The sequence below is a fragment of the Chiloscyllium punctatum genome, chromosome 51 (assembly GCF_047496795.1).
Source record: "Chiloscyllium punctatum isolate Juve2018m chromosome 51, sChiPun1.3, whole genome shotgun sequence".
Classification (NCBI taxonomy): domain Eukaryota; kingdom Metazoa; phylum Chordata; class Chondrichthyes; order Orectolobiformes; family Hemiscylliidae; genus Chiloscyllium; species Chiloscyllium punctatum.
In genome coordinates, this window is record NC_092789.1 from 7,649,096 (window position 1) to 7,721,184 (window position 72,089).

The following is a 72,089-nucleotide window of genomic DNA, read 5'->3' on the forward strand; positions in this document are numbered from 1 at the left end:
GCACTGAAAGGGGCCAGCCCTGGGGAACAGGACACAGAGGGAACGACTTCAATCATCTAGAGAGCAGCAGAGACAAGCCTCATTCCAAATGGATCAAACACTGGTCATTCTTTCACACCAATATTACAAAAAAGGTCACTGTACAGGGACGGTACAGTACAATGTGAATCACGGTGCTGTGGGTCTGTGTAAACATGTAGGGACGGTACAGGTCAATGTGAATCACGGTGCTGTGGGTCTGAGTACACATGTTGGGACGGTACAGTACAATGTGAATCACGGTGCAGTGGGTCTGTGTACACATGTAGAGATGGTACAGTACAATGTGAATCACGCTGCTGTGGGTCTGCGTACACATGTAGGGACGGTACAGTACAATGTGTGTCACGGTGCTGTGGGTCTGGGTACACATGTAGGGACAGTACAGTTCAATGTGAATCACGGTGCAGTGGGTCTGTGTACACATGTAGAGATGGTACAGTACAATGTGAATCACGGTGCTGTGGGTCTGCGTACACATGTAGGGACGGTACAGTACAATGTGTGTCACGGTGCTGTGGGTCTGGATACACATGTAGGGACAGTATAGTACAATGTGAATCACGGCGCTGTGGGCCTTGGTACACATGTAGGGACGGTACAGTACAATGGAAATCACGGTGCTGTGGGTCTGTGTACACATGTAGGGACGGTACAGTACAATGTGAAACACGGTGCTGTGGGTCTGGGTACACATGTAGGGACAGTACAGTAGAATGTGAATCACGGTGCTGTGGGTCTGTGTACACATGTTGGGATGGTACAGTACGATGTGAATCACGGTGCTCTGGGTCTGGGTACACATGTACGGACGGTACAGTACAATGTGAATCACGGTGCTGTGGGTCTGTGTACACATTTAGGGACGGTACAGGTCAATGTGAATCACGGTGCTGTGGGTCTGTGTACACATGTAGGGACGGTACAGGTCAATGTGAATCACGGTGCTGTGGGTCTGTGTACACATGTAGGGACGGTACAGTACAATGTGAATCACGGTGCTGTGGGTCTGTGTACAGATGTAAGGACGGTACAGTACAATGTGAATCACGGTGCTGTGGGTCTGTGTACACATGTAGGGACGGTACAGTACAATGTGAATCACGGTGCTGTGGGTCTGTGTATACATGTAGGGACGGTACAGTACAATGTGAATCACGGTGCTGTAGGTCTAGATACACATGTAGGGACGGTACAGTACAATGTGAATCACGTGCTGTGGGTCTGTGTACATATGTAGGGACAGTACAGTACAATGTGAATCACGTTGCTGTGGGTCTGTGTAGACATGTACGGGCGGTACAGTACAATGTGAATCACGGTGCTGTGGGTCGGTGCACACATGTAGAGACCGTACAGTACAATGTCAATCATGGTGCTGTGGGTCTGTGTTCACATGTAGGGACGGTACAGTACAATGTGAATCACGATGCTGTGGGTCTGTGTACACATGTAGGGACGGTACAGGTCAATGTGAATCACGGTGCAATTGGTCTGGGTACAATGTAGGGACGGTACAGTACAATGTGAATCACGGTGCTGTGAGTAAGTGTACACATGTAGGGACGGTACAGTGCAATGTCAATCATGGAGCTGTGGGTCTGGGTACACATGTAGGGACTGTACAGTACAATGTGAATCACGGTGCTGTGGGTCTGTGTACACATGTAGGGACAGTACAGTACAATGTGAATCACGATGCTGTGTGTTGGGTACACATGTAGAGACGGTACAGGTCAATGTGAATCACGGTGCTGTGGGTCTGGGTGCACATGTAGGGACGGTACAGGACAATGTGTGTCACGGTGCTGTGGATCTGGGTAAGCATGTAGGGATGGTACAGTACAATGTGAATCACGGTGCTGTGGGTCTGGGTACACATGTAGGGACGGGAAAGTACAATGTGAATCACGGTGCTGTGGGTCTGTGTACACATGTAGGGACGGTACAGTACAATGTGAATCACGGTGCTTTAGGTCTGTGAACACATGTAGGGACGGTACAGTACATTGAGAATCACGGTGCTGTGGGTATGGGTACACATGTAGGGACAGAACAGTTGAATGTGAATCACGGTGCTGTGGGTCTGTGTACACATGTAGGGACGGTACAGTACAATGTGAATCACGGTGCTTTAGGTCTGTGAACACATGTAGGGACGGTACAGTACATTGTGAATCACGGTGCTGTGGGTATGGGTACATATGTAGGGACAGTACAGTAGAATGTGAATCACGGTGCTGTGGGTCTGTGTACACATCTAGGGACGGTACAGTACAATGTGAATCACGGTACTGTGGGTCTGTGTACACATGTAGGGACAGTACAGTACAATGTGAATCACGGTGCTGTGGGTCTGTGTACACATTTAGGGACGGTACAGTACAATGTGAATCACGCTGCTGTGGGTCTGTGTACACATGTAGGGACAGTACAGTACAATGTGAATCACGGTGCTCTGGGTCTGGGTACACATGTTGGGACGGTACAGTACAAGGTGAATCACGGTGCTGTGGGTCTGGGTACACATGTAGGGACAGTACAGTACAATGTGAATCACGGTGCTGTGGGTCTGGATACACATGTAGGAACAGTACAGTACAATGTGAATCACGGTGCTGTGGGTCTGGATACACATGTAGGGACGGTACTGTACAATGTGAATCACGCTGCTGTGGGTCTGTGTACACATGTAGGGACAGTACAGTACAATGTGAATCACGGTGCTGTGGGTCTGGATACACATGTAGGGACGGTACTGTACAATGTGAATCACGGTGCTGTGGGTCTGGGTACACATGTAGGGACTGTACTGTACAATGTGTGTCACGGTGCTGTGGGTCTGTGTATATTGAAGGGACAGTACAGTACAATGTGAATCACGGTGCTTTAGGTCTGTGAACACATGTAGGGACGGTACAGTACATTGTGAATCACGGTGCTGTGGGTATGGGTACACATGTAGGGACAGTACAGTAGAATGTGAATCACGGTGCTGTGGGTCTGTGTACACATGTAGGGACGGTACAGGACAATGTGAATCACGGTGCTGTGGGTCTGTGTACACATTTAGCGACGGTACAGTACAATGTGAATCACGCTGCTGTGGGTCTGCGTACACATGTAGGGACAGTACAGTACAATGTGAATCACAGTGCTGTGGGTCTGGGTACACATGTTGGGACGGTACAGTACAAGGTGAATCACTGTGCTGTGGGTCTGGGTACACATGTAGGGACGGTACAGGTCAATGTGAATCACGGTGCTGTGTGTCTGTGTACACATGTAGGGACAGTACAGTACAATGTGAATCAAGGTGCTGTGGGTCTGTGTACACATGTAGGGACGGCACAGTACAATGTGAATCAAGGTGCTGTGGGTGTGTGTACACATTTAGGGACGGTACAGTACAATGTGAATCACGGTGCTGTGGGTCTGTGTACACATGTAGGGACGGTACAGTACATTGTGAATCACGGTGCTTTGGGTCTGTGAACACATGTAGGGACGGTACAGTACAATGTGAATCACGGTGCTGTGGGTCTGTGTACACATGTAGGGACGGTACAGTACATTGTGAATAACGGTGCTGTGGGTCTGTGTACACATGTAGGGACGGTACAGTACATTGTGAATAACGGTGCTGTGGGTCTGGGTACACATGTAGGGACGGTACAGTACATTGTGAATAACGGTGCTGTGGGTCTGGGTACACATGTAGGAACGGTACAGTACAATGTGAATCACGGTGCTTTGGGTCTGTGAACACATGTCGGGACGGTACAGTACAATGTGAATCACGGTGCTGTGGGTCTGTGTACACATGTAGGGACGGTACAGTACAATGTGAATCACGGTGCTGTGGGTCTGCGCACACGTGTAGGGACCGTACAGTACGATGTGTGTCACGGTGCTGTGGGTCTGTGTACATTGAAGGGACAGTACAGTACATTGTGAATAACGGTGCTGTGGGTCTGGGTACACATGTAGGGACGGTACAGTACAATGTGAATCACGGTGCTTTGGGTCTGTGAACACATGTCGGGACGGTACAGTACATTGTGAATCACGGTGCTGTGGGTCAGTGTACACATGTTGGGATGGTCCAGTACGATGTGAATCACGGTGCCGTGGGTCTGGGTACACATGTACGGACGGTACAGTACAATGTGAATCACGGTGCTGTGGGTCTGTGTACACATTTAGGGACGGTACAGTACAATGTGAATCACGGTGCTGTGGGTCTGTGTACACATGTAGGGACGGTACAGGTCAATGTCAATCACGGTGCTATGGGTCAGTGTACACATGTAGGGACGGTACAGTACAATGTGAATCACGGTGCTGTGGGTATCTGTACACATTTAGGGGCGGTACAGTACAATGTGAATCACGATGCTGTGGGTCTGTGTACACATGTAGGGACGGTACAGGTCAATGTGAATCACGGTGCAATTGGTCTGGGTACACATGTAGGGACGGTACAGTACAATGTGAATCACGGTGCTGTGAGTCTGTGTACACATGTAGGGACGGTGCAGTGCAATGTCAATCATGGTGCTGTGGGTCTGGGTACACATGTAGGGACGGTACAGTACAATGTGAATCACGATGCTGTGTGTTGGGTACACATGTAGAGACGGTACAGTACAATGTGAATCACGGTGCTGTGGGTCTGGGTACACATGTAGGGACAGTACAGTACAATGTGAATCACGGTGCTGTGGGTCTGTGCACACATTTAGGGACGGTACAGTACAAATTTAATCACGCTGCTGTGGGTCTGTGTACATATGTAGGGACAGTACAGTACAATGTGAATCACAGTGCTGTGGGTCTGTGTACACATATAGGGACGGTACATGTCAATGTGAATCACGGTGCTGTGGGTCTGGGTACACATGTAGGGACGGTACAGTACAATGTGAATCACGGTGCTGTGGGTCTGTGTACACATGTAGGGACGGTACTGTACAATGTGAATAACGGTGCTGTGGGTCTGGGTACACATGTAGGGACGGTACAGTACAATGTGAATCACGGTGCTGTGGGTCTTTGTACACATGTAGGGGCGGTACAGGTCAATGTGAATCACAGTGCTTTGGTTTGGTTACACATGTAGGGACGGTAGAGTACAATGTGAATCACGGTGCTGTGGGTCTGTGTACACATGTAAGGACGGTACAGTACAATGTGAATCACGGTGCTGTGGGTGTGGGTACATATGTAGGGACAGAACAGTACAATGAGAATCACGGTGCTGTGGGTTTGTGTACACATTTAGGGACGGTACAGTACAATGTGAATCACGGTGCTGTGGGTCTGGGTACACATGTAGGGATGGTACAGTACAATGTGAATCACGGTGCTGTGGGTCTGGGTACACATGTAGGGACGGTACAGTATAATGTGAATCACGGTGCTGTGGGTCCGTGTACACATGTAGGGGCGGTACAGGTCAATGTGAATCACGGTGCTGTGGGTCTGTGTACACATGTAAGGACGGTACAGTACAATGTGAATCACGGTGCTGTGGGTCTGTGTACACATGTAAGGACGGTACAGTACAATGTGAATCACGGTGCTGTGGGTGTGGGTACATATGTAGGGACAGGACAGTTCAATGTGAATCACGGTGCTGTGGGTATGTGTACAGATTTAGGGATGGTACAGTACAATGTGAATCACGGTGCTGTGGGTCTGGGTACACATGTAGGGATGGTACAGTTCAATGTGAATCACGGTGCTGTGGGTCTGGGTACACATGTAGGGACGGTACTGTACAATGTGAATCACGGTGCTTTGGGTCTGTGAACACATGTAGGGACGGTACAGTACAATGTGAATCACGGTGCTGTGGGTCTGGGTACACATGTAGGGACGGTACAGTACAATGTGAATCACGGTGCTGTGGGTCTGGGTACACATGTAGGGACGGTACTGTACAATGTGAATCACGCTGCTGTGGGTCTGTGTACACATGTAGGGACAGTACAGTACAATGTGAATCACGGTGCTGTGGGTCTGGATACACATGTAGGGACGGTACTGTACAATGTGAATCACGGTGCTGTGGGTCTGGGTACACATGTAGGGACGGTACTGTACAATGTGTGTCACGGTGCTGTGGGTCTGTGTATATTGAAGGGACAGTACAGTACAATGTGAATCACGGTGCTTTAGGTCTGTGAACACATGTAGGGACGGTACAGTACATTGTGAATCACGGTGCTGTGGGTATGGGTACACATGTAGGGACAGTACAGTACAATGTGAATCACGGTGCTGTGGGTCTGCGTACACATGTAGGGACAGTACAGTACAATGTGAATCACAGTGCTGTGGGTCCCCTGTACACATGTAGGGACGGTACAGGACAATGTGAATCACGGTGCTGTGGGTCTGTGTACACATTTAGCGACGGTACAGTACAATGTGAATCACGCTGCTGTGGGTCTGCGTACACATGTAGGGACAGTACGGTACAATGTGAATCACAGTGCTGTGGGTCTGGGTACACATGTTGGGACGGTACAGTACAAGGTGAATCACTGTGCTGTGGGTCTGGGTACACATGTAGGGACGGTACAGGTCAATGTGAATCACGGTGCTGTGTGTCTGTGTACACATGTAGGGACAGTACAGTACAATGTGAATCAAGGTGCTGTGGGTCTGTGTACACATGTAGGGACGGCACAGTACAATGTGAATCAAGGTGCTGTGGGTGTGTGTACACATTTAGGGACGGTACAGTACAATGTGAATCACGGTGCTGTGGGTCTGGGTACACATGTAGGGACGGTACAGTACATTGTGAATCACGGTGCTTTGGGTCTGTGAACACATGTCGGGACGGTACAGTACAATGTGAATCACGGTGCTGTGGGTCTGTGTACACATGTAGGGACGGTACAGTACATTGTGAATAACGGTGCTGTGGGTCTGTGTACACATGTAGGGACGGTACATTACATTGTGAATAACGGTGCTGTGGGTCTGGGTACACATGTAGGGACGGTACAGTACATTGTGAATAACGGTGCTGTGGGTCTGTGTACACATGTAGGAACGGTACAGTACAATGTGAATCACGGTGCTTTGGGTCTGTGAACACATGTCGGGACGGTACAGTACAATGTGAATCACGGTGCTGTGGGTCTGTGTACACATGTAGGGACGGTACAGTACAATGTGAATCACGGTGCTGTGGGTCTGCGCACACGTGTAGGGACCGTACAGTACGATGTGTGTCACGGTGCTGTGGGTCTGTGTACATTGAAGGGACAGTACAGTACATTGTGAATAACGGTGCTGTGGGTCTGGGTACACATGTAGGGACGGTACAGTACAATGTGAATCACGGTGCTTTGGGTCTGTGAACACATGTCGGGACGGTACAGTACATTGTGAATCACGGTGCTGTGGGTCAGTGTACACATGTTGGGATGGTCCAGTACGATGTGAATCACGGTGCCGTGGGTCTGGGTACACATGTACGGACGGTACAGTACAATGTGAATCACGGTGCTGTGGGTCTGTGTACACATTTAGGGACGGTACAGTACAATGTGAATCACGGTGCTGTGGGTCTGTGTACACATGTAGGGACGGTACAGGTCAATGTCAATCACGGTGCTATGGGTCAGTGTACACATGTAGGGACGGTACAGTACAATGTGAATCACGGTGCTGTGGGTATCTGTACACATTTAGGGGCGGTACAGTACAATGTGAATCACGATGCTGTGGGTCTGTGTACACATGTAGGGACGGTACAGGTCAATGTGAATCACGGTGCAATTGGTCTGGGTACACATGTAGGGACGGTACAGTACAATGTGAATGACGGTGCTGTGAGTCTGTGTACACATGTAGGGACGGTGCAGTGCAATGTCAATCATGGTGCTGTGGGTCTGGGTACACATGTAGGGACGGTACAGTACAATGTGAATCACGGTGCTGTGGGTCTGGGTACACATGTAGGGACGGTACAGTACAATGTGAATCACGGTGCTGTGGGTCTGTGTACACATGTAGGGACGGTAGAGTACAATGTGAATCACGGTGCTGTGGGTCTGTGTACACATGTAAGGACGGTACAGTACAATGTGAATCACGGTGCTGTGGGTGTGGGTACATATGCAGGGACAGAACAGTACAATGAGAATCACGGTGCTGTGGGTTTGTGTACACATTTAGGGACGGTACAGTACAATGTGAATCACGGTGCTGTGGGTCTGGGTACACATGTAGGGATGGTACAGTACAATGTGAATCACGGTGCTGTGGGTCTGGGTACACATGTAGGGACGGTATAGTACAATTTGAATCACGGTGCTGTGGGTCTGTGTACACATGTAAGGACGGTACAGTACAATGTGAATCACGGTGCTGTGGGTGTGGGTACATATGTAGGGACAGGACAGTTCAATGTGAATCACGGTGCTGTGGGTATGTGTACACATTTAGGGATGGTACAGTACAATGTGAATCACGGTGCTGTGGGTCTGGGTACACATGTAGGGATGGTACAGTTCAATGTGAATCACGGTGCTGTGGGTCTGGGTACACATGTAGGGACGGTACTGTACAATGTGAATCACGGTGCTTTGGGTCTGTGAACACATGTAGGGACGGTACAGTACAATGTGAATCACGGTGCTGTGGGTCTGGGTACACATGTAGGGACGGTACAGTACAATGTGAATCACGGTGCTTTGGGTCTGTGAACACATGTAGGGACGGTACAGTACATTGTGAATCACGGTGCTGTGGGTATGGGTACACATGTAGGGACGGTGCAGTACAATGTGAATCACGGTGCTTTGGGTCTGTGAACACATGTAGGGACGGTACAGTACAATGTGAATCACGGTGCTGTGGGTCTGTGTACACATGTAGGGACGGTACAGTACAATGTGAATCACGGTGCTGTGGGTCTGTGTACACATGTAGGGACAGTACAGTACAATGTGAATCACGGTGCTGTGGGTCTGTGTACACATGTAGGGACGGTACAGTACAAGGTGAATCACAGTGCTGTGGGTCTGGGTACACATGTAGGGACGGTTCAGGTCAATGTGAATCACGGTGATGTGTGTCTGTGTACACATGTAGGGACGGTACAGTACAATGTGAATCACGGTGCTGTGGCTCTGTGTACATTGAAGGGACAGTACAGTACATTGTAAATAACAGTGCTGTGGGTCTGTGTACACATGTAGGGACGGTACAGTACAATGTGAATCACGGTGCTGTGGGTCTGGGAACACATGCAGGGACGGTACAGTACAATGTGAATCACGGTGCTGTGGGTCTGTGTACACATGTAGGGACGGTACAGTACAATGTGTGTCACGGTGCTGTGGGTCTGGGTACACATGTAGGGACAGTACAGTAGAATGTGAATCACGGTGCTGTGGGTCTGTGTACACATGTAGGGACGGTACAGTACAATGTGAATCACGGTACTGTGGGTCTGTGTACACATTTAGGGACGGTACAGTACAATGTGAATCACGCTGCTGTGGGTCTGTGTACACATGTAGGGACGGTACAGGTCAATGTCAATCACGGTGCTATGGGTCAGTGTACACATGTAGGGACGGTACAGTACAATGTGAATCACGGTGCTGTGGGTCTGTGCACACGTGTAGGGACCGTACAGTACGATGTGTGTCACGGTGCTGTGGGTCTTTGTACATTGAAGGGACAGTACAGTACATTGTGAATAACGGTGCTGTGGGTCTGGGTACACATGTAGGGACGGTACAGTACATTGTGAATAACGGTGCTGTGGGTCTGGGTACACATGTAGGGACGGTACAGTACAATGTGAATCACGGTGCTTTGGGTCTGTGAACACATGTCGGGACGGTACAGTACATTGTGAATCACGGTGCTGTGGGTCAGTGTACACATGTTGGGATGGTCCAGTACGATGTGAATCACGGTGCCGTGGGTCTGGGTACACATGTACGGACGGTACAGTACAATGTGAATCACGGTGCTGTGGGTCTGTGTACACATTTAGGGACGGTACAGTACAATGTGAATCACGGTGCTGTGGGTCTGTGTACACATGTAGGGACGGTACAGGTCAATGTCAATCACGGTGCTATGGGTCAGTGTACACATATAGGGACGGTACAGTACAATGTGAATCACGGTGCTGTGGGTATCTGTACACATTTAGGGGCGGTACAGTACAATGTGAATCACGATGCTGTGGGTCTGTGTACACATGTAGGGACGGTACAGGTCAATGTGAATCACGGTGCAATTGGTCTGGGTACACATGTAGGGACGGTACAGTACAATGTGAATCACGGTGCTGTGAGTCTGTGTACGCATGTAGGGACGGTGCAGTGCAATGTCAATCATGGTGCTGTGGGTCTGGGTACACATGTAGGGACGGTACAGTACAATGTGAATCACGATGCTGTGTGTTGGGTACACATGTAGAGACGGTACAGTACAATGTGAATCACGGTGCTGTGGGTCTGGGTACACATGTAGGGACGGTACAGGTCAATGTGAATCACGATGGTGCGTGTTGGGTACACATGTAGGGACGGTACAGTACAATGTGAATCACGGTGCTGTGGGTCTGTGTACACATGTAGGGACAGTACAGTACAATGTGAATCACGGTGCTGTGGGTCTGTGCACACATTTAGGGATGGTACAGTACAAATTTAATCACGCTGCTGTGGGTCTGTGTACATATGTAGGGACAGTACAGTACAATGTGAATCACAGTGCTGTGGGTCTGTGTACACATGTAGGGACGGTACATGTCAATGTGAATCACAGTGCTTTGGTCTGGGTACACATGTAGGGACGGTACAGTACAATGTGAATCACGGTGCTGTGGGTCTGGGTACACATGTAGGAACGGTACAGTACAATGTGAATCACGGTGCTGTGGGTCTTTGTACACATATAGGGGCGGTACAGGTCAATGTGAATCACAGTGCTTTGGTCTGGGTACACATGTAGGGACGGTACAGTACAATGTGAATCACGGTGCTGTGGGTCTGTGTACACATGTAAGGACGGTACAGTACAATGTGAATCACGGTGCTGTGGGTGTGGGTACATATGTAGGGACAGAACAGTACAATGAGAATCACGGTGCTGTGGGTTTGCGTACACATTTAGGGACGGTACAGTACAATGTGAATCACGGTGCTGTGGGTCTGGGTACACATGTAGGGATGGTACAGTACAATGTGAATCACGGTGCTGTGGGTCTGTGAACACATGTAGGGACGGTACAGTACATTGTGAATCACGGTGCTGTGGGTCTGGGTACACATGTAGGGACGGTACAGTACAATGTGAATCACGGTGCTGTGGGTCTGGGTACACATGTAGGGACGGTACAGTACAATGTGAATCACGGTGCTTTGGGTCTGTGAACACATGTTGGGACGGTACAGTACATTGTGAATCACGGTGCTGTGGGTATGGGTACACATGTAGGGACGGTGCAGTACAATGTGAATCACGGTGCTTTGGGTCTGTGAACACATGTAGGGACGGTACAGTACAATGTGAATCACGGTGCTGTGGGTCTGTGTACACATGTAGGGACGGTACAGTACAATGTGAATCACGGTGCTGTGGGTCTGTGTACACATGTATGGACGGTACAGTACAATGTGAATCACGGTGCTGTGGGTCTGTGTACACATGTAGGGACAGTACAGTACAATGTGAATCACGTTGCTGTGGGTCTGTGTACACATTTAGGGACGGTACAGTACAATGTGAATCACGCTGCTGTGGGTCTGTGTACACATGTAGGGACAGTACAGTACAATGTGAATCACGGTGCTGTGGGTCTGTGTACACATGTAGGGACGGTACAGTACAAGGTGAATCACGGTGCTGTGGGTCTGGGTACACATGTAGGGACGGTTCAGGTCAATGTGAATCACGGTGATGTGTGTCTGTGTACACATGTAGGGACGGTACAGTACAATGTGAATCACGGTGCTGTGGCTCTGTGTACATTGAAGGGACAGTACAGTACATTGTAAATAACAGTGCTGTGGGTCTGTGTACACATGTAGGGACGGTACAGTACAATGTGAATCACGGTGCTGTGGGTCTGGGAACACATGTAGGGACGGTACAGTACAATGTGAATCACGGTGCTGTGGGTCTGTGTACACATGTAGGGACGGTACAGTACAATGTGTGTCACGGTGCTGTGGGTCTGGGTACACATGTAGGGACAGTACAGTAGAATGTGAATCACGGTGCTGTGGGTCTGTGTACACATGTAGGGGCGGTACAGTACAATGTGAATCACGCTGCTGTGGGTCTGTGTACACATGTAGGGACAGTACAGTACAATGTGAATCACGGTGCTGTGGGTCTGGGTACACATGTCGGGACGGTACAGTACAAGGTGAATCACTTTGCTGTGGGTCTGGGTACACATGTAGGGACGGTACAGTACAATGTGAATCACGGTGCTTTAGGTCTGTGAACACATGTAGGGACGGTACAGTACATTGTGAATCACGGTGCTGTGGGTACGGGTACACATGTAGGGACAGTACAGTAGAATGTGAATCACGGTGCTGTGGGTCTGTGTACACATGTAGGGACGGTACAGTACAATGTGAATCACGGTACTGTGGGTCTCTGTACACATGTAGGGACAGTACAGTACAATGTGAATCACGGTGCTGTGGGTCTGTGTACAGATGTAAGGACGGTACAGTACAATGTGTATCACGGTGCTGTGGGTCTGGGTACACATGTTGGGACGGTACAGGTCAATGTGAATCACGATGCTGTGTGTTGGGTACACATGTAGGGACGGTACAGTACAATGTGAATCACGGTGCTGTGGGTCTGTGTACACATGTAGGGACAGTACAGTACAATGTGAATCACGGTGCTGTGGGTCTGTGCACACATTTAGGGACGGTACAGTACAATGTGAATCACGCTGCTGTGGGTCTGTGTACACATGGAGGGACAGTACAGTACAATGTGAATCACGGTGCTGTGGGTCTGGGTACACATGTAGGGACGGTACAGTACAAGGTGAATCACGGTGCTGTGGGTCTGGGTACACATGTAGGGACGGTACAGGTCAATGTGAATCACGGTGCTGTGTGTTGGGTACACATGTAGGGACGGTACAGTACAATGTGAATCACGGTGCTGTGGGTCTGTGTACACATGTAGGGACAGTACAGTACAATGTGAGTCACGGTGCTGTGGGTCTGTGCACACATTTAGGGACGGTACAGTACAATGTGAATCACGCTGCTGTGGGTCTGTGTACACATGTAGGGACAGTACAGTACAATGTGAATCACAGTGCTGTGGGTCTGTGTACACATGTAGGGACGGTACAGGTCAATGTGAATCACATTGCTTTGGTCTGGGTACACATGTAGGGACGGTACAGTACAATGTGAATCACGGTGCTGTGGGTCTGGGTACACATGTAGGGACGGTACAGTACAATGTGAATCACGGTGCTGTGGGTCTGGGTACACATGTAGGGACGGTACAGTACAAGGTGAATCACGGTGCTGTGGGTCTGGGTACACATGTAGGGACGGTACAGGTCAATGTGAATCACGGTGCTGTGTGTTGGGTACACATGTAGGGACGGTACAGTACAATGTGAATCACGGTGCTGTGGGTCTGTGTACACATGTAGGGACAGTACAGTACAATGTGAGTCACGGTGCTGTGGGTCTGTGCACACATTTAGGGACGGTACAGTACAATGTGAATCACGCTGCTGTAGGTCTGTGTACACATGTAGGGACGATACAGGTCAATGTGAATCACCATGCTTTGGTCTGGGTACACATGTAGGGACGGTACAGTACAATGTGAATCACGGTGCTGTGGGTCTGGGTACACATGTAGGGACGGTACAGTACAATGTGAATCACGGTGCTGTGGGTCTGTGTACACATGTAGGGGCTGTACAGGTCAATGTGAATCACAGTGCTTTGGTCTGGGTACACATGTAGGGACGGTATAGTACAATGTGAATCACGGTGCTGTGGTCTGTGTACACATATAAGGACGGTACAGTACAATGTGAATCACGGTGCTGTGGGTGTGGATACATATGTAGGGACAGAACAGTTCAATGTGAATCACGGTACTGTGGGTCTGTGTACCCATTTAGGGACGGTACAGTACAATGTGAATCACGGTGCTGTGGGTCTGTGTACACATGTAGGGACAGTACAGTACAATGTGAATCACGGTGCTTTAGGTCTGTGAACACATGTAGGGACGGTACAGTACATTGTGAATCACGGTGCTGTGGGTCTGTGTACACATGTAGGGACGGTACAGTACAATGTGAATCACGGTGCTGTGGGTCTGGGTACACATGTAGGGACGGTACAGTACAATGTGAATCACGGTGCTTGAGGTCTGTGAACACATGTAGGGACGGTACAGTACATTGTGAATCACGGTGCTGTGGGTCTGTGTACACATGTAAGGACGGTACAGTACAATGTGAATCACGGTGCTGTGGGTCTGTGTACACATGTAGGGACGGTACAGTACAATGTGAATCACGGTGCTGTGGGTCTGTGTACACATGTAGGGACGGTACTGTACAATGTGAATCACGGCGCTGTGTGTCTGTGTACACATGCAGGGACAGTACAGTACGATGGGAATCACGGTGCTGTGGGTCTGGGTACACATGTAGGGACGGTACTGTACAATGTGTGTCACGGTGCAGTGGGTCTGTGTACATTGTAGGGACAGTACAGTACATTGTAAATAACGGTGCTGTGGGTCTGTGTACACATGTAGGGATGGTACAGTACAATGTGAATCACGGTGCTGTGGGTCTGGGTACACATGGAGGGACGGTACAGTACAATGTGAATCACGGTGCTGTGGGTCTGTGTACACATGTAGAGACGGTACAGTACAATGTGTGTCACGGTGCTGTGGGTCTGGGTACACATGTAGGGACAGTACAGTAGAATGTGAATCACGGTGCTGTGGGTCTGTGTACACATGTAGGGACGGTACAGTACAATGTGAATCACGGTACTGTGGGTCTGTGTACACATTTAGGGACGGTACAGTACAATGTGAATCACGCTGCTGTGGGTCTGTGTACACATGTAGGGACAGTACAGTACAATGTGAATCACGGTGCTGTGGGTCTGGGTACACATGTCGGGACGGTACAGTACAAGGTGAATCACTTTGCTGTGGGTCTGGGTACACATGTAGGGACGGTACAGTACAATGTGAATCACGGTGCTTTAGGTCTGTGAACACATGTAGGGACGGTACAGTACATTGTGAATCACGGTGCTGTGGGTATGGGTACACATGTAGGGACAGTACAGTAGAATGTGAATCACTGTGCTGTGGGTCTGTGTACACATGTAGGGACGGTACAGTACAATGTGAATCACGGTACTGTGGGTCTCTGTACACATGTAGGGACAGTACAGTACAATGTGAATCACGGTGCTGTGGGTCTGTGTACAGATGTAAGGACGGTACAGTACGATGTGAATCACGGTGCTGTGGGTCTGGGTACACATGTAGGGACGATACAGGTCAATGTGAATCACGATGCTGTGTGTTGGGTACCCATGTAGGGACGGTACAGTACAATGTGAATCACGGTGCTGTGGGTCTGTGTACACATGTAGGGACAGTACAGTACAATGTGAATCACGGTGCTGTGGGTCTGTGCACACATTTAGGGACGGTACAGTACAAATTTAATCACGCTGCTGTGGGTCTGTGTACATATGTAGGGACAGTACAGTACAATGTGAATCACAGTGCTGTGGGTCTGTGTACACATGTAGGGACGGTACAGGTCAATGTGAATCACAGTGCTTTGGTCTGGGTACACATGTAGGGACGGTACAGTACAATGTGAATCACGGTGCTGTGGGTCTGGGTACACATGTAGGGACGGTACAGTACAATGTGAATCACGGTGCTGTGGGTCTGTGTACACATGTAAGGACGGTACAGTACAATGTGAATCACGGTGCTGTGGGTGTGGGTACATATGTAGGGACAGAACAGTACAATGTGAATCACGGTGCTGTGGGTCTGTGTACACATTTAGGGACGGTACAGTACAATGTGAATCACGGTGCTGTGGGTCTGGGTACACATGTAGGGACGGTACAGTACAATGTGAATCACGGTGCTGTGGGTCTGGGTACACATGTAGGGACGGTACAGTACAATGTGAATCACGGTGCTGTGGGTCTGTGTACACATGTAGGGGCTGTACAGGTCAATGTGAATCACAGTGCTTTGGTCTGGGTACACATGTAGGGACGGTATAGTCCAATGTGAATCACGGTGCTGTGGGTCTGTGTACACATATAAGGACGGTACAGTACAATGTGAATCACGGTGCTGTGGGTGTGGATACATATGTAGGGACAGAACAGTTCAATGTGAATCACGGTACTGTGGGTCTGTGTACCCATTTAGGGACGGTACAGTACAATGTGAATCACGGTGCTGTGGGTCTGTGTACACATGTAGGGACAGTACAGTACAATGTGAATCACGGTGCTTTAGGTCTGTGAACACATGTAGGGACAGTACAGTACAATGTGAATCACGGTGCTTTAGGTCTGTGAACACATGTAGGGACGGTACAGTACATTGTGAATCACGGTGCTGTGGGTCTGTGTACACATGTAGGGACGGTACAGTACAATGTGAATCACGGTGCTGTGGGTCTGGGTACACATGTAGGGACGGTACAGTACAATGTGAATCACGGTGCTTGAGGTCTGTGAACACATGTAGGGACGGTACAGTACATTGTGAATCACGGTGCTGTGGGTCTGTGTACACATGTAAGGACGGTACAGTACAATGTGAATCACGGTGCTGTGGGTCTGTGTACACATGTAGGGACGGTACAGTACAATGTGAATCACGGTGCTGTGGGTCTGTGTACACATGTAGGGACGGTACTGTACAATGTGAATCACGGCGCTGTGTGTCTGTGTACACATGCAGGGACAGTACAGTACGATGGGAATCACGGTGCTGTGGGTCTGGGTACACATGTAGGGACGGTACTGTACAATGTGTGTCACGGTGCAGTGGGTCTGTGTACATTGTAGGGACAGTACAGTACATTGTAAATAACGGTGCTGTGGGTCTGTGTACACATGTAGGGATGGTACAGTACAATGTGAATCACGGTGCTGTGGGTCTGGGTACACATGTAGGGACGGTACAGTACAATGTGAATCACGGTGCTGTGGGTCTGGGTACACATGTAGGGACAGTACAGCAGAATGTGAATCACGGTGCTGTGGGTCTGTGTACACATGTAGGGACGGTACAGTACAATGTGAATCACGGTACTGTGGGTCTGTGTACACATTTAGGGACGGTACAGTACAATGTGAATCACGCTGCTGTGGGTCTGGGTACACATGTCGGGACGGTACAGTACAAGGTGAATCACTTTGCTGTGGGTCTGGGTACACATGTAGGGACGGTACAGTACAATGTGAATCACGGTGCTTTAGGTCTGTGAACACATGTAGGGACGGTACAGTACATTGTGAATCACGGTGCTGTGGGTATGGGTACACTTGTAGGGACAGTACAGTAGAATGTGAATCACGGTGCTGTGGGTCTGTGTACACATGTAGGGACGGTACCGTACAATGTGAATCACGGTACTGTGGGTCTCTGTACACATGTAGGGACAGTACAGTACAATGTGAATCACGGTGCTGTGGGTCTGTGTACAGATGTAAGGACGGTACAGTACAATGTGAATCACGGTGCTGTGGGTCTGGGTACACATGTAGGGACGGTACAGGTCAATGTGAATCACGATGCTGTGTGTTGGGTACCCATGTAGGGACGGTACAGTACAATGTGAATCACGGTGCTGTGGGTCTGTGTACACATGTAGGGACAGTACAGTACAATGTGAATCACGGTGCTGTGGGTCTGTGCACACATTTAGGGACGGTACAGTACAAATTTAATCACGCTGCTGTGGGTCTGTGTACATATGTAGGGACAGTACAGTACAATGTGAATCACAGTGCTGTGGGTCTGTGTACACATGTAGGGACGGTACAGGTCAATGTGAATCACAGTGCTTTGGTCTGGGTACACATGTAGGGACGGTACAGTACAATGTGAATCACGGTGCTGTGGGTCTGGGTACACATGTAGGGACGGTACAGTACAATGTGAATCACGGTGCTGTGGGTCTGTGTACACATGTAGGGACGGTACAGGTCAATGTGAATGACAGTGCTTTGGTCTGGGTACACATGTAGGGGCGGTACAGGTCAATGTGAATCACGGTGCTTTGGGTCTGTGAACACATGTAGGGACGGTACAGTACATTGTGAATCACGGTGCTTTGGGTCTGTGTACACATGTAAGGACGGTACAGTACAATGTGAATCACGGTTCTGTGGGTCTGGGTACACATGTCGGGACGGTACAGTACAATGTGAATCAGGGTGCTTTGGGTCTGTGAACACATGTAGGGACGGTACAGTACATTGTGAATCACGGTGCTGTGGGTATGGGTACACATGTAGGGACGGTACAGTACAATGTGAATCACGGTGCTTTGGGTCTGTGAACACATGTAGGGACGGTACAGTACAATGTGAATCACGGTGCTGTGGGTCTGTGTACACATGTAGGGACGGTACAGTACAATGTGAATCACGGTGCTGTGGGTCTGTGTACACATGTAGGGACGGTACAGTACAATGTGAATCACGGTGCTGTGGGTCTGTGTACACATGTAGGGACGGTACTGTACAATGTGAATCACGGCGCTGTGTGTCTGTGTACACATGCAGGGACAGTACAGTACGATGGGAATCACGGTGCTGTGGGTCTCGGTACACATGTAGGGACGGTACTGTACAATGTGTGTCACGGTGCAGTGGGTCTGTGTACATTGTAGGGACAGTACAGTACATTGTAAATAACGGTGCTGTGGGTCTGTGTACACATGTAGGGATGGTACAGTACAATGTGAATCACGGTGCTGTGGGTCTGGGTACACATGTAGGGACGGTACAGTACAATGTGAATCACGGTGCTGTGGGTCTGGGTACACATGTAGGGACAGTACAGCAGAATGTGAATCACGGTGCTGTGGGTCTGTGTACACATGTAGGGACGGTACAGTACAATGTGAATCACGGTACTGTGGGTCTGTGTACACATTTAGGGACGGTACAGTACAATGTGAATCACGCTGCTGTGGGTCTGGGTACACATGTCGGGACGGTACAGTACAAGGTGAATCACTTTGCTGTGGGTCTGGGTACACATGTAGGGACGGTACAGTACAATGTGAATCACGGTGCTTTAGGTCTGTGAACACATGTAGGGACGGTACAGTACATTGTGAATCACGGTGCTGTGGGTATGGGTACACATGTAGGGACAGTACAGTAGAATGTGAATCACGGTGCTGTGGGTCTGTGTACACATGTAGGGACGGTACAGTACAATGTGAATCACGGTACTGTGGGTCTCTGTACACATGTAGGGACAGTACAGTACAATGTGAATCACGGTGCTGTGGGTCTGTGTACAGATGTAAGGACGGTACAGTACAATGTGAATCACGGTGCTGTGGGTCTGGGTACACATGTAGGGACGGTACAGGTCAATGTGAATCACGATGCTGTGTGTTGGGTACCCATGTAGGGACGGTACAGTACAATGTGAATCACGGTGCTGTGGGTCTGTGTACACATGTAGGGACAGTACAGTACAATGTGAATCACGGTGCTGTGGGTCTGTGCACACATTTAGGGACGGTACAGTACAAATTTAATCACGCTGCTGTGGGTCTGTGTACATATGTAGGGACAGTACAGTACAATGTGAATCACAGTGCTGTGGGTCTGTGTACACATGTAGGGACGGTACAGGTCAATGTGAATCACAGTGCTTTGGTCTGGGTACACATGTCGGGACGGTACAGTACAATGTGAATCACGGTGCTGTGGGTCTGGGTACACATGTAGGGACGGTACAGTACAATGTGAATCACGGTGCTGTGGGTCTGTGTACACATGTAGGGACGGTACAGGTCAATGTGAATCACAGTGCTTTGGTCTGGGTACACATGTAGGGGCGGTACAGGTCAATGTGAATCACGGTGCTTTGGGTCTGTGAACACATGTAGGGACGGTACAGTACATTGTGAATCACGGTGCTTTGGGTCTGTGTACACATGTAAGGACGGTACAGTACAATGTGAATCACGGTTCTGTGGGTCTGGGTACACATGTCGGGACGGTACAGTACAATGTGAATCAGGGTGCTTTGGGTCTGTGAACACATGTAGGGACGGTACAGTACATTGTGAATCACGGTGCTGTGGGTATGGGTACACATGTAGGGACGGTACAGTACAATGTGAATCACGGTGCTTTGGGTCTGTGAACACATGTAGGGACGTTACAGTACAATGTGAATCACGGTGCTGTGGGTCTGTGTACACATGTAGGGACGGTACAGTACAATGTGAATCACGGTGCTGTGGGTCTGTGGACACATGTAGGGACGGTACAGTACATTGTGAATCACGGTGCTGTGGGTATGGGTACACATGTAGGGACAGTACAGTAGAATGTGAATCACTGTGCTGTGGGTCTGTGTACACATGTAGGGACGGTACAGTACAATGTGAATCACGGTACTGTGGGTCTCTGTACACATGTAGGGACAGTACAGTACAATGTGAATCACGGTGCTGTGGGTCTGTGTACAGATGTAAGGACGGTACAGTACGATGTGAATCACGGTGCTGTGGGTCTGGGTACACATGTAGGGACGATACAGGTCAATGTGAATCACGATGCTGTGTGTTGGGTACCCATGTAGGGACGGTACAGTACAATGTGAATCACGGTGCTGTGGGTCTGTGTACACATGTAGGGACAGTACAGTACAATGTGAATCACGGTGCTGTGGGTCTGTGCACACATTTAGGGACGGTACAGTACAAATTTAATCACGCTGCTGTGGGTCTGTGTACATATGTAGGGACAGTACAGTACAATGTGAATCACAGTGCTGTGGGTCTGTGTACACATGTAGGGACGGTACAGGTCAATGTGAATCACAGTGCTTTGGTCTGGGTACACATGTAGGGACGGTACAGTACAATGTGAATCACGGTGCTGTGGGTCTGGGTACACATGTAGGGACGGTACAGTACAATGTGAATCACGGTGCTGTGGGTCTGTGTACACATGTAAGGACGGTACAGTACAATGTGAATCACGGTGCTGTGGGTGTGGGTACATATGTAGGGACAGAACAGTACAATGTGAATCACGGTGCTGTGGGTCTGTGTACACATTTAGGGACGGTACAGTACAATGTGAATCACGGTGCTGTGGGTCTGGGTACACATGTAGGGACGGTACAGTACAATGTGAATCACGGTGCTGTGGGTCTGGGTACACATGTAGGGACGGTACAGTACAATGTGAATCACGGTGCTGTGGGTCTGTGTACACATGTAGGGGCTGTACAGGTCAATGTGAATCACAGTGCTTTGGTCTGGGTACACATGTAGGGACGGTATAGTCCAATGTGAATCACGGTGCTGTGGGTCTGTGTACACATATAAGGACGGTACAGTACAATGTGAATCACGGTGCTGTGGGTGTGGATACATATGTAGGGACAGAACAGTTCAATGTGAATCACGGTACTGTGGGTCTGTGTACCCATTTAGGGACGGTACAGTACAATGTGAATCACGGTGCTGTGGGTCTGTGTACACATGTAGGGACAGTACAGTACAATGTGAATCACGGTGCTTTAGGTCTGTGAACACATGTAGGGACAGTACAGTACAATGTGAATCACGGTGCTTTAGGTCTGTGAACACATGTAGGGACGGTACAGTACATTGTGAATCACGGTGCTGTGGGTCTGTGTACACATGTAGGGACGGTACAGTACAATGTGAATCACGGTGCTGTGGGTCTGGGTACACATGTAGGGACGGTACAGTACAATGTGAATCACGGTGCTTGAGGTCTGTGAACACATGTAGGGACGGTACAGTACATTGTGAATCACGGTGCTGTGGGTCTGTGTACACATGTAAGGACGGTACAGTACAATGTGAATCACGGTGCTGTGGGTCTGTGTACACATGTAGGGACGGTACAGTACAATGTGAATCACGGTGCTGTGGGTCTGTGTACACATGTAGGGACAGTACTGTACAATGTGAATCACGGCGCTGTGTGTCTGTGTACACATGCAGGGACAGTACAGTACGATGGGAATCACGGTGCTGTGGGTCTGGGTACACATGTAGGGACGGTACTGTACAATGTGTGTCACGGTGCAGTGGGTCTGTGTACATTGTAGGGACAGTACAGTACATTGTAAATAACGGTGCTGTGGGTCTGTGTACACATGTAGGGATGGTACAGTACAATGTGAATCACGGTGCTGTGGGTCTGGGTACACATGTAGGGACGGTACAGTACAATGTGAATCACGGTGCTGTGGGTCTGGGTACACATGTAGGGACAGTACAGCAGAATGTGAATCACGGTGCTGTGGGTCTGTGTACACATGTAGGGACGGTACAGTACAATGTGAATCACGGTACTGTGGGTCTGTGTACACATTTAGGGACGGTACAGTACAATGTGAATCACGCTGCTGTGGGTCTGGGTACACATGTCGGGACGGTACAGTACAAGGTGAATCACTTTGCTGTGGGTCTGGGTACACATGTAGGGACGGTACAGTACAATGTGAATCACGGTGCTTTAGGTCTGTGAACACATGTAGGGACGGTACAGTACATTGTGAATCACGGTGCTGTGGGTATGGGTACACTTGTAGGGACAGTACAGTAGAATGTGAATCACGGTGCTGTGGGTCTGTGTACACATGTAGGGACGGTACCGTACAATGTGAATCACGGTACTGTGGGTCTCTGTACACATGTAGGGACAGTACAGTACAATGTGAATCACGGTGCTGTGGGTCTGTGTACAGATGTAAGGACGGTACAGTACAATGTGAATCACGGTGCTGTGGGTCTGGGTACACATGTAGGGACGGTACAGGTCAATGTGAATCACGATGCTGTGTGTTGGGTACCCATGTAGGGACGGTACAGTACAATGTGAATCACGGTGCTGTGGGTCTGTGTACACATGTAGGGACAGTACAGTACAATGTGAATCACGGTGCTGTGGGTCTGTGCACACATTTAGGGACGGTACAGTACAAATTTAATCACGCTGCTGTGGGTCTGTGTACATATGTAGGGACAGTACAGTACAATGTGAATCACAGTGCTGTGGGTCTGTGTACACATGTAGGGACGGTACAGGTCAATGTGAATCACAGTGCTTTGGTCTGGGTACACATGTAGGGACGGTACAGTACAATGTGAATCACGGTGCTGTGGGTCTGGGTACACATGTAGGGACGGTACAGTACAATGTGAATCACGGTGCTGTGGGTCTGTGTACACATGTAGGGACGGTACAGGTCAATGTGAATCACAGTGCTTTGGTCTGGGTACACATGTAGGGGCGGTACAGGTCAATGTGAATCACGGTGCTTTGGGTCTGTGAACACATGTAGGGACGGTACAGTACATTGTGAATCACGGTGCTTTGGGTCTGTGTACACATGTAAGGACGGTACAGTACAATGTGAATCACGGTTCTGTGGGTCTGGGTACACATGTCGGGACGGTACAGTACAATGTGAATCAGGGTGCTTTGGGTCTGTGAACACATGTAGGGACGGTACAGTACATTGTGAATCACGGTGCTGTGGGTATGGGTACACATGTAGGGACGGTACAGTACAATGTGAATCACGGTGCTTTGGGTCTGTGAACACATGTAGGGACGGTACAGTACAATGTGAATCACGGTGCTGTGGGTCTGTGTACACATGTAGGGACGGTACAGTACAATGTGAATCACGGTGCTGTGGGTCTGTGTACACATGTAGGGACGGTACAGTACAATGTGAATCACGGTGCTGTGGGTCTGTGTACACATGTAGGGACGGTACTGTACAATGTGAATCACGGCGCTGTGTGTCTGTGTACACATGCAGGGACAGTACAGTACGATGGGAATCACGGTGCTGTGGGTCTGGGTACACATGTAGGGACGGTACTGTACAATGTGTGTCACGGTGCAGTGGGTCTGTGTACATTGTAGGGACAGTACAGTACATTGTAAATAACGGTGCTGTGGGTCTGTGTACACATGTAGGGATGGTACAGTACAATGTGAATCACGGTGCTGTGGGTCTGGGTACACATGTAGGGACGGTACAGTACAATGTGAATCACGGTGCTGTGGGTCTGGGTACACATGTAGGGACAGTACAGCAGAATGTGAATCACGGTGCTGTGGGTCTGTGTACACATGTAGGGACGGTACAGTACAATGTGAATCACGGTACTGTGGGTCTGTGTACACATTTAGGGACGGTACAGTACAATGTGAATCACGCTGCTGTGGGTCTGGGTACACATGTCGGGACGGTACAGTACAAGGTGAATCACTTTGCTGTGGGTCTGGGTACACATGTAGGGACGGTACAGTACAATGTGAATCACGGTGCTTTAGGTCTGTGAACACATGTAGGGACGGTACAGTACATTGTGAATCACGGTGCTGTGGGTATGGGTACACATGTAGGGACAGTACAGTAGAATGTGAATCACGGTGCTGTGGGTCTGTGTACACATGTAGGGACGGTACAGTACAATGTGAATCACGGTACTGTGGGTCTCTGTACACATGTAGGGACAGTACAGTACAATGTGAATCACGGTGCTGTGGGTCTGTGTACAGATGTAAGGACGGTACAGTACAATGTGAATCACGGTGCTGTGGGTCTGGGTACACATGTAGGGACGGTACAGGTCAATGTGAATCACGATGCTGTGTGTTGGGTACCCATGTAGGGACGGTACAGTACAATGTGAATCACGGTGCTGTGGGTCTGTGTACACATGTAGGGACAGTACAGTACAATGTGAATCACGGTGCTGTGGGTCTGTGCACACATTTAGGGACGGTACAGTACAAATTTAATCACGCTGCTGTGGGTCTGTGTACATATGTAGGGACAGTACAGTACAATGTGAATCACAGTGCTGTGGGTCTGTGTACACATGTAGGGACGGTACAGGTCAATGTGAATCACAGTGCTTTGGTCTGGGTACACATGTAGGGACGGTACAGTACAATGTGAATCACGGTGCTGTGGGTCTGGGTACACATGTAGGGACGGTACAGTACAATGTGAATCACGGTGCTGTGGGTCTGTGTACACATGTAGGGACGGTACAGGTCAATGTGAATCACAGTGCTTTGGTCTGGGTACACATGTAGGGGCGGTACAGGTCAATGTGAATCACGGTGCTTTGGGTCTGTGAACACATGTAGGGACGGTACAGTACATTGTGAATCACGGTGCTTTGGGTCTGTGTACACATGTAAGGACGGTACAGTACAATGTGAATCACGGTTCTGTGGGTCTGGGTACACATGTCGGGACGGTACAGTACAATGTGAATCAGGGTGCTTTGGGTCTGTGAACACATGTAGGGACGGTACAGTACATTGTGAATCACGGTGCTGTGGGTCTGGGTACACATGTAGGGACGGTACAGTACAATGTGAATCACGGTGCTTTGGGTCTGTGAACACATGTAGGGACGTTACAGTACAATGTGAATCACGGTGCTGTGGGTCTGTGTACACATGTAGGGACGGTACAGTACAATGTGAATCACGGTGCTGTGGGTCTGTGGACACATGTAGGGACGGTACAGTACAATGTGAATCATGGTGCTGTGGGTCGGTGTACACATGTAGGGACAGTACAGTACAATGTGAATCACGGTGCTGTGGGTCTGTGTACACATGTAGTGACGGTACAGTACAATGTGAATCACGCTGCTGTGGGTCTGTGTACACATGTAGGGACAGTACAGTACAATGTGAATCACGGTGCTGTGGGTCTGGGTACACATGTAGGGACGGTACAGTACAAGGTGAATCACGGTGCTGTGGGTCTGGGTACACATGTAGGGACGGTTCAGGTCAATGTGAATCACGGTGATGTGTGTCTGTGTACACATGTAGGGATTGTACAGTACAATGTGAATCACGGTGCTGTGGGTCTGTGTACACATGTAGGGACAGTACAGTACAATGTGAATCACGGTGCTGTGGGTCTGGGTACACATGTAGGGACGGTACAGTACAATGTGTGTCACGGTGCTGTGGCTCTGTGTACATTGAAGATACAGTACAGTACATTGTGAATAACGGTGCTGTGGGTCTGTGTACACATGTAGGGATGGTACGGTACAATGTGAATCACGGTGCTGTGGGTCTGGGTACACATGTAGGGACGGTACAGTACAATGTGAATCACGGTGTTTTGGGTCTGTGAACACATGTAGGGACGGTACAGTACATTGTGAATCACGGTGCTGTGGGTATGGGTACACATGTAGGGACAGTACAGTAGAATGTGAATCACGGTGCTGTGGGTCTGTGTACACATGTAGGGACGGTACTGTACAATGTGAATCACGGCGCTGTGTGTCTGTGTACACATGCAGGGACAGTACAGTACGATGTGAATCACGGTGCTGTGGGTCTGTGTACACATTTAGGGACGGTACAGTACAATGTGAATCACGCTGCTGTGGGTCTGTGTACACATGTAGGGACAGTACAGTGCAATGTGAATCACGGTGCTGTGGGTCTGGGTACACATGTGGGGACGGTACAGTACAAGGTGAATCACGGTGCTGTGGGTCTGGGTACACATGTAGGGACGGTACAGGTCAATGTGAATCACGGTGCTGTGTGTTGGGTACACATGTCGGGACGGTACAGTACAATGTGAATCACGGTGCTGTGGGTCTGTGTACACATGTAGGGACAGTACAGTACAATGTGAGTCACGGTGCTGTGGGTCTGTGCACACATTTAGGGACGGTACAGTGCAATGTGAATCACGCTGCTGTGGGTCTGTGTACACATGTAGGGACAGTACAGTACAATGTGAATCACGGTGCTGTGGGTCTGGGTACACATGTAGGGACGGTACAGGTCAATGTGAATCACAGTGCTTTGGTCTGGGTACACATGTAGGGACGGTACAGTACAATGTGAATCACGGTGCTGTGGGTCTGGGTACACATGTAGGGACGGTACAGTACAATGTGAATCACGGTGCTGTGGGTCTGGGTACACATGTAGGGACAGTACAGTACAATGTGAATCACGGTGCTGTGGGTCTGGGTACACATGTAGGGACGGTTCAGGTCAATGTGAATCACGGTGATGTGTGTCTGTGTACACATGTAGGGATTGTACAGTACAATGTGAATCACGGTGCTGTGGGTCTGTGTACACATATAGGGACGGTTCAGGTCAATGTGAATCACGGTGATGTGTGTCTGTGTACACATGTAGGGATTGTACAGTACAATGTGAATCACGGTGCTGTGGGTCTGTGTACACATGTAGGGACAGTACTGTACAATGTGAATCACAGTGCTGTGGGTCTGTGTACACATGTAGGGACGGTACAGGTCAATGTGAATCACAGTGCTTTGGTCTGGGTACACATGTAGGGACGGTACAGTACAATGTGAATCACGGTGCTGTGGGTCTGGGTACACATGTAGGGACGGTACAGTACAATGTGAATCACGGTGCTGTGGGTCTGGGTACACATGTAGGGACGGTACAGTACAAGGTGAATCACGGTGCTGTGGGTCTGGGTACACATGTAGGGACGGTTCAGGTCAATGTGAATCACGGTGATGTGTGTCTGTGTACACATGTAGGGATTGTACAGTACAATGTGAATCACGGTGCTGTGGGTCTGTGTACACATGTAGGGACAGTACAGTACAATGTGAATCACGGTGCTGTGGGTCTGGGCACACATGTAGGGACGGTACAGTACAATGTGTGTCAAGGTGCTGTGGCTCTGTGTACATTGAAGGTACAGTACAGTACATTGTGAATAACGGTGCTGTGGGTCTGTGTACACATGTAGGGATGGTACGGTACAATGTGAATCACGGTGTTTTGGGTCTGTGAACACATGTAGGGACGGTACAGTACATTGTGAATCACGGTGCTGTGGGTATGGGTACACATGTAGGGACAGTACAGTACAATGTGAATCACGGTGCTGTGGGTCTGGGTACACATGTAGGGACGGTACAGTACAATGTGAATCACGGTGCTGTGGGTCTGGGTACACATGTAGGGACGGTACAGTACAATGTGAATCCCGGTGCTGTGGGTCTGTGTACACATGTAGGGGCTGTACAGGTCAATGTGAATCACAGTGCTTTGGTCTGCGTACACATGTAGGGACGGTATAGTACAATGTGAATCACGGTGCTGTGGGTCTGTGTACACATGTAAGGACGGTACAGTACAATGTGAATCACGGTGCGGTGGGTGTGGGTACATATATAGGGACAGAACAGTTCAATGTGAATCACGGTGCTGTGGGTCTGTGTACACATTTAGGGACGGTACAGTACAATGTGAATCACGGTGCTGTGGGTCTGGGTACACATGTCGGGATGGTACAGTACAATGTGAATCACGGTGCTGTGGGTCTGGGTACACATGTAGGGACGGTACAGTACAATGTGAATCACGGTGCTGTGGCTCTGTGTACACATGTAGGGACAGTACAGTACAATGTGAATCACGGTGCTGTGGGTCTGGGTACACATGTAGGGACGGTACAGTACAATGTGTGTCACGGTGCAGTGGGTCTGGGTACACATGTAGGGACGGTACAGTACAATGTGAAACACGGTGCTTTAGGTCTGTGAACACATGTAGGGACGGTACAGTACATTGTGAATCACGGTGCTGTGGGTCTGTGTACACATGTAAGGACGGTACAGTACAATGTGAATCACGGTGCTGTGGGTCTGTGTACACATGTAGGGACGGTACAGTACAATGTGAATCACGGTGCTGTGGGTCTGTGTACACATGTAGGGACGGTACAGTACAATGTGAATCAGGGTGCTGTGGGTCTGTGTACACATGTAGGGACGGTACAGTACAATGTGTGTCACGGTGCTGTGGGTCTGGGTACACATGTCGGGACAGTACAGTACAATGTGAATCACGGTGCTGTGGGTCTGTGTACACATATAGGGACGGTACAGTACAATGTGAATCACGGTACTGTGGGTCTGTGTACACATTTAGGGACGGTACAGTACAATGTGAATCACGGTGCTGTGGGTCTGTGTACACATGTAGGGACAGTACAGTACAATGTGAATCACGGTGCTGTGGGTCTGGGATCACATGTCGGGACGGTACAGAACAAGGTGAATCACTTTGCTGTGGGTCTGGGTACACATGTAGGGACGGTACAGTACAATGTGAATCACGGTGCTTTAGGTCTGTGAACACATGTAGGGACGGTACAGTACATTGTGAATCACGGTGCTGTGGGTATGGGTACACATGTAGGGACGGTACAGTACAATGTGAATCACGGTACTGTGGGTCTCTGTAATCATGTAGGGACAGTACAGTACAATGTGAATCACGGTGCTGTGGGTCTGTGTACACATTTAGGGACGGTACAGTACAATGTGAATCACGCTGCTGTGGGTCTGTGTACACATGTAGGGACAGTACAGTGCAATGTGAATCACGGTGCTGTGGGTCTGGGTACACATGTAGGGACGGTACAGTACAAGGTGAATCACGGTGCTGTGGGTCTGGGTACACATGTAGGGACGGTACAGGTCAATGTGAATCACGGTGCTGTGTGTTGGGTACACATGTAGGGACGGTACAGTACAATGTGAATCACGGTGCTGTGGGTCTGTGTACACATGTAGGGACAGTACAGTACAATGTGAGTCACGGTGCTGTGGGTCTGTGCACACATTTAGGGACGGTACAGTACAATGTGAATCACGCTGCTGTGGGTCTGTGTACACATGTAGGGACAGTACAGTACAATGTGAATCACAGTGCTGTGGGTCTGTGTACACATGTAGGGACGGTACAGGTCAATGTGAATCACAGTGCTTTGGTCTGGGTACACATGTAGGGACGGTACAGTACAATGTGAATCACGGTGCTGTGGGTCTGGGTACACATGTAGGGACGGTACAGTACAATGTGAATCACGGTGCTGTGGGTCTGGGTACACATGTAGGGACAGTACAGTACAATGTGAATCACGGTGCTGTGGGTCTGGGTACACATGTAGGGACGGTTCAGGTCAATGTGAATCACGGTGATGTGTGTCTGTGTACACATGTAGGGATTGTACAGTACAATGTGAATCACGGTGCTGTGGGTCTGTGTACACATATAGGGACGGTTCAGGTCAATGTGAATCACGGTGATGTGTGTCTGTGTACACATGTAGGGATTGTACAGTACAATGTGAATCACGGTGCTGTGGGTCTGTGTACACATGTAGGGATTGTACAGTACAATGTGAATCACGGTGCTGTGGGTCTGTGTACACATGTAGGGACAGTACAGTACAATGTGAATCACGGTGCTGTGGGTCTGGGTACACATGTAGGGACGGTACAGTACAATGTGTGTCACGGTGCTGTGGCTCTGTGTACATTGAAGGTACAGTACAGTACATTGTGAATAACGGTGCTGTGGGTCTGTGTACACATGTAGGGATGGTACGGTACAATGTGAATCACGGTGCTGTGGGTCTGGGTACACATGTAGGGACGGTACAGTACAATGTGAATCACGGTGTTTTGGGTCTGTGAACACATGTAGGGACGGTACAGTACATTGTGAATCACGGTGCTGTGGGTATGGGTACACATGTAGGGACAGTACAGTAGAATGTGAATCACGGTGCTGTGGGTCTGTGTACACATGCAGGGACAGTACAGTATGATGTGAATCACGGTGCTGTGGGTCCGTGTACACATTTAGGGACGGTACAGTACAATGTGAATCACGCTGCTGTGGGTCTGTGTACACATGTAGGGACAGTACAGTTCAATGTGAATCACGGTGCTGTGGGTCTGGGTACCCATGTGGGGACGGTACAGTACAAGGTGAATCACGGTGCTGTGGGTCTGGGTACACATGTAGGGACGGTACAGGTCAATGTGAATCACGGTGCTGTGTGTTGGGTACACATGTAGGGACGGTACAGTACAATGTGAATTACGGTGCTGTGGGTCTGTGTACACATGTAGGGACAGTACAGTACAATGTGAGACACGGTGCTGTGGGTCTGTGCACACATTTAGGGACGGTACAGTACAATGTGAATCACGCTGCTGTGGGTCTGTGTACACATGTAGGGACAGTACAGTACAAGGTGAATCACAGTGCTGTGGGTCTGTGTACACATGTAGGGACGGTACAGGTCAATGTGAATCACAGTGCTTTGGTCTGGGTACACATGCAGGGACGGTACAGTACAATGTGAATCACGGTGCTGTGGGTCTGGGTACACATGTAGGGACGGTACAGTACAATGTGAATCACGGTGCTGTGGGTCTGGGTACACATGTAGGGACAGTACAGTACAATGTGAATCACGGTGCTGTGGGTCTGGGTACACATGTAGGGACGGTACAGTACAATGTGAATCACGGTGCTGTGGGTCTGGGTACACATGTAGGGACGGTACAGTACAATGTGAATCACGGTGCTGTGGGTCTGGGTACACATGTAGGGACGGGATAGTACAATGTGAATCCCGGTGCTGTGGGTCTGTGTACACATGTAGGGGCTGTACAGGTCAATGTGAATCACAGTGCTTTGGTCTGCGTACACATGTAGGGACGGTATAGTACAATGTGAATCACGGTGCTGTGGGTCTGTGTACACATGTAAGGACGGTACAGTACAATGTGAATCACGGTGCGGTGGGTGTGGGTACATATGTAGGGACAGAACAGTTCAATGTGAATCACGGTGCTGTGGGTCTGTGTACACATTTAGGGACGGTACAGTACAATGTGAATCACGGTGCTGTGGGTCTGGGTACACATGTCGGGATGGTACAGTACAATGTGAATCACGGTGCTGTGGGTCTGGGTATACATGTAGGGACGGTACAGTACAATGTGAATCACGGTGCTGTGGGTCTGTGTACACATGTAGGGACAGTACAGTACAATGTGAATCACGGTGCTGTGGGTCTGGGTACACATGTAGGGACGGTACAGTACAATGTGTGTCACGGTGCAGTGGGTCTGGGTACACATGTAGGGACGGTACAGTACAATGTGAATCACGGTGCTTTAGGTCTGTGAACACATGTAGGGACGGTACAGTACATTGTGAATCACGGTGCTGTGGGTCTGTGTACACATGTAAGGACGGTACAGTACAATGTGAATCACGGTGCTGTGGGTCTGTGTACACATGTAGGGACGGTACAGTACAATGTGAATCACGGTGCTGTGGGTCTGTGTACACATGTAGGGACGGTACAGTACAATGTGAATCAGGGTGCTGTGGGTCTGTGTACACATGTAGGGACGGTACAGTACAATGTGTGTCACGGTGCTGTGGGTCTGGGTACACATGTAGGGACAGTACAGTAGAATGTGAATCACGGTGCTGTGGGTCTGTGTACACATATAGGGACGGTACAGTACAATGTGAATCACGGTACTGTGGGTCTGTGTACACATTTAGGGACGGTACAGTACAATGTGAATCACGCGGCTGTGGGTCTGTGTACACATGTAGGGACAGTACAGTACAATGTGAATCACGGTGCTGTGGGTCTGGGTGCACATGTCGGGACGGTACAGAACAAGGTGAATCACTTTGCTGTGGGTCTGTGTACACATGTAGGGACGGTATAGTACAATGTGAATCACGGTGCTTTAGGTCTGTGAACACATGTAGGGACGGTACAGTACATTGTGAATCACGGTGCTGTGGGTATGGGTACACATGTAGGGACGGTACAGTACAATGTGAATCAGGGTGCTGTGGGTCTGTGTACACATGTAGGGACGGTACAGTACAATGTGTGTCACGGTGCTGTGGGTCTGGGTACACATGTAGGGACAGTACAGTAGAATGTGAATCACGGTGCTGTGGGTCTGTGTACACATATAGGGACGGTACAGTACAATGTGAATCACGGTACTGTGGGTCTGTGTACACATTTAGGGACGGTACAGTACAATGTGAATCACGGTGCTGTGGGTCTGGGTACACATGTAGGGACGGTACAGTACAAGGTGAATCACGGTGCTGTGGGTCTGGGTACACATGTAGGGACGGTACAGTACAATGTGAATCACGGTGCTGTGGGTCTGGGTACACATGTAGGGACGGTACAGTACAAGGTGAATCACGGTGCTGTGGGTCTGGGTACACATGTAGGGACGGTACAGGTCAATGTGAATCACGGTGCTGTGTGTTGGGTACACATGTAGGGACGGTACAGTACAATGTGAATCACGGTGCTGTGGGTCTGTGTACACATGTAGGGACAGTACAGTACAATGTGAGTCACGGTGCTGTGGGTCTGTGCACACATTTAGGGACGGTACAGTACAATGTGAATCACGCTGCTGTAGGTCTGTGTACACATGTAGGGACGATACAGGTCAATGTGAATCACCATGCTTTGGTCTGGGTACACATGTAGGGACGGTACAGTACAATGTGAATCACGGTGCTGTGGGTCTGGGTACACATGTAGGGACGGTACAGTACAATGTGAATCACGGTGCTGTGGGTCTGTGTACACATGTAGGGGCTGTACAGGTCAATGTGAATCACAGTGCTTTGGTCTGGGTACACATGTAGGGACGGTATAGTACAATGTGAATCACGGTGCTGTGGTCTGTGTACACATATAAGGACGGTACAGTACAATGTGAATCACGGTGCTGTGGGTGTGGATACATATGTAGGGACAGAACAGTTCAATGTGAATCACGGTACTGTGGGTCTGTGTACCCATTTAGGGACGGTACAGTACAATGTGAATCACGGTGCTGTGGGTCTGTGTACACATGTAGGGACAGTACAGTACAATGTGAATCACGGTGCTTTAGGTCTGTGAACACATGTAGGGACAGTACAGTACAATGTGAATCACGGTGCTTTAGGTCTGTGAACACATGTAGGGACGGTACAGTACATTGTGAATCACGGTGCTGTGGGTCTGTGTACACATGTAGGGACGGTACAGTACAATGTGAATCACGGTGCTGTGGGTCTGGGTACACATGTAGGGACGGTACAGTACAATGTGAATCACGGTGCTTGAGGTCTGTGAACACATGTAGGGACGGTACAGTACATTGTGAATCACGGTGCTGTGGGTCTGTGTACACATGTAAGGACGGTACAGTACAATGTGAATCACGGTGCTGTGGGTCTGTGTACACATGTAGGGACGGTACAGTACAATGTGAATCACGGTGCTGTGGGTCTGTGTACACATGTAGGGACGGTACTGTACAATGTGAATCACGGCGCTGTGTGTCTGTGTACACATGCAGGGACAGTACAGTACGATGGGAATCACGGTGCTGTGGGTCTGGGTACACATGTAGGGACGGTACTGTACAATGTGTGTCACGGTGCAGTGGGTCTGTGTACATTGTAGGGACAGTACAGTACATTGTAAATAACGGTGCTGTGGGTCTGTGTACACATGTAGGGATGGTACAGTACAATGTGAATCACGGTGCTGTGGGTCTGGGTACACATGGAGGGACGGTACAGTACAATGTGAATCACGGTGCTGTGGGTCTGTGTACACATGTAGAGACGGTACAGTACAATGTGTGTCACGGTGCTGTGGGTCTGGGTACACATGTAGGGACAGTACAGTAGAATGTGAATCACGGTGCTGTGGGTCTGTGTACACATGTAGGGACGGTACAGTACAATGTGAATCACGGTACTGTGGGTCTGTGTACACATTTAGGGACGGTACAGTACAATGTGAATCACGCTGCTGTGGGTCTGTGTACACATGTAGGGACAGTACAGTACAATGTGAATCACGGTGCTGTGGGTCTGGGTACACATGTCGGGACGGTACAGTACAAGGTGAATCACTTTGCTGTGGGTCTGGGTACACATGTAGGGACGGTACAGTACAATGTGAATCACGGTGCTTTAGGTCTGTGAACACATGTAGGGACGGTACAGTACATTGTGAATCACGGTGCTGTGGGTATGGGTACACATGTAGGGACAGTACAGTAGAATGTGAATCACGGTGCTGTGGGTCTGTGTACACATGTAGGGACGGTACAGTACAATGTGAATCACGGTACTGTGGGTCTCTGTACACATGTAGGGACAGTACAGTACAATGTGAATCACGGTGCTGTGGGTCTGTGTACAGATGTAAGGACGGTACAGTACGATGTGAATCACGGTGCTGTGGGTCTGGGTACACATGTAGGGACGATACAGGTCAATGTGAATCACGATGCTGTGTGTTGGGTACCCATGTAGGGACGGTACAGTACAATGTGAATCACGGTGCTGTGGGTCTGTGTACACATGTAGGGACAGTACAGTACAATGTGAATCACGGTGCTGTGGGTCTGTGCACACATTTAGGGACGGTACAGTACAAATTTAATCACGCTGCTGTGGGTCTGTGTACATATGTAGGGACAGTACAGTACAATGTGAATCACAGTGCTGTGGGTCTGTGTACACATGTAGGGACGGTACAGGTCAATGTGAATCACAGTGCTTTGGTCTGGGTACACATGTAGGGACGGTACAGTACAATGTGAATCACGGTGCTGTGGGTCTGGGTACACATGTAGGGACGGTACAGTACAATGTGAATCACGGTGCTGTGGGTCTGTGTACACATGTAAGGACGGTACAGTACAATGTGAATCACGGTGCTGTGGGTGTGGGTACATATGTAGGGACAGAACAGTACAATGTGAATCACGGTGCTGTGGGTCTGTGTACACATTTAGGGACGGTACAGTACAATGTGAATCACGGTGCTGTGGGTCTGGGTACACATGTAGGGACGGTACAGTACAATGTGAATCACGGTGCTGTGGGTCTGGGTACACATGTAGGGACGGTACAGTACAATGTGAATCACGGTGCTGTGGGTCTGTGTACACATGTAGGGGCTGTACAGGTCAATGTGAATCACAGTGCTTTGGTCTGGGTACACATGTAGGGACGGTATAGTCCAATGTGAATCACGGTGCTGTGGGTCTGTGTACACATATAAGGACGGTACAGTAAAATGTGAATCACGGTGCTGTGGGTGTGGATACATATGTAGGGACAGAACAGTTCAATGTGAATCACGGTACTGTGGGTCTGTGTACCCATTTAGGGACGGTACAGTACAATGTGAATCACGGTGCTGTGGGTCTGTGTACACATGTAGGGACAGTACAGTACAATGTGAATCACGGTGCTTTAGGTCTGTGAACACATGTAGGGACAGTACAGTACAATGTGAATCACGGTGCTTTAGGTCTGTGAACACATGTAGGGACGGTACAGTACATTGTGAATCACGGTGCTGTGGGTCTGTGTACACATGTAGGGACGGTACAGTACAATGTGAATCACGGTGCTGTGGGTCTGGGTACACATGTAGGGACGGTACAGTACAATGTGAATCACGGTGCTTGAGGTCTGTGAACACATGTAGGGACGGTACAGTACATTGTGAATCACGGTGCTGTGGGTCTGTGTACACATGTAAGGACGGTACAGTACAATGTGAATCACGGTGCTGTGGGTCTGTGTACACATGTAGGGACGGTACAGTACAATGTGAATCACGGTGCTGTGGGTCTGTGTACACATGTAGGGACGGTACTGTACAATGTGAATCACGGCGCTGTGTGTCTGTGTACACATGCAGGGACAGTACAGTACGATGGGAATCACGGTGCTGTGGGTCTGGGTACACATGTAGGGACGGTACTGTACAATGTGTGTCACGGTGCAGTGGGTCTGTGTACATTGTAGGGACAGTACAGTACATTGTAAATAACGGTGCTGTGGGTCTGTGTACACATGTAGGAATGGTACAGTACAATGTGAATCACGGTGCTGTGGGTCTGGGTACACATGTAGGGACGGTACAGTACAATGTGAATCACGGTGCTGTGGGTCTGGGTACACATGTAGGGACAGTACAGCAGAATGTGAATCACGGTGCTGTGGGTCTGTGTACACATGTAGGGACGGTACAGTACAATGTGAATCACGGTACTGTGGGTCTGTGTACACATTTAGGGACGGTACAGTACAATGTGAATCACGCTGCTGTGGGTCTGGGTACACATGTCGGGACGGTACAGTACAAGGTGAATCACTTTGCTGTGGGTCTGGGTACACATGTAGGGACGGTACAGTACAATGTGAATCACGGTGCTTTAGGTCTGTGAACACATGTAGGGACGGTACAGTACATTGTGAATCACGGTGCTGTGGGTATGGGTACACATGTAGGGACAGTACAGTAGAATGTGAATCACGGTGCTGTGGGTCTGTGTACACATGTAGGGACGGTACAGTACAATGTGAATCACGGTACTGTGGGTCTCTGTACACATGTAGGGACAGTACAGTACAATGTGAATCACGGTGCTGTGGGTCTGTGTACAGATGTAAGGACGGTACAGTACAATGTGAATCACGGTGCTGTGGGTCTGGGTACACATGTAGGGACGGTACAGGTCAATGTGAATCACGATGCTGTGTGTTGGGTACCCATGTAGGGACGGTACAGTACAATGTGAATCACGGTGCTGTGGGTCTGTGTACACATGTAGGGACAGTACAGTACAATGTGAATCACGGTGCTGTGGGTCTGTGCACACATTTAGGGACGGTACAGTACAAATTTAATCACGCTGCTGTGGGTCTGTGTACATATGTAGGGACAGTACAGTACAATGTGAATCACAGTGCTGTGGGTCTGTGTACACATGTAGGGACGGTACAGGTCAATGTGAATCACAGTGCTTTGGTCTGGGTACACATGTAGGGACGGTACAGTACAATGTGAATCACGGTGCTGTGGGTCTGGGTACACATGTAGGGACGGTACAGTACAATGTGAATCACGGTGCTGTGGGTCTGTGTACACATGTAGGGACGGTACAGGTCAATGTGAATCACAGTGCTTTGGTCTGGGTACACATGTAGGGGCGGTACAGGTCAATGTGAATCACGGTGCTTTGGGTCTGTGAACACATGTAGGGACGGTACAGTACATTGTGAATCACGGTGCTTTGGGTCTGTGTACACATGTAAGGACGGTACAGTACAATGTGAATCACGGTTCTGTGGGTCTGGGTACACATGTCGGGACGGTACAGTACAATGTGAATCAGGGTGCTTTGGGTCTGTGAACACATGTAGGGACGGTACAGTACATTGTGAATCACGGTGCTGTGGGTATGGGTACACATGTAGGGACGGTACAGTACAATGTGAATCACGGTGCTTTGGGTCTGTGAACACATGTAGGGACGGTACAGTACAATGTGAATCACGGTGCTGTGGGTCTGTGTACACATGTAGGGACGGTACAGTACAATGTGAATCACGGTGCTGTGGGTCTGTGTACACATGTAGGGACGGTACAGTACAATGTGAATCACGGTGCTGTGGGTCTGTGTACACATGTAGGGACGGTACTGTACAATGTGAATCACGGCGCTGTGTGTCTGTGTACACATGCAGGGACAGTACAGTACGATGGGAATCACGGTGCTGTGGGTCTGGGTACACATGTAGGGACGGTACTGTACAATGTGTGTCACGGTGCAGTGGGTCTGTGTACATTGTAGGGACAGTACAGTACATTGTAAATAACGGTGCTGTGGGTCTGTGTACACATGTAGGGATGGTACAGTACAATGTGAATCACGGTGCTGTGGGTCTGGGTACACATGTAGGGACGGTACAGTACAATGTGAATCACGGTGCTGTGGGTCTGGGTACACATGTAGGGACAGTACAGCAGAATGTGAATCACGGTGCTGTGGGTCTGTGTACACATGTAGGGACGGTACAGTACAATGTGAATCACGGTACTGTGGGTCTGTGTACACATTTAGGGACGGTACAGTACAATGTGAATCACGCTGCTGTGGGTCTGGGTACACATGTCGGGACGGTACAGTACAAGGTGAATCACTTTGCTGTGGGTCTGGGTACACATGTAGGGACGGTACAGTACAATGTGAATCACGGTGCTTTAGGTCTGTGAACACATGTAGGGACGGTACAGTACATTGTGAATCACGGTGCTGTGGGTATGGGTACACATGTAGGGACAGTACAGTAGAATGTGAATCACGGTGCTGTGGGTCTGTGTACACATGTAGGGACGGTACAGTACAATGTGAATCACGGTACTGTGGGTCTCTGTACACATGTAGGGACAGTACAGTACAATGTGAATCACGGTGCTGTGGGTCTGTGTACAGATGTAAGGACGGTACAGTACAATGTGAATCACGGTGCTGTGGGTCTGGGTACACATGTAGGGACGGTACAGGTCAATGTGAATCACGATGCTGTGTGTTGGGTACCCATGTAGGGACGGTACAGTACAATGTGAATCACGGTGCTGTGGGTCTGTGTACACATGTAGGGACAGTACAGTACAATGTGAATCACGGTGCTGTGGGTCTGTGCACACATTTAGGGACGGTACAGTACAAATTTAATCACGCTGCTGTGGGTCTGTGTACATATGTAGGGACAGTACAGTACAATGTGAATCACAGTGCTGTGGGTCTGTGTACACATGTAGGGACGGTACAGGTCAATGTGAATCACAGTGCTTTGGTCTGGGTACACATGTAGGGACGGTACAGTACAATGTGAATCACGGTGCTGTGGGTCTGGGTACACATGTAGGGACGGTACAGTACAATGTGAATCACGGTGCTGTGGGTCTGTGTACACATGTAGGGACGGTACAGGTCAATGTGAATCACAGTGCTTTGGTCTGGGTACACATGTAGGGGCGGTACAGGTCAATGTGAATCACGGTGCTTTGGGTCTGTGAACACATGTAGGGACGGTACAGTACATTGTGAATCACGGTGCTTTGGGTCTGTGTACACATGTAAGGACGGTACAGTACAATGTGAATCACGGTTCTGTGGGTCTGGGTACACATGTCGGGACGGTACAGTACAATGTGAATCAGGGTGCTTTGGGTCTGTGAACACATGTAGGGACGGTACAGTACATTGTGAATCACGGTGCTGTGGGTATGGGTACACATGTAGGGACGGTACAGTACAATGTGAATCACGGTGCTTTGGGTCTGTGAACACATGTAGGGACGGTACAGTACAATGTGAATCACGGTGCTGTGGGTCTGTGTACACATGTAGGGACGGTACTGTACAATGTGAATCACGGCGCTGTGTGTCTGTGTACACATGCAGGGACAGTACAGTACGATGGGAATCACGGTGCTGTGGGTCTGGGTACACATGTAGGGACGGTACTGTACAATGTGTGTCACGGTGCAGTGGGTCTGTGTACATTGTAGGGACAGTACAGTACATTGTAAATAACGGTGCTGTGGGTCTGTGTACACATGTAGGGATGGTACAGTACAATGTGAATCACGGTGCTGTGGGTCTGGGTACACATGTAGGGACGGTACAGTACAATGTGAATCACGGTGCTGTGGGTCTGGGTACACATGTAGGGACAGTACAGCAGAATGTGAATCACGGTGCTGTGGGTCTGTGTACACATGTAGGGACGGTACAGTACAATGTGAATCACGGTACTGTGGGTCTGTGTACACATTTAGGGACGGTACAGTACAATGTGAATCACGCTGCTGTGGGTCTGGGTACACATGTCGGGACGGTACAGTACAAGGTGAATCACTTTGCTGTGGGTCTGGGTACACATGTAGGGACGGTACAGTACAATGTGAATCACGGTGCTTTAGGTCTGTGAACACATGTAGGGACGGTACAGTACATTGTGAATCACGGTGCTGTGGGTATGGGTACACATGTAGGGACAGTACAGTAGAATGTGAATCACGGTGCTGTGGGTCTGTGTACACATGTAGGGACGGTACAGTACAATGTGAATCACGGTACTGTGGGTCTCTGTACACATGTAGGGACAGTACAGTACAATGTGAATCACGGTGCTGTGGGTCTGTGTACAGATGTAAGGACGGTACAGTACAATGTGAATCACGGTGCTGTGGGTCTGGGTACACATGTAGGGACGGTACAGGTCAATGTGAATCACGATGCTGTGTGTTGGGTACCCATGTAGGGACGGTACAGTACAATGTGAATCACGGTGCTGTGGGTCTGTGTACACATGTAGGGACAGTACAGTACAATGTGAATCACGGTGCTGTGGGTCTGTGCACACATTTAGGGACGGTACAGTACAAATTTAATCACGCTGCTGTGGGTCTGTGTACATATGTAGGGACAGTACAGTACAATGTGAATCACAGTGCTGTGGGTCTGTGTACACATGTAGGGACGGTACAGGTCAATGTGAATCACAGTGCTTTGGTCTGGGTACACATGTAGGGACGGTACAGTACAATGTGAATCACGGTGCTGTGGGTCTGGGTACACATGTAGGGACGGTACAGTACAATGTGAATCACGGTGCTGTGGGTCTGTGTACACATGTAGGGACGGTACAGGTCAATGTGAATCACAGTGCTTTGGTCTGGGTAAACATGTAGGGGCGGTACAGGTCAATGTGAATCACGGTGCTTTGGGTCTGTGAACACATGTAGGGACGGTACAGTACATTGTGAATCACGGTGCTTTGGGTCTGTGTACACATGTAAGGACGGTACAGTACAATGTGAATCACGGTTCTGTGGGTCTGGGTACACATGTCGGGACGGTACAGTACAATGTGAATCAGGGTGCTTTGGGTCTGTGAACACATGTAGGGACGGTACAGTACATTGTGAATCACGGTGCTGTGGGTATGGGTACACATGTAGGGACGGTACAGTACAATGTGAATCACGGTGCTTTGGGTCTGTGAACACATGTAGGGACGGTACAGTACAATGTGAATCACGGTGCTGTGGGTCTGTGTACACATGTAGGGACGGTACAGTACAATGTGAATCACGGTGCTGTGGGTCTGTGGACACATGTAGGGACGGTACAGTACAATGTGAATCATGGTGCTGTGGGTCTGTGTACACATGTAGGGACAGTACAGTACAATGTGAATCACGGTGCTGTGGGTCTGTGTACACATGTAGTGACGGTACAGTACAATGTGAATCACGCTGCTGTGGGTCTGTGTACACATGTAGGGACAGTACAGTACAATGTGAATCACGGTGCTGTGGGTCTGGGTGCACATGTAGGGACGGTACAGTACAAGGTGAATCACGGTGCTGTGGGTCTGGGTACACATGTAGGGACGGTTCAGGTCAATGTGAATCACGGTGATGTGTGTCTGTGTACACATGTAGGGATTGTACAGTACAATGTGAATCACGGTGCTGTGGGTCTGTGTACACATGTAGGGACAGTACAGTACAATGTGAATCACGGTGCTGTGGGTCTGGGTACACATGTAGGGACGGTACAGTACAATGTGTGTCACGGTGCTGTGGCTCTGTGTACATTGAAGGTACAGTACAGTACATTGTGAATAACGGTGCTGTGGGTCTGTGTACACATGTAGGGATGGTACGGTACAATGTGAATCACGGTGCTGTGGGTCTGGGTACACATGTAGGGACGGTACAGTACAATGTGAATCACGGTGTTTTGGGTCTGTGAACACATGTAGGGACGGTACAGTACATTGTGAATCACGGTGCTGTGGGTATGGGTACACATGTAGGGACAGTACAGTAGAATGTGAATCACGGTGCTGTGGGTCTGTGTACACATGTAGGGACGGTACTGTACAATGTGAATCACGGCGCTGTGTGTCTGTGTACACATGCAGGGACAGTACAGTACGATGTGAATCACGGTGCTGTGGGTCTGGGTACACATGTAGGGACGGTACAGTACAATGTGAATCACGGTGCTTTAGGTCTGTGAACACATGTAGGGACGGTACAGTACATTGTGAATCACGGTGCTGTGGGTATGGGTACACATGTAGGGACAGTACAGTAGAATGTGAATCACGGTGCTGTGGGTCTGTGTACACATGTAGGGACGGTACAGTACAATGTGAATCACGGTACTGTGGGTCTCTGTACACATGTAGGGACAGTACAGTACAATGTGAATCACGGTGCTGTGGGTCTGTGTACAGATGTAAGGACGGTACAGTACAATGTGAATCACGGTGCTGTGGGTCTGGGTACACATGTAGGGACGGTACAGGTCAATGTGAATCACGATGCTGTGTGTTGGGTACCCATGTAGGGACGGTACAGTACAATGTGAATCACGGTGCTGTGGGTCTGTGTACACATGTAGGGACAGTACAGTACAATGTGAATCACGGTGCTGTGGGTCTGTGCACACATTTAGGGACGGTACAGTACAAATTTAATCACGCTGCTGTGGGTCTGTGTACATATGTAGGGACAGTACAGTACAATGTGAATCACAGTGCTGTGGGTCTGTGTACACATGTAGGGACGGTACAGGTCAATGTGAATCACAGTGCTTTGGTCTGGGTACACATGTAGGGACGGTACAGTACAATGTGAATCACGGTGCTGTGGGTCTGGGTACACATGTAGGGACGGTACAGTACAATGTGAATCACGGTGCTGTGGGTCTGTGTACACATGTAGGGACGGTACAGGTCAATGTGAATCACAGTGCTTTGGTCTGGGTACACATGTAGGGGCGGTACAGGTCAATGTGAATCACGGTGCTTTGGGTCTGTGAACACATGTAGGGACGGTACAGTACATTGTGAATCACGGTGCTTTGGGTCTGTGTACACATGTAAGGACGGTACAGTACAATGTGAATCACGGTTCTGTGGGTCTGGGTACACATGTCGGGACGGTACAGTACAATGTGAATCAGGGTGCTTTGGGTCTGTGAACACATGTAGGGACGGTACAGTACATTGTGAATCACGGTGCTGTGGGTATGGGTACACATGTAGGGACGGTACAGTACAATGTGAATCACGGTGCTTTGGGTCTGTGAACACATGTAGGGACGGTACAGTACAATGTGAATCACGGTGCTGTGGGTCTGTGTACACATGTAGGGACGGTACAGTACAATGTGAATCACGGTGCTGTGGGTCTGTGGACACATGTAGGGACGGTACAGTACAATGTGAATCATGGTGCTGTGGGTCTGTGTACACATGTAGGGACAGTACAGTACAATGTGAATCACGGTGCTGTGGGTCTGTGTACACATGTAGTGACGGTACAGTACAATGTGAATCACGCTGCTGTGGGTCTGTGTACACATGTAGGGACAGTACAGTACAATGTGAATCACGGTGCTGTGGGTCTGGGTACACATGTAGGGACGGTACAGTACAAGGTGAATCACGGTGCTGTGGGTCTGGGTACACATGTAGGGACGGTTCAGGTCAATGTGAATCACGGTGATGTGTGTCTGTGTACACATGTAGGGATTGTACAGTACAATGTGAATCACGGTGCTGTGGGTCTGTGTACACATGTAGGGACAGTACAGTACAATGTGAATCACGGTGCTGTGGGTCTGGGTACACATGTAGGGACGGTACAGTACAATGTGTGTCACGGTGCTGTGGCTCTGTGTACATTGAAGGTACAGTACAGTACATTGTGAATAACGGTGCTGTGGGTCTGTGTACACATGTAGGGATGGTACGGTACAATGTGAATCACGGTGCTGTGGGTCTGGGTACACATGTAGGGACGGTACAGTACAATGTGAATCACGGTGTTTTGGGTCTGTGAACACATGTAGGGACGGTACAGTACATTGTGAATCACGGTGCTGTGGGTATGGGTACACATGTAGGGACAGTACAGTAGAATGTGAATCACGGTGCTGTGGGTCTGTGTACACATGTAGGGACGGTACTGTACAATGTGAATCACGGCGCTGTGTGTCTGTGTACACATGCAGGGACAGTACAGTACGATGTGAATCACGGTGCTGTGGGTCTGTGTACACATTTAGGGACGGTACAGTACAATGTGAATCACGCTGCTGTGGGTCTGTGTACACATGTAGGGACAGTACAGTGCAATGTGAATCACGGTGCTGTGGGTCTGGGTACACATGTGGGGACGGTACAGTACAAGGTGAATCACGGTGCTGTGGGTCTGGGTACACATGTAGGGACGGTACAGGTCAATGTGAATCACGGTGCTGTGTGTTGGGTACACATGTCGGGACGGTACAGTACAATGTGAATCACGGTGCTGTGGGTCTGTGTACACATGTAGGGACAGTACAGTACAATGTGAGTCACGGTGCTGTGGGTCTGTGCACACATTTAGGGACGGTACAGTGCAATGTGAATCACGCTGCTGTGGGTCTGTGTACACATGTAGGGACAGTACAGTACAATGTGAATCACAGTGCTGTGGGTCTGTGTACACATGTAGGGACGGTACAGGTCAATGTGAATCACAGTGCTTTGGTCTGGGTACACATGTAGGGACGGTACAGTACAATGTGAATCACGGTGCTGTGGGTCTGGGTACACATGTAGGGACGGTAGAGTACAATGTGAATCACGGTGCTGTGGGTCTGGGTACACATGTAGGGACAGTACAGTACAATGTGAATCACGGTGCTGTGGGTCTGGGTACACATGTAGGGACGGTTCAGGTCAATGTGAATCACGGTGATGTGTGTCTGTGTACACATGTAGGGATTGTACAGTACAGTGTGAATCACGGTGCTGTGGGTCTGTGTACACATATAGGGACGGTTCAGGTCAATGTGAATCACGGTGATGTGTGTCTGTGTACACATGTAGGGATTGTACAGTACAATGTGAATCACGGTGCTGTGGGTCTGTGTACACATGTAGGGACAGTACAGTACAATGTGAATCACAGTGCTGTGGGTCTGTGTACACATGTAGGGACGGTACAGGTCAATGTGAATCACAGTGCTTTGGTCTGGGTACACATGTAGGGACGGTACAGTACAATGTGAATCACGGTGCTGTGGGTCTGGGTACACATGTAGGGACGGTACAGTACAATGTGAATCACGGTGCTGTGGGTCTGGGTACACATGTAGGGACGGTACAGTACAAGGTGAATCACGGTGCTGTGGGTCTGGGTACACATGTAGGGACGGTTCAGGTCAATGTGAATCACGGTGATGTGTGTCTGTGTACACATGTAGGGATTGTACAGTACAATGTGAATCACGGTGCTGTGGGTCTGTGTACACATGTAGGGACAGTACAGTACAATGTGAATCACGGTGCTGTGGGTCTGGGCACACATGTAGGGACGGTACAGTACAATGTGTGTCACGGTGCTGTGGCTCTGTGTACATTGAAGGTACAGTACAGTACATTGTGAATAACGGTGCTGTGGGTCTGTGTACACATGTAGGGATGGTACGGTACAATGTGAATCACGGTGCTGTGGGTCTGGGTACACCTGTAGGGACGGTACAGTACAATGTGAATCACGGTGTTTTGGGTCTGTGAACACATGTAGGGACGGTACAGTACATTGTGAATCACGGTGCTGTGGGTATGGGTACACATGTAGGGACGGTACAGTACAATGTGAATCACGGTGCTGTGGGTCAGTGTACACATGTAGGGACAGAACAGTACAATGTGAATCACGGTGCTGTGGGTATGGGTACACATGTAGGGACAGTACAGTACAATGTGAATCACGGTGCTGTGGGTCTGGGTACACATGTAGGGACGGTACAGTACAATGTGAATCACGGTGCTGTGGGTCTGGGTACACATGTAGGGACGGTACAGTACAATGTGAATCCCGGTGCTGTGGGTCTGTGTACACATGTAGGGGCTGTACAGGTCAATGTGAATCACAGTGCTTTGGTCTGCGTACACATGTAGGGACGGTATAGTACAATGTGAATCACGGTGCTGTGGGTCTGTGTACACATGTAAGGACGGTACAGTACAATGTGAATCACGGTGCGGTGGGTGTGGGTACATATGTAGGGACAGAACAGTTCAATGTGAATCACGGTGCTGTGGGTCTGTGTACACATTTAGGGACGGTACAGTACAATGTGAATCACGGTGCTGTGGGTCTGGGTACACATGTCGGGATGGTACAGTACAATGTGAATCACGGTGCTGTGGGTCTGGGTACACATGTAGGGACGGTACAGTACAATGTGAATCACGGTGCTGTGGCTCTGTGTACACATGTAGGGACAGTACAGTACAATGTGAATCACGGTGCTGTGGGTCTGGGTACACATGTAGGGACGGTACAGTACAATGTGTGTCACGGTGCAGTGGGTCTGGGTACACATGTAGGGACGGTACAGTACAATGTGAATCACGGTGCTTTAGGTCTGTGAACACATGTAGGGACGGTACAGTACATTGTGAATCACGGTGCTGTGGGTCTGTGTACACATGTAAGGACGGTACAGTACAATGTGAATCACGGTGCTGTGGGTCTGTGTACACATGTAGGGACGGTACAGTACAATGTGAATCACGGTGCTGTGGGTCTGTGTACACATGTAGGGACGGTACAGTACAATGTGAATCAGGGTGCTGTGGGTCTGTGTACACATGTAGGGACGGTACAGTACAATGTGTGTCACGGTGCTGTGGGTCTGGGTACACATGTCGGGACAGTACAGTACAATGTGAATCACGGTGCTGTGGGTCTGTGTACACATATAGGGACGGTACAGTACAATGTGAATCACGGTACTGTGGGTCTGTGTACACATTTAGGGACGGTACAGTACAATGTGAATCACGGTGCTGTGGGTCTGTGTACACATGTAGGGACAGTACAGTACAATGTGAATCACGGTGCTGTGGGTCTGGGATCACATGTCGGGACGGTACAGAACAAGGTGAATCACTTTGCTGTGGGTCTGGGTACACATGTAGGGACGGTACAGTACAATGTGAATCACGGTGCTTTAGGTCTGTGAAAACATGTAGGGACGGTACAGTACATTGTGAATCACGGTGCTGTGGGTATGGGTACACATGTAGGGACGGTACAGTACAATGTGAATCACGGTACTGTGGGTCTCTGTAATCATGTAGGGACAGTACAGTACAATGTGAATCACGGTGCTGTGGGTCTGTGTACACATTTAGGGACGGTACAGTACAATGTGAATCACGCTGCTGTGGGTCTGTGTACACATGTAGGGACAGTACAGTGCAATGTGAATCACGGTGCTGTGGGTCTGGGTACACATGTAGGGACGGTACAGTACAAGGTGAATCACGGTGCTGTGGGTCTGGGTACACATGTAGGGACGGTACAGGTCAATGTGAATCACGGTGCTGTGTGTTGGGTACACATGTAGGGACGGTACAGTACAATGTGAATCACGGTGCTGTGGGTCTGTGTACACATGTAGGGACAGTACAGTACAATGTGAGTCACGGTGCTGTGGGTCTGTGCACACATTTAGGGACGGTACAGTACAATGTGAATCACGCTGCTGTGGGTCTGTGTACACATGTAGGGACAGTACAGTACAATGTGAATCACAGTGCTGTGGGTCTGTGTACACATGTAGGGACGGTACAGGTCAATGTGAATCACAGTGCTTTGGTCTGGGTACACATGTAGGGACGGTACAGTACAATGTGAATCACGGTGCTGTGGGTCTGGGTACACATGTAGGGACGGTACAGTACAATGTGAATCACGGTGCTGTGGGTCTGGGTACACATGTAGGGACAGTACAGTACAATGTGAATCACGGTGCTGTGGGTCTGGGTACACATGTAGGGACGGTTCAGGTCAATGTGAATCACGGTGATGTGTGTCTGTGTACACATGTAGGGATTGTACAGTACAATGTGAATCACGGTACTGTGGGTCTGTGTACACATATAGGGACGGTTCAGGTCAATGTGAATCACGGTGATGTGTGTCTGTGTACACATGTAGGGATTGTACAGTACAATGTGAATCACGGTGCTGTGGGTCTGTGTACACATGTAGGGATTGTACAGTACAATGTGAATCACGGTGCTGTGGGTCTGTGTACACATGTAGGGACAGTACAGTACAATGTGAATCACGGTGCTGTGGGTCTGGGTACACATGTAGGGACGGTACAGTACAATGTGTGTCACGGTGCTGTGGCTCTGTGTACATTGAAGGTACAGTACAGTACATTGTGAATAACGGTGCTGTGGGTCTGTGTACACATGTAGGGATGGTACGGTACAATGTGAATCACGGTGCTGTGGGTCTGGGTACACATGTAGGGACGGTACAGTACAATGTGAATCACGGTGTTTTGGGTCTGTGAACACATGTAGGGACGGTACAGTACATTGTGAATCACGGTGCTGTGGGTATGGGTACACATGTAGGGACAGTACAGTAGAATGTGAATCACGGTGCTGTGGGTCTGTGTACACATGCAGGGACAGTACAGTATGATGTGAATCACGGTGCTGTGGGTCCGTGTACACATTTAGGGACGGTACAGTACAATGTGAATCACGCTGCTGTGGGTCTGTGTACACATGTAGGGACAGTACAGTACAATGTGAATCACAGTGCTGTGGGTCTGTGTACACATGTAGGGACGGTACAGGTCAATGTGAATCACAGTGCTTTGGTCTGGGTACACATGTAGGGACGGTACAGTACAATGTGAATCACGGTGCTGTGGGTCTGGGTACACATGTAGGGACGGTACAGTACAATGTGAATCACGGTGCTGTGGGTCTGGGTACACATGTAGGGACAGTACAGTACAATGTGAATCACGGTGCTGTGGGTCTGGGTACACATGTAGGGACGGTTCAGGTCAATGTGAATCACGGTGATGTGTGTCTGTGTACACATGTAGGGATTGTACAGTACAATGTGAATCACGGTGCTGTGGGTCTGTGTACACATATAGGGACGGTTCAGGTCAATGTGAATCACGGTGATGTGTGTCTGTGTACACATGTAGGGATTGTACAGTACAATGTGAATCACGGTGCTGTGGGTCTGTGTACACATGTAGGGATTGTACAGTACAATGTGAATCACGGTGCTGTGGGTCTGTGTACACATGTAGGGACAGTACAGTACAATGTGAATCACGGTGCTGTGGGTCTGGGTACACATGTAGGGACGGTACAGTACAATGTGTGTCACGGTGCTGTGGCTCTGTGTACATTGAAGGTACAGTACAGTACATTGTGAATAACGGTGCTGTGGGTCTGTGTACACATGTAGGGATGGTACGGTACAATGTGAATCACGGTGCTGTGGGTCTGGGTACACATGTAGGGACGGTACAGTACAATGTGAATCACGGTGTTTTGGGTCTGTGAACACATGTAGGGACGGTACAGTACATTGTGAATCACGGTGCTGTGGGTATGGGTACACATGTAGGGACAGTACAGTAGAATGTGAATCACGGTGCTGTGGGTCTGTGTACACATGCAGGGACAGTACAGTATGATGTGAATCACGGTGCTGTGGGTCCGTGTACACATTTAGGGACGGTACAGTACAATGTGAATCACGCTGCTGTGGTTCTGTGTACACATGTAGGGACAGTACAGTTCAATGTGAATCACGGTGCTGTGGGTCTGGGTACACATGTGGGGACGGTACAGTACAAGGTGAATCACGGTGCTGTGGGTCTGGGTACACATGTAGGGACGGTACAGGTCAATGTGAATCACGGTGCTGTGTGTTGGGTACACATGTAGGGACGGTACAGTACAATGTGAATCACGGTGCTGTGGGTCTGTGTACACATGTAGGGACAGTACAGTACAATGTGAGTCACGGTGCTGGGGGTCTGTGCACACATTTAGGGACGGTACAGTACAATGTGAATCACGCTGCTGTGGGTCTGTGTACACATGTAGGGACAGTACAGTACAAGGTGAATCACAGTGCTGTGGGTCTGTGTACACATGTAGGGACGGTACAGGTCAATGTGAATCACAGTGCTTTGGTCTGGGTACACATGTAGGGACGGTACAGTACAATGTGAATCACGGTGCTGTGGGTCTGGGTACACATGTAGGGACGGTACAGTACAATGTGAATCACGGTGCTGTGGGTCTGGGTACACATGTAGGGACAGTACAGTACAATGTGAATCACGGTGCTGTGGGTCTGGGTACACATGTAGGGACGGTACAGTACAATGTGAATCACGGTGCTGTGGGTCTGGGTACACATGTAGGGACGGTACAGTACAATGTGAATCACGGTGCTGTGGGTCTGGGTACACATGTAGGGACGGGATAGTACAATGTGAATCCCGGTGCTGTGGGTCTGTGTACACATGTAGGGGCTGTACAGGTCAATGTGAATCACAGTGCTTTGGTCTGCGTACACATGTAGGGACGGTATAGTACAATGTGAATCACGGTGCTGTGGGTCTGTGTACACATGTAAGGACGGTACAGTACAATGTGAATCACGGTGCGGTGGGTGTGGGTACATATGTAGGGACAGAACAGTTCAATGTGAATCACGGTGCTGTGGGTCTGTGTACACATGTAGGGACAGTACAGTACAATGTGAATCACGGTGCTGTGGGTCTGGGTACACATGTAGGGACGGTACAGTACAATGTGTGTCACGGTGCAGTGGGTCTGGGTACACATGTAGGGACGGTACAGTACAATGTGAATCACGGTGCTGTGGGTCTGTGTACACATGTAGGGACAGTACAGTACAATGTGAATCACGGTGCTGTGGGTCTGGGTACACATGTAGGGACGGTACAGTACAATGTGTGTCACGGTGCAGTGGGTCTGGGTACACATGTAGGGACGGTACAGTACAATGTGAATCACGGTGCTTTAGGTCTGTGAACACATGTAGGGACGGTACAGTACATTGTGAATCACGGTGCTGTGGGTCTGTGTACACATGTAAGGACGGTACAGTACAATGTGAATCACGGTGCTGTGGGTCTGTGTACACATGTAGGGACGGTACAGTACAATGTGAATCACGGTGCTGTGGGTCTGTGTACACATGTAGGGACGGTACAGTACAATGTGAATCAGGGTGCTGTGGGTCTGTGTACACATGTAGGGACGGTACAGTACAATGTGTGTCACGGTGCTGTGGGTCTGGGTACACATGTAGGGACAGTACAGTAGAATGTGAATCACGGTGCTGTGGGTCTGTGTACACATATAGGGACGGTACAGTACAATGTGAATCACGGTACTGTGGGTCTGTGTACACATTTAGGGACGGTACAGTACAATGTGAATCACGCTGCTGTGGGTCTGTGTACACATGTAGGGACAGTACAGTACAATGTGAATCACGGTGCTGTGGGTCTGGGTGCACATGTCGGGACGGTACAGAACAAGGTGAATCACTTTGCTGTGGGTCTGTGTACACATGTAGGGACGGTACAGTACAATGTGAATCACGGTGCTTTAGGTCTGTGAACACATGTAGGGACGGTACAGTACATTGTGAATCACGGTGCTGTGGGTATGGGTACACATGTAGGGACGGTACAGTACAATGTGAATCACGGTACTGTGGGTCTCTGTACACATGTAGGGACAGTACAGTACAATGTGAATCACGGTGCTGTGGGTCTGTGTACACATTTTGGGACGGTACAGTACAATGTGAATCACGCTGCTGTGGGTCTGTGTACACATGTAGGGACAGTACAGTACAATGTGAATCACGGTGCTGTGGGTCTGGGTACACATGTCTGGACGGTACAGTACAAGGTGAATCACTGTGCTGTGGGTCTGGGTACACATGTAGGGACGGTACAGGTCAATGTGAATCACGGTGCTGTGTGTCTGTGTACACATGTAGGGACAGTACAGTACAATGTGAATCAAGGTGCTGTGGGTCTGTGTACACATGTAGGGACGGCACAGTACAATGTGAATCACGGTGCTGTGGGTGTGTGTACACATTTAGGGACGGTACAGTACAATGTGAATCACGGTGGTGTGGGTCTATGGACACATGTAGGGACAGTACAGTACAATGTGAATCACGGTGCTGTGGGTCTGTGCACACGTGTAGGGACCGTACAGTACAATGTGTGTCACGGTGCTGTGGGTCTGTGTACATTGAAGGGACAGTACAGTACATTGTGAATAACGTTGCTGTGGGTCTGTGTACACATGTAGGGACGGTACAGTACATTGTGAATCACGGTGCTGTGAGTCTGGGTACACATGTAGGGACGGTACAGTACAATGTGAATCACGGTGCTTTGGGTCTGTGAACACATGTAGGGACGGTACAGTACATTGTGAATCACGGTGCTGTGGGTCAGTGTACACATGTTGGGATGGTACAGTACGATGTGAATCACGGTGCTGTGGGTCTGGGTACACATGTACGGACGGTACAGTACAATGTGAATCACGGTGCTGTTGGTCTGTGTACACATTTAGGGACGGTACAGTACAATGTGAATCACGGTGCTGTGGGTCTCTGTACACATGTAGGGATGGTACAGGTCAATGTGAATCACGGTGCTATGGGTCTGTGTACACATGTGTGGACGGTACAGTACAATGTGAATCACGGTGCTGTGGGTCTCTGTACATATTTAGGGGCGGTACAGTACAATGTGAATCACGATGCTGTGGGTCTGTGTACACATGTAGGGACAGTACAGGTCAATGTGAATCACGGTGCTGTGGGTCTCTGTACACATGTACGGACGGTGCAGTGCAATGTCAATCATGGTGCTGTGGGTCTGGGTACACATGTAGGGACGGTACAGGTCAATGTGAATCACGATGCTGTGTGTTGGGTACACATGTAGGGATGGTACAGTACAATGTGAATCACTGTGCTGTAGGTCTGTGCACACATTTAGGGACGGTACAGTACAAAGTGAATCACGCTGCTCTGGGTCTGTGTACATATGTAGGGACAGTACAGTACAATGTGAATCACAGTGCTGTGGGTCTGTGTACACATGTAGGAACGGTACAGGTCAATGTGAATCACAGTGCTTTGTCTGGGTACACATGTAGGGACGGTACAGTACAATGTGAATCACGGTGCTATGGATCTGGGTACACATGTAGGGACGGTACAGTACAATGTGAATCACGGTGCTATGGGTCTGGGTACACATGTAGGGACGGTACAGTACAATGTGAATCACGGTGCTGTGGGTCTGTGTACACATGTAGGGGCGGTACAGGTCAATGTGAATCACAGTGCTTTGGTCTGGGTACACATGTAGGGACGGTACAGTACAATGTGAATCACGGTGCTGTGGGTGTGGGTACATATGTAGGGACAGGACAGTTCAATGTGAATCACGGTGCTGTGGGTCTGTGTACACATTTAGGGACGGTACAGTACAATGTGAATCACGGTGCTGTGGGTCTGGGTACACATGTAGGGATGGTACAGTTCAATGTGAATCACGGTGCTGTGGGTCTGGGTACATTGAAGGGACAGTACAGTACATTGTAAATAACGGTGCTGTGGGTCTGTGTACACATGTAGGGACGGTACAGTACAATGTGAATCACGGTGTTGTGGGTCTGGGTACACATGTAGGGACGGTACAGTATAATGTGAATCACGGTGCTTTGGGTCTGTGAACACATGTAGGGACGGTACAGTACATTGTGAATCACGGTGCTGTGGGTCTGTGTACACATGTAGGGACGGTGCAGTACAATGTGAATCACTGTACTGTGGGTCTGTGTACACATGTAGGGACAGTACAGTACAATGTGAATCACGGTGCTGTGGGTCTGTGTACACATTTAGATACGGTACAGTACAATGTGAATCACGCTGCTGTGGGTCTGTGTACACATGTAGGGACAGTACAGTACAATGTGAATCACGGTGCTGTCGGTCTGTGTACACATGTAGGGACAGTACAGTACAATGTGAATCACGGTGCTGTGGGTCTGGGTACACATGTAGGGACGGTACAGTACAATGTGAATCACGCTGCTGTGGGTCTGGGTACACATGTAGGGACGGTACAGTACAATGTGAATCACGGTGTTGTGTGTCTGTGTACACATGTAGGGACAGTACAGTACAATGTGAATCAAGGTGCTGTGGGTCTGTGTAAACATGTAGGGACGGCACAGTACAATGTGAATCACGGTGCTGTGGGTCTGTGGACACATGTAGGGACAGTACAGTACAATGTGAATCACGGTGCTGTGGGTCTGTGTACACATGTAGGGACGGTACAGTACAATGTGTGTCACGGTGCTGTGGCTCTGTGTACATTGAAGGGACAGTACAGTACATTTTGAATAACGGTGCTGTGGGTCTGTGTACACATGTAGGGACGGTACAGTACAATGTGAATCACGGTGCTGTGGGTCTGGGTACACATGTAGGGACGGTACAGTACAATGTGAATCACGGTGTTTTGGGTCTGTGAACACATGTAGGGACGGTACAGTACATTGTGAATCACGGTGCTGTGGGTATGGGTACACATGTAGGGACAGTACAGTACAATGTGAACCACGGTGCTGTGGGTCTGGGTACACATGTAGGGACGGTACAGTACAAGGTGAATCACGGTGCTGTGGGTCTGGGTACACATGTAGGGACGGTACAGGTCAATGTGAATCACGATGCTGTGTGTCTGTGTACACATGTAGGGACAGTACAGTACAATGTGAATCAAGGTGCTGTGGGTCTGCGTACACATGTAGGGACGGTACAGTACAATGTGAATCACGGTGCTGTGGGTCTGGGTACACATGTAGGGACGGTACAGTACAATGTGAATCACGGTGTTTTGGGTCTGTGAACACATGTAGGGACGGTACAGTACATTGTGAATCACGGTGCTGTGGGTATGGGTACACATGATGGGACGGCACAGTACAATGTGAATCACGGCGCTGTGGGTCTGTGGACACATGTAGGGACAGTACATTACAATGTGAATCACGGTGCTGTGTGTCTGGGTACACATGTAGGGACGGTATAGTACAATGTGAATCACGGTGCTGTGGGTCTGTGTACACATGTAGGGACAGTACTGTACAATGTGAATCACGGCGCTGTGGGTCTGGGTACACATGTAGGGACGGTACAGTACAATGTGTGTCACGGTGCTGTGGGTCTATGGACACATGTAGGGACAGTACAGTACAATGTGAATCACGGTGCTGTGGGTCTGTGCACACGTGTAGGGACCGTACAGTACAATGTGTGTCACGGTGCTGTGGGTCTGTGTACATTGAAGGGACAGTACAGTACATTGTGAATAACGGTGCTGTGGGTCTGGGTACACATGTAGGGACGGTACAGTACAATGTGAATCACGGTGCTTTGGGTCTGTGAACACATGTAGGGACGATACAGTACATTGTGAATCACGGTGCTGTGGGTCAGTGTACACATGTAGGGGCGGTACAGTACAATGTGAATCACGGTGCTGTGGGTCAGTGTACACATGTTGGGATGGTACAGTACGATGTGAATCACGGTGCTGTGGGTCTGGGTACACATGTACGGACGGTACAGTACAATGTGAATCACGGTGCTGTTGGTCTGTGTACACATTTAGGGACGGTACAGTACAATGTGAATCACGGTGCTGTGGGTCTCTGTACACATGTAGGGATGGTACAGGTCAATGTGAATCACGGTGCTATGGGTCTGTGTATACATGTAGGGGCGGTACAGTACAATGTGAATCACGGTGCTGTGGGTCTGTGCACACATTTAGGGACGGTACAGTACAATGTGAATCACGGTGCTGTGGGTCTCTGTACACATTTATGGGCGGTACAGTACAATGTGAATCACGATGCTGTGGGTCTGTGTACCCATGTAGGGACGGTACAGGTCAATGTGAATCACGGTGCTGTGGGTCTTTGTACACATGTACGGACGGTGCAGTGCAATGTCAATCATGGTGCTGTGGGTGTGTGTACACATTTAGGGACGGTACAGTACAATGTGAATCACGGTGCTGTGGGTCTGTGTACACATTTAGGGGCGGTACAGTACAATGTGAATCACGATGCTGTGGGTCTGTGCACACGTGTAGGGACCGTACAGTACAATGTGTGTCACGGTGCTGTGGGTCTGTGTACACATGTAGGGACGGTACAGTATAATGTGAATCACGGTGCTGTGGGTCTGGGTACACATGTAGGGACGGTACAGTACAATGTGAATCACGGTGCTGTGGGTCAGTGTACACATGTTGGGATGGTACAGTACGATGTGAATCACGGTGCTGTGGGTCTGGGTACACATGTACGGACGGTACAGTACAATGTGAATCACGGTGCTGTTGGTCTGTGTACACATTTAGGGACGGTACAGTACAATGTGAATCACGGTGCTGTGGGTCTCTGTACACATGTAGGGATGGTACAGGTCAATGTGAATCACGGTGCTATGGGTCTGTGTACACATGTAGGGACGGTACAGTACAATGTGAATCACGGTGCTGTGGGTCTGTGTACACATGTAGGGACGGTACAGTACAATGTGAATCACGGTGCTGTGGGTCTCTGTACACATTTAGTGGCGGTACAGTACAATATGAATCACGATGCTGTGGGTCTGTGTACACATGTAGGGACGGTACAGGTCAATGTGAATCACCGTGCTGTGGGTCTCTGTACACATGTACGGACGGTGCAGTGCAATGTCAATCATGGTGCTGTGGGTCTGGGTACACATGTAGGGACGGTACAGTACAATGTGAATCACGATGCTGTGTGTTGAGTACACATGTAGAGACGGTACAGTACAATGTGAATCACGGTGCTGTGGGTCTGGGTACACATGTAGGGACGGTACAGGTCAATGTGAATCACGATGCTGTGTGTTGGGTACACATGTACGGATGGTACAGTACAATGTGAATCACGGTGCTGTGGGTCTGTGTACACATGTAGGGACAGTACAGTACAATGTGAATCACGGTGCTGTAGGTCTGTGCACACATTTAGTGACGGTACAGTACAAAGTGAATCACGCTGCTCTGGGTCTGTGTACATATGTAGGGACAGTACAGTACAATGTGAATCACAGTGCTGTGGGTCTGTGTACACATGTAGGGACGGTACAGGTCAATGTGAATCACAGTGGTTTGGTCTGGGTACACATGTAAGGACGGTACAGTACAATGTGAATCACGGTGCTATGGGTCTGGGTACACATGTAGGGACGGTACAGTACAATGTGAATCACGGTGCTGTGTGTCTGTGTACACATGTAGGGGCGGAACAGGTCAATGTGAATCACAGTGCTTTGGTCTGGGTACACATGTAGGGACGGTATAGTACAATTTGAATCACGGTGCTGTGGGTCTGTGTACACATGTAAGGACGGTACAGTACAATGTGAATCACGGTGCTGTGGGTGTGGGTACATATGTAGGGACACGACAGTTCAATGTGAATCACGGCGCTGTGGGTCTGTGTACACATTTAGGGACGGTACAGTACAATGTGAATCACGGTGCTGTGGGTCTGGGTACACATGTAGGGATGGTACAGTTCAATGTGAATCACGGTGCTGTGGGTCTGGGTACACATGTAGGGACGGTACAGTACAATGTGAATCACGGTGCTGTGGGTCTGTGTACACATGTAGGGACAGTACAGTACAATGTGAATCACGGTGCTGTGGGTCTGTGTACACATGTAGGGACGGTACAGTACAATGTGAATCACGGTGCTGTGTGTCTGGGTACACATGTAGGGACGGTACAGTACAATGTGAATCACGGTGCTGTGGGTCTGTGAACACATGTAGGGACGGTACAGTATATTGTGAATCACGGTGCTGTGGGTATGGGTACACATGTAAAGACAGTACAGTACAATGTGAACCACGGTGCTGTGGGTCTGGGTACACATGTAGGGACGGTACAGTACAAGGTGAATCACGGTGCTGTGGGTCTGGGTACACATGTAGGGACGGTACAGGTCAATGTGAATCACGATGCTGTGTGTCTGTGTACAGATGTAGGGACAGTACAGTACAATGTGAATCAAGGTGCTGTGGGTCTGTGTACACATGTAGGGACGGTACAGTACAATGTGAATCACGGTGCTGTGGGTCTGGGTACACATGTAGGGACGGTACAGTACAATGTGAATCACGGTGTTTTGGGTCTGTGAACACATGTAGGGACGGTACAGTACATTGTGAATCACGGTGCTGTGGGTATGGGTACACATGAAGGGACGGCACAGTACAATGTGAATCACAGTGCTGTGGGTCTGTGGACACATGTAGGGACGGTACAGTACAATGTGAATCACGGTGCTGTGGGTCTGTGTACACATGTACGGACGGTACAGTACAATGTGAATCACGGTGCTGTGGGTCTGTGGACACATGTAGGGACGGTACAGTACAATGTGAATCACGGTGCTGTGGGTCTGTGTACACATGTACGGACGGTACAGTACAATGTGAATCACGGTGCTGTGGGTCTGTGGACACATGTAGGGACAGTACAGTACAATGTGAATCACGGTGCTGTGGGTCTGGGTACACATGTAGAGACTGTACAGTACAATGTGAATCACGGTGCTGTGGGTCTGTGTACACATGTAGGGACAGTACAGTACAATGTGAATCATGGTGCTGTTGGTCTGGGTACACATGTCGGGACGGTACAGTACAATGTGTGTCACGGTGCTGTGGCTCTGTGTACATTGAAGGGACAGTACAGTACATTGTGAATAACGGTGCTGTGGGTCTGTGTACACATGTAGGGACGGTACAGTACAATGTGAATCACGGTGCTGTGGGTCTATGGACACATGTAGGGACAGTACAGTACAATGTGAATCACGGTGCTGTGGGTCTGTGCACACGTGTAGGGACCGTACAGTACAATGTGTGTCACGGTGCTGTGGGTCTGTGTACATTGAAGGGACAGTACAGTACATTGTGAATAACGGTGCTGTGGGTCGGTGTACACATGTAGGGACGGTACAGTACAATGTGAATCACGGTGCTGTGGGTCTGGGTACACATGTATGGACGGTACAGTACATTGTGAATCACGGTGCTGTGGGTCTGTGAACACATGTAGGGACGGTACAGTACATTGTGAATCACGGTGCTGTGGGTCAGTGTACACATGTAGGGACGGTACAGTACAATGTGAATCACGGTGCTGTGGGTCAGTGTACACATGTTGGAATGGTACAGTACGATGTGAATCACGGTGCTGTGGGTCTGGGAACACATGTACGGACGGTACAGTACAATGTGAATCACGGTGCTGTGGGTCTGTGTACACATTTAGGGACGGTACAGTACAATGTGAATCACGGTGCTGTGGGTCTGGGTACACATGTAGGGATGGTACAGTTCAATGTGAATCACGGTGCTGTGGGTCTGGGTACATTGAAGGGACAGTACAGTACATTGTAAATAACGGTGCTGTGGGTCTGTGTACACATGTAGGGACGGTACAGTACAATGTGAATCACGGTGTTGTGGGTCTGGGTACACATGTAGGGACGGTACAGTATAATGTGAATCACGGTGCTTTGGGTCTGTGAACACATGTAGGGACGGTACAGTACATTGTGAATCACGGTGCTGTGGGTCTGTGTACACATGTAGGGACGGTGCAGTACAATGTGAATCACTGTACTGTGGGTCTGTGTACACATGTAGGGACAGTACAGTACAATGTGAATCACGGTGCTGTGGGTCTGTGTACACATTTAGGGACGGTACAGTACAATGTGAATCACGCTGCTGTGGGTCTGTGTACACATGTAGGGACAGTACAGTACAATGTGAATCACGGTGCTGTGGGTCTGTGTACACATGTAGGGACAGTACAGTACAATGTGAATCACGGTGCAGTGGGTCTGGGTACACATGTAGGGACGGTACAGTACAATGTGAATCACGCTGCTGTGGGTCTGGGTACACATGTAGGGACGGTACAGGTCAAAGTGAATCACGGTGCTGTGTGTCTGTGTACACATGTAGGGACAGTACAGTACAATGTGAATCAAGGTGCTGTGGGTCTGTGTAAACATGTAGGGACGGTATAGTACAATGTGAATCACGGTGCTGTGGGTCTGGGTACACATGTAGGGACGGTACAGTACAATGTGAATCACGGTGCTGTGGGTCAGTGTACACATGTTGGGATGGTACAGTACGATGTGAATCACGGTGCTGTGGGTCTGGGTACACATGTACGGACGGTACAGTACAATGTGAATCACGGTGCTGTTGGTCTGTGTACACATTTAGGGACGGTACAGTACAATGTGAATCACGGTGCTGTGGGTCTCTGTACACATGTAGGGATGGTACAGGTCAATGTGAATCACGGTGCTATGGGTCTGTGTACACATGTAGGGACGGTACAGTACAATGTGAATCACGGTGCTGTGGGTCTGTGTACACATGTAGGGACGGTACAGTACAATGTGAATCACGGTGCTGTGGGTCTCTGTACACATTTAGTGGCGGTACAGTACAATATGAATCACGATGCTGTGGGTCTGTGTACACATGTAGGGACGGTACAGGTCAATGTGAATCACCGTGCTGTGGGTCTCTGTACACATGTACGGACGGTGCAGTGCAATGTCAATCATGGTGCTGTGGGTCTGGGTACACATGTAGGGACGGTACAGTACAATGTGAATCACGATGCTGTGTGTTGAGTACACATGTAGAGACGGTACAGTACAATGTGAATCACGGTGCTGTGGGTCTGGGTACACATGTAGGGACGGTACAGGTCAATGTGAATCACGATGCTGTGTGTTGGGTACACATGTACGGATGGTACAGTACAATGTGAATCACGGTGCTGTGGGTCTGTGTACACATGTAGGGACAGTACAGTACAATGTGAATCACGGTGCTGTAGGTCTGTGCACACATTTAGTGACGGTACAGTACAAAGTGAATCACGCTGCTCTGGGTCTGTGTACATATGTAGGGACAGTACAGTACAATGTGAATCACAGTGCTGTGGGTCTGTGTACACATGTAGGGACGGTACAGGTCAATGTGAATCACAGTGGTTTGGTCTGGGTACACATGTAAGGACGGTACAGTACAATGTGAATCACGGTGCTATGGGTCTGGGTACACATGTAGGGACGGTACAGTACAATGTGAATCACGGTGCTGTGTGTCTGTGTACACATGTAGGGGCGGAACAGGTCAATGTGAATCACAGTGCTTTGGTCTGGGTACACATGTAGGGACGGTATAGTACAATTTGAATCACGGTGCTGTGGGTCTGTGTACACATGTAAGGACGGTACAGTACAATGTGAATCACGGTGCTGTGGGTGTGGGTACATATGTAGGGACACGACAGTTCAATGTGAATCACGGCGCTGTGGGTCTGTGTACACATTTAGGGACGGTACAGTACAATGTGAATCACGGTGCTGTGGGTCTGGGTACACATGTAGGGATGGTACAGTTCAATGTGAATCACGGTGCTGTGGGTCTGGGTACACATGTAGGGACGGTACAGTACAATGTGAATCACGGTGCTGTGGGTCTGTGTACACATGTAGGGACAGTACAGTACAATGTGAATCACGGTGCTGTGGGTCTGTGTACACATGTAGGGACGGTACAGTACAATGTGAATCACGGTGCTGTGTGTCTGGGTACACATGTAGGGACGGTACAGTACAATGTGAATCACGGTGCTGTGGGTCTGTGAACACATGTAGGGACGGTACAGTATATTGTGAATCACGGTGCTGTGGGTATGGGTACACATGTAAAGACAGTACAGTACAATGTGAACCACGGTGCTGTGGGTCTGGGTACACATGTAGGGACGGTACAGTACAAGGTGAATCACGGTGCTGTGGGTCTGGGTACACATGTAGGGACGGTACAGGTCAATGTGAATCACGATGCTGTGTGTCTGTGTACAGATGTAGGGACAGTACAGTACAATGTGAATCAAGGTGCTGTGGGTCTGTGTACACATGTAGGGACGGTACAGTACAATGTGAATCACGGTGCTGTGGGTCTGGGTACACATGTAGGGACGGTACAGTACAATGTGAATCACGGTGTTTTGGGTCTGTGAACACATGTAGGGACGGTACAGTACATTGTGAATCACGGTGCTGTGGGTATGGGTACACATGAAGGGACGGCACAGTACAATGTGAATCACAGTGCTGTGGGTCTGTGGACACATGTAGGGACGGTACAGTACAATGTGAATCACGGTGCTGTGGGTCTGTGTACACATGTACGGACGGTACAGTACAATGTGAATCACGGTGCTGTGGGTCTGTGGACACATGTAGGGACGGTACAGTACAATGTGAATCACGGTGCTGTGGGTCTGTGTACACATGTACGGACGGTACAGTACAATGTGAATCACGGTGCTGTGGGTCTGTGGACACATGTAGGGACAGTACAGTACAATGTGAATCACGGTGCTGTGGGTCTGGGTACACATGTAGAGACTGTACAGTACAATGTGAATCACGGTGCTGTGGGTCTGTGTACACATGTAGGGACAGTACAGTACAATGTGAATCATGGTGCTGTTGGTCTGGGTACACATGTCGGGACGGTACAGTACAATGTGTGTCACGGTGCTGTGGCTCTGTGTACATTGAAGGGACAGTACAGTACATTGTGAATAACGGTGCTGTGGGTCTGTGTACACATGTAGGGACGGTACAGTACAATGTGAATCACGGTGCTGTGGGTCTATGGACACATGTAGGGACAGTACAGTACAATGTGAATCACGGTGCTGTGGGTCTGTGCACACGTGTAGGGACCGTACAGTACAATGTGTGTCACGGTGCTGTGGGTCTGTGTACATTGAAGGGACAGTACAGTACATTGTGAATAACGGTGCTGTGGGTCGGTGTACACATGTAGGGACGGTACAGTACAATGTGAATCACGGTGCTGTGGGTCTGGGTACACATGTATGGACGGTACAGTACATTGTGAATCACGGTGCTGTGGGTCTGTGAACACATGTAGGGACGGTACAGTACATTGTGAATCACGGTGCTGTGGGTCAGTGTACACATGTAGGGACGGTACAGTACAATGTGAATCACGGTGCTGTGGGTCAGTGTACACATGTTGGAATGGTACAGTACGATGTGAATCACGGTGCTGTGGGTCTGGGAACACATGTACGGACGGTACAGTACAATGTGAATCACGGTGCTGTGGGTCTGTGTACACATTTAGGGACGGTACAGTACAATGTGAATCACGGTGCTGTGGGTCTGGGTACACATGTAGGGATGGTACAGTTCAATGTGAATCACGGTGCTGTGGGTCTGGGTACATTGAAGGGACAGTACAGTACATTGTAAATAACGGTGCTGTGGGTCTGTGTACACATGTAGGGACGGTACAGTACAATGTGAATCACGGTGTTGTGGGTCTGGGTACACATGTAGGGACGGTACAGTATAATGTGAATCACGGTGCTTTGGGTCTGTGAACACATGTAGGGACGGTACAGTACATTGTGAATCACGGTGCTGTGGGTCTGTGTACACATGTAGGGACGGTGCAGTACAATGTGAATCACTGTACTGTGGGTCTGTGTACACATGTAGGGACAGTACAGTACAATGTGAATCACGGTGCTGTGGGTCTGTGTACACATTTAGGGACGGTACAGTACAATGTGAATCACGCTGCTGTGGGTCTGTGTACACATGTAGGGACAGTACAGTACAATGTGAATCACGGTGCTGTGGGTCTGTGTACACATGTAGGGACAGTACAGTACAATGTGAATCACGGTGCAGTGGGTCTGGGTACACATGTAGGGACGGTACAGTACAATGTGAATCACGCTGCTGTGGGTCTGGGTACACATGTAGGGACGGTACAGGTCAAAGTGAATCACGGTGCTGTGTGTCTGTGTACACATGTAGGGACAGTACAGTACAATGTGAATCAAGGTGCTGTGGGTCTGTGTAAACATGTAGGGACGGCACAGTACAATGTGAATCACGGTGCTGTGGGTCTGTGGACACATGTAGGGACAGTACAGTACAATGTGAATCACGGTGCTGTGGGTCTGTGTACACATGTAGGGACGGTACAGTACAATGTGTGTCACGGTGCTGTGGCTCTGTGTACATTGAAGGGACAGTACAGTACATTTTGAATAACGGTGCTGTGGGTCTGTGTACACATGTAGGGACGGTACAGTACAATGTGAATCACGGTGCTGTGGGTCTGGGTACACATGTAGGGACGGTACAGTACAATGTGAATCACGGTGTTTTGGGTCTGTGAACACATGTAGGGACGGTACAGTACATTGTGAATCACGGTGCTGTGGGTATGGGTACACATGTAGGGACAGTACAGTACAATGTGAACCACGGTGCTGTGGGTCTGGGTACACATGTAGGGACGGTACAGTACAAGGTGAATCACGGTGCTGTGGGTCTGGGTACACATGTAGGGACGGTACAGGTCAATGTGAATCACGATGCTGTGTGTCTGTGTACACATGTAGGGACAGTACAGTACAATGTGAATCAAGGTGCTGTGGGTCTGCGTACACATGTAGGGACGGTACAGTACAATGTGAATCACGGTGCTGTGGGTCTGGGTACACATGTAGGGACGGTACAGTACAATGTGAATCACGGTGTTTTGGGTCTGTGAACACATGTAGGGACGGTACAGTACATTGTGAATCACGGTGCTGTGGGTATGGGTACACATGATGGGACGGCACAGTACAATGTGAATCACGGCGCTGTGGGTCTGTGGACACATGTAGGGACAGTACATTACAATGTGAATCACGGTGCTGTGTGTCTGGGTACACATGTAGGGACGGTATAGTACAATGTGAATCACGGTGCTGTGGGTCTGTGTACACATGTAGGGACAGTACTGTACAATGTGAATCACGGCGCTGTGGGTCTGGGTACACATGTAGGGACGGTACAGTACAATGTGTGTCACGGTGCTGTGGGTCTATGGACACATGTAGGGACAGTACAGTACAATGTGAATCACGGTGCTGTGGTTCTGTGCACACGTGTAGGGACCGTACAGTACAATGTGTGTCACGGTGCTGTGGGTCTGTGTACATTGAAGGGACAGTACAGTACATTGTGAATAACGGTGCTGTGGGTCTGGGTACACATGTAGGGACGGTACAGTACAATGTGAATCACGGTGCTTTGGGTCTGTGAACACATGTAGGGACGGTACAGTACATTGTGAATCACGGTGCTGTGGGTCAGTGTACACATGTAGGGGCGGTACAGTACAATGTGAATCACGGTGCTGTGGGTCAGTGTACACATGTTGGGATGGTACAGTACGATGTGAATCACGGTGCTGTGGGTCTGGGTACACATGTACGGACGGTACAGTACAATGTGAATCACGGTGCTGTTGGTCTGTGTACACATTTAGGGACGGTACAGTACAATGTGAATCACGGTGCTGTGGGTCTCTGTACACATGTAGGGATGGTACAGGTCAATGTGAATCACGGTGCTATGGGTCTGTGTATACATGTAGGGGCGGTAGAGTACAATGTGAATCACGGTGCTGTGGGTCTGTGCACACATTTAGGGACGGTACAGTACAATGTGAATCACGGTGCTGTGGGTCTCTGTACACATTTATGGGCGGTACAGTACAATGTGAATCACGATGCTGTGGGTCTGTGTACACATGTAGGGACGGTACAGGTCAATGTGAATCACGGTGCTGTGGGTCTTTGTACACATGTACGGACGGTGCAGTGCAATGTCAATCATGGTGCTGTGGGTGTGTGTACACATTTAGGGACGGTACAGTACAATGTGAATCACGGTGCTGTGGGTCTGTGTACACATTTAGGGGCGGTACAGTACAATGTGAATCACGATGCTGTGGGTCTGTGCACACGTGTAGGGACGGTACAGTACAATGTGTGTCACGGTGCTGTGGGTCTGTGTACATTGAAGGGACAGTACAGTACATTGTGAATAACGTTGCTGTGGGTCTGTGTACACATGTAGGGACGGTACAGTATAATGTGAATCACGGTGCTGTGGGTCTGGGTACACATGTAGGGACGGTACAGTACAATGTGAATCACGGTGCTTTGGGTCTGTGAACACATGTAGGGATGGTAGAGTACATTGTGAATCACGGTGCTGTGGGTCAGAGTACACATGTAGGGACGGTACAGTACAATGTGAATCACGGTGCTGTGGGTCAGTGTACACATGTTGGGATGGTACAGTACGATGTGAATCACGGTGCTGTGGGTCTGGGTACACATGTACGGACGGTACAGTACAATGTGAATCACGGTGCTGTTGGTCTGTGTACACATTTAGGGATGGTACAGGTCAATGTGAATCACGGTGCTATGGGTCTCTGTACACATGTAGGGATGGTACAGGTCAATGTGAATCACGGTGCTATGGGTCTGTGTACACATGTAGGGACGGTACAGTACAATGTGAATCACGGTGCTGTGGGTCTGTGTACACATGTAGGGACGGTACAGTACAATGTGAATCACGGTGCTGTGGGTCTCTGTACACATTTAGTGGCGGTACAGTACAATATGAATCACGATGCTGTGGGTCTGTGTACACATGTAGGGACGGTACAGGTCAATGTGAATCACGGTGCTGTGGGTCTCTGTACACATGTACGGACGGTGCAGTGCAATGTCAATCATGGTGCTGTGGGTCTGGGTACACATGTAGGGACGGTACAGTACAATGTGAATCACGATGCTGTGTGTTGAGTACACATGTAGAGACGGTACAGTACAATGTGAATCACGGTGCTGTGGGTCTGGGTACACATGTAGGGACGGTACAGGTCAATGTGAATCACGATGCTGTGTGTTGGGTACACATGTACGGATGGTACAGTACAATGTGAATCACGGTGCTGTGGGTCTGTGTACACATGTAGGGACAGTACAGTACAATGTGAATCACGGTGCTGTAGGTCTGTGCACACATTTAGTGACGGTACAGTACAAAGTGAATCACGCTGCTGTGGGTCTGTGTACATATGTAGGGACAGTACAGTACAATGTGAATCACAGTGCTGTGGGTCTGTGTACACATGTAGGGACGGTACAGGTCAATGTGAATCACAGTGGTTTGGTCTGGGTACACATGTAAGGACGGTACAGTACAATGTGAATCACGGTGCTATGGGTCTGGGTACACATGTAGGGACGGTACAGTACAATGTGAATCACGGTGCTGTGTGTCTGTGTACACATGTAGGGGCGGAACAGGTCAATGTGAATCACAGTGCTTTGGTCTGGGTACACATGTAGGGACGGTATAGTACAATTTGAATCACGGTGCTGTGGGTCTGTGTACACATGTAAGGACGGTACAGTACAATGTGAATCACGGTGCTGTGGGTGTGGGTACATATGTAGGGACACGACAGTTCAATGTGAATCACGGCGCTGTGGGTCTGTGTACACATTTAGGGACGGTACAGTACAATGTGAATCACGGTGCTGTGGGTCTGGGTACACATGTAGGGATGGTACAGTTCAATGTGAATCACGGTGCTGTGGGTCTGGGTACACATGTAGGGACGGTACAGTACAATGTGAATCACGGTGCTGTGGGTCTGTGTACACATGTAGGGACAGTTCAGTACAATGTGAATCACGGTGCTGTGGGTCTGTGTACACATGTAGGGACGGTACAGTACAATGTGAATCACGGTGCTGTTTGTCTGGGTACACATGTAGGGACGGTACAGTACAATGTGAATCACGGTGCTGTGGGTCTGTGAACACATGTAGGGACGGTACAGTATATTGTGAATCACGGTGCTGTGGGTATGGGTACACATGTAGGGACAGTACAGTACAATGTGAACCACGGTGCTGTGGGTCTGGGTACACATGTAGGGACGGTACAGTACAAGGTGAATCACGGTGCTGTGGGTCTGGGTACACATGTAGGGACGGTACAGGTCAATGTGAATCACGATGCTGTGTGTCTGTGTACAGATGTAGGGACAGTACAGTACAATGTGAATCAAGGTGCTGTGGGTCTGTGTACACATGTAGGGACGGTACAGTACAATGTGAATCACGGTGCTGTGGGTCTGGGTACACATGTAGGGACGGTACAGTACAATGTGAATCACGGTGTTTTGGGTCTGTGAACACATGTAGGGACGGTACAGTACATTGTGAATCACGGTGCTGTGGGTATGGGTACACATGAAGGGACGGCACAGTACAATGTGAATCACAGTGCTGTGGGTCTGTGGACACATGTAGGGACGGTACAGTACAATGTGAATCACGGTGCTGTGGGTCTGTGTACACATGTACGGACGGTACAGTACAATGTGAATCACGGTGCTGTGGGTCTGTGGACACATGTAGGGACGGTACAGTACAATGTGAATCACGGTGCTGTGGGTCTGTGTACACATGTACGGACGGTACAGTACAATGTGAATCACGGTGCTGTGGGTCTGTGGACACATGTAGGGACAGTACAGTACAATGTGAATCACGGTGCTGTGGGTCTGGGTACACATGTAGAGACTGTACAGTACAATGTGAATCACGGTGCTGTGGGTCTGTGTACACATGTAGGGACAGTACAGTACAATGTGAATCATGGTGCTGTTGGTCTGGGTACACATGTCGGGACGGTACAGTACAATGTGTGTCACGGTGCTGTGGCTCTGTGTACATTGAAGGGACAGTACAGTACATTGTGAATAACGGTGCTGTGGGTCTGTGTACACATGTAGGGACGGTACAGTACAATGTGAATCACGGTGCTGTGGGTCTATGGACACATGTAGGGACAGTACAGTACAATGTGAATCACGGTGCTGTGGGTCTGTGCACACGTGTAGGGACCGTACAGTACAATGTGTGTCACGGTGCTGTGGGTCTGTGTACATTGAACGGACAGTACAGTACATTGTGAATAACGGTGCTGTGGGTCGGTGTACACATGTAGGGACGGTACAGTACAATGTGAATCACGGTGCTGTGGGTCTGGGTACACATGTATGGACGGTACAGTACATTGTGAATCACGGTGCTGTGGGTCTGTGAACACATGTAGGGACGGTACAGTACATTGTGAATCACGGTGCTGTGGGTCAGTGTACACATGTAGGGACGGTACAGTACAATGTGAATCACGGTGCTGTGGGTCAGTGTACACATGTTGGAATGGTACAGTACGATGTGAATCACGGTGCTGTGGGTCTGGGAACACATGTACGGACGGTACAGTACAATGTGAATCACGGTGCTGTGGGTCTGTGTACACATTTAGGGACGGTACAGTACAATGTGAATCACGGTGCTGTGGGTCTCTGTACACATGTAGGGATGGTACAGGTCAATGTGAATCACGGTGCTATGGTCTGTGTACACATGTAGGGACGGTACAGTACAATGTGAATCACGGTGCTGTGGGTCTCTGTACACATTTAGGGGCGGTACAGTACAATGTGAATCACGATGCTGTGGGTCTGTGTACACATGTAGGGACGGTACAGGTCAATGTGAATCACGGTGCTGTGGGTCTTTGTACACATGGACGGACGGTGCAGTGCAATGTCAATCATGGTGCTGTGGGTCTGGGTACACATGTAGGGACGGTACAGTACAATGTGAATCACGATGCTGTGTGTTGGGTACACATGTAGAGACGGTACAGTACAATGTGAATCACGGTGCTGTGGGTGTGGGTACATATGTAGGGACAGGACAGTTCAATGTGAATCACGGCGCTGTGGGTCTGTGTACACATTTAGGGACGGTACAGTACAATGTGAATCACGGTGCTGTGGGTCTGGGTACACATGTAGGGATGGTACAGTTCAATGTGAATCACGGTGCTGTGGGTCTGGGTACACATGTAGGGACGGTACAGTACAATGTGAATCACGGTGCTGTGGGTCTGTGTACACATGTAGGGACAGTACAGTACAATGTGAATCACGGTGCTGTGGGTCTGTGTACACATGTAGGGACGGTACAGTACAATGTGAATCACGGTGCTGTGTGTCTGGGTACACATGTAGGGACGGTACAGTACAATGTGAATCACGGTGCTGTGGGTCTGTGAACACATGTAGGGACGGTACAGTCCATTGTGAATCACGGTGCTGTGGGTATGGGTACACATGTAGGGACAGTACAGTACAATGTGAACCACGGTGCTGTGGGTCTGGGTACACATGTAGGGACGGTACAGTACAAGGTGAATCACGGTGCTGTGGGTCTGGGTACACATGTAGGGACGGTACAGGTCAATGTGAATCACGATGCTGTGTGTCTGTGTACAGATGTAGGGACAGTACAGTACAATGTGAATCAAGGTGCTGTGGGTCTGTGTACACATGTAGGGACGGTACAGTACAATGTGAATCACGGTGCTGTGGGTCTGGGTACACATGTAGGGACGGTACAGTACAATGTGAATCACGGTGTTTTGGGTCTGTGAACACATGTAGGGACGGTACAGTACATTGTGAATCACGGTGCTGTGTGTATGGGTACACATGAAGGGACGGCACAGTACAATGTGAATCACGGTGCTGTGGGTCTGGGTACACATGTCGGGACGGTACAGTACAATGTGAATCACCGTGCTGTGGGTCTGGGTACACATGTCGGGACGGTACAGTACAATGTGTGTCACGGTGCTGTGGCTCTGTGTACATTGAAGGGACAGTACAGTACATTGTGAATAACGGTGCTGTGGGTCTGTGTACACATGTAGGGACGGTACAGTACAATGTGAATCACGGTGCTGTGGGTCTGTGTACACATGTAGGGACAGTACAGTACAATGTGAATCACGGTGCTGTGG